Raw genomic sequence first — 60,190 nt, 5'->3', positions numbered from 1 at the left:
ATCACTATAACTGCTCACTGCTTTGAATTTTGTTGTTTGTCTTCTCTCAGATGGAGTTTTATATTATAGCAATGAGATGAACACAGACAGATTTTATTTTTTATGATATTTTGTTGTTGTTTTAAATGTACAGAGTGGCCTGAGACCCCTGAGAACTTTAATGCCATTTGAATAAGAAACAGTTTGTTTACCCAAAGCTCTTCAACAGTGCAAATTTATTTGTGGTAATTTCCACTTTCATTCATATTTAAAGGGTGATAACAATTACTTTCCAAAACATCTTGTTAGCATCTCCACACCTCCAGGCTGGTGGATTTAATGACAGGACACTAGTCCAGCCTGCAGGCAGGGTTCATGTTTGGGATGCAGGTTCGGGCCATCAAGGCTTTAAAGCAGCCACGTGTTTCACAAAGTGAGCGAATAGCAGCAAGTCTTTCATGTGGACTGTATGTGTCTCTGTTTCACTTTGTGCCTCCTCATCTGCTCAGCTTGACTTTCATCAAAAGTACACCTGGCATGTATGTTAAACGATCGTGGGCGATCGTGGCTCAAGAGTTGGGAGTTCGTCTTGTAATCGGAAGGTTGCCGGTTTGAGCCCCGGCTCCGACAGTCTCGGTCGTTGTGTCCTTGGACAATACAGCCGTTGTCTGCTGGTGGTGGTCAGAGGGCCCGGTGACGCCAGTGTCCGGCAGCCTCGCCTCTGTCAGTGCCCCAGGGTGGCTGCGGCTACAATGTAGCTGCCATCACCAGTGTGTGAATGGGTGGATGACTGGATGTGTAAAGCGCTTTGGGGTCCTTAGGACCAAGTAAAGCGCTTTACAAATACAGACCATTTACCATTTTTAAACCATCAGCAAGCAAAATGTGCTCTGTCCCGTCCATGGAAACGTCTCCCTGAGTGAACTTCATCACAGACGCTCCTGCTGCACACAAACACAGCTTCTCCACACTCTGCATTCATCAATTATAAATCAGAGAAAACAGTTGTCCATATTTCAGAGATCTGATGGCCACTGTACTGTCACACAGAGGATACCGCGGTGAGTGACACAAACAACATGTTGGCTGTATGAGCTGGAGTCTCCAGCCCAACACCTTTTTCAAACTGGAGGTCTGATCACACTCAAGTCTAACCAGTGCCTTTGTCTAATTATAAACCAAGTTGTGCCATTTAGCATGGGTTTGAATAGCACTCTGGCTGTAAGATACATGTAGGCAGTCACACAGCATGTTTTCTTAAAGCTGATAAAGTTCTCACAGTGTGTGAACTGGGACTGATATCTGGAGGTGTGCACGGATCTGTTCATTGTAACAAACTCGTAGCCTTAGAGCACGTTGGCATGTTTAACTAATGACATCTGACGTTTAATCAGTGACACACATGTTAATGTGTGCTAAACGCAGCTTTCTGTGTGGTGGCCTTGAAGCCGCGTCCGAAAAAACAGCGATTCAAACTCTTTCCATGGTGGAGACGTTCTGTGTTTCTGTGGACGAAGAAAACGGACGTTTTTGTGCCGTGTCAAAGGTGTTGGTCGGCTTCTGATTGGACAGCATTTCTATGAGGGCTATTTCAGCAACTGGTACTCAGGCCTGCTCTTTACATATCTGATGTTTTCACGTGAATAGTGTTTTCAGTCCCCGTTTAAACGGTACCCATGTAGAGAGTGAAGCCACCGTAGTGATTGTTACGACCACGGCTCGTAATCACAACCATCGCAGCCGTCCTGTTAGACGACTCGTAGATTTGGGAACATTCACCGAGGACCTGAAAGCAAAGAAGGGACAAAACTTACTCTTACCTCAGTGTGTGTGTGTGTGTGTGTGTGTGTGAGATGTACTGTTTCATTATAAATTTGTGACAATGAGAAGGATGGATGGTGAAATTCTCCGACCTCTTCATACTGTTAAACTTTTCTTAGGCATATAATTTTAAATATTATCTGATGTGATGTGCGTCTCTGTACAATGATCTAAAAAGCCATAAGTAAGCTTGCACACTCATCTGAAAAGGGCTGATAGTTCTCTAATGCTTACCCACCATCACCTCGTCTAGCTGATTATTTGTAAATCGCTCCGTTTCTCACGCTGACCGATTCTTCATGTTTGTTTGTCACAGTAACTGGAGTGTTAGTGACGTGTTAGTGACGTGTTAGTGGCGTGGCGCTCACTGTCATTTCTCTAGCTCACTGCATCTAGAATGAGAACCCAAGAAATGTTATCCCAGTAAATATCGGACCTGTGCAGCACCCATGTGCATGCGTGCACAGTTAGTTAATCGCTGCCTCTATCGTATGATGTTTGTATAGGCTACAAGCACGCAGTCAAATGTTAGACGGACAAGCAGACGAGTCCTCAGTGTATCCACGTGTCCATCAGCCGCTGTACACGTCGCAGGAAGAAGTAAACTCCCCGTGGCGCTGGCGGGTAATCGGCAGCTGCTCCAACGTTTCGAGACTGCTCTCTGGCATGTCGTCCTTCAGTTATTATTGAATGCTCTGAAGTGTAAAAAGGTGAGTAACCCAGATGATACCGAATGCATACATGTTCCCCTGCGAGGGAAGAACGTGCAGAATGTTGTCGAGTGTAGGTGTGCGCTCCATCTTCACGCCATGTCTCCTCCACTCCCAAGTGTTTCTTCTTTCAGACCTTGTCACAGTTTATTCTCACTTCTTCCCAGGTTTCAGTCCAAACTTTAAAGAGATAAACTTTAGAGGTTTTAGAGCAGGAGAGCTTTGTGAATGCGGGCCCAGGTAGATGATGAACTGCCCGGATTGTTACTAAGCAGTTTTAACCGTGTGCGTAGTTTCTGTTCAGATGTTGTAGCTCTCGTATGTTGCCTTTCTCTTTCAAGCTTCAAGAACAAATTGGGTGTTTGTGGGTGTTTAAAATGTGTGGAGAGCATTCAGGCCGTCACAGGTCGCTCTTCTTGACTCGTTTGCTTTGGGTCACTGTTTCGTTGCAGCCTCTCTTCAGTTTGGACCACTGTTGCTTTATTGAAACGTCCGACTCCAGGTAGCTTTTGGGAAGTCTTCATTTTCTTTATGGGGCAACAGTGTGAGGTACGACTCGGTATGTTCAACTCGCACTGAGTCGTACCTTAGTTTGTGTTAGATTGTTATATAATTCTGCAGAAATACCGGCCACACCGAGCTGTTCTTGAAACGGTTTGAACCTCAGCCGAGTCCACGTTAGTTGGATCAGTCACGTGAGTCAGTGTGGTTGAGCCTGATCACTGATGCAACAGTCTCTCCAACGTCCTGAATCAGTGTATCTGTCTGTGTGTTTGCTGGCTTCTGTTAGCTCTGTGCTCTGTCTGTTTTACTGAATTTGTCCTACAGTTTACTGGAACTTTGATGTTGGGATTGGAAATATGACAATAAACTTTTTTTAATGAATCTTTCCGTCGTGTTTTTCTGTTCTTGTCCTGGCACACATCAGAGATGTTTGTGTGCAGGTTTGATGAAATGATTTGGCCTCTTACGAGTGTTTTTTGACCAAAATGTTTGTTGGGGAAATAAAGTGTTTGTGGCTTCTTGTTTGATTCTGTTGTGGAAAAAAATGGCAGAAACATGAGCGCAGTCACTACGAGATGGGTCACAGTCAAAAGATGAGGGCGTGGAGTAGATCTGACTGTATTTATTTGTTTTAACCAATGGCAGCAGCAAAGACATTACCATTAGATGTGTTCAAGCTTCACAGAGATCTGAAGTTCACAGAGGAGAAAGTCGCCGTGCTTTAAAACCAACACAGCCGATTTCAATGGCTCAATGACGTCCTCAACATGTCTCATGTTTCTAGAGATAACGAACTAATCACGGGATTTTTACATGCGTTTATTATGTAGACCCTTTTCAAATTTATATTCAGTACTTTGTAGTATTGGATCATGATTATTGATAAATCAATGATTTGATTTTGATTGATTTGATTTGATTTTATTGATTAGCATTCAAATATCTCAGTGAAGACAGAACAAAGATCTGCCACAAAGCAAGAAAGCACGAGACAAGGCTAATCAAAAGGTACTGGCTGAAGCATTTGCTTATTACGCCAACCCTTTAACAAAAGATCTTTTTGCATGCAGCTCCTGTACACAGGGCTCGAAGCAAAGAATAAAACAAAGCAAAAACCAACCAAACAAACAAGAAAAAAAACTTTCCACCTTAGAGAAGTAACTACATCAAAGCAAAAGAATCAAGAGGTTTTTTGTTTTGTTTTTTTGGTCTTTTCATTCTTGATTTATATATTTTTCTAATACTATATTTTTACATTTTTAAAATACTTCATTTTCCTTGTTTAAAAATATGTTTAAAAATAGAACTACACCTTTTTAAATCACTGTCATAACTATTCCACAGGTTAACTCCTCTAAACACATCTCTGCTTTATATTTGTCCTCATCTTGTTTTTCTTAAAGAAATCTGTTCCCCTTAAGTCATATTGACTCTCTCTGACTTTGAACAGCTTCTGAGTACTGCGGCAAAGCAAGTTATTTTGTGCTTAATACAATACAATAACTCTTTAATGTTCCACCTCAATGGAACTTCGAGCTACACAGAAACAGAAAAAATGTAATCTATAATAATGCAATTAATTTGCACAATAAGAAGAAAGTCATTTTTAATCATGTGTTATTTAGAAATGTTACACTGCTTTTTAAATGGCACGTCACTCCTTGGTAACTGATGAAAAGCAGTTTGATGACAGATTTCAGTCCATGCATCCTCTTCCACGTATCAGGGTTTCTGTCCCAGCTGGGCGAGAGGTCCTCGTGTACAGCCTGACAGTGAGAGTGCGAGGGGTTGGTTGGATTTCAGTCACCGTGCAGCACGTCTGTGCAGGCTGACTGCACTCTTAACCAGAGATGGGCAGTAACGCATTACTTGTAATGCGTTACTGTAATCTGATTACTTTTTTTAAGTAACGAGTAAAGTAAGGGATTACTAATGCAAAAACGGTAATTAGATTACCGTTACTTTCCCATAGGAACGCTGCGTTACTGCGTTACTAAAACCGTGATTTTTTTTGCGAGTGTCTCACGACAGTGACGTAAGCGAGTGCGCTGTTAGTGACAACAGCTGTGTGCAGATCAACAATGGATCATATATCGAGTGTGGGAGAGTATGAGCGTGCAGCGTTTAAAGCGTGGAAGTACTGACCTTACTTTGAGTTTGATTCCATACAAAGTGACAAAAACATTAGTGTCCGCTGTGCGTGGGAAGAAAACTTCTTTTTACAGCGAAAAAACCCCTAAACTTCCAACAAGCACCGAGTAGCTACGACGTAATGGGAAACTCACAGAGAAACTCGCGGATTCTTCCACTGACCGCGGCACACCTGCACCAGGGTAAACCTCCGCCTGCCCCACTCCTGCTTTACAGGTGAAAATAGAGCAACAGGACCGCTGAGTCTTTGACTTTATTTATTTTCTGCTGTGTTTTATTTGCATCTATTTGAAAGACTGAGTGTAAACACACACAAAAAAAAAATTATGTGCTGGAATGTGCAGAAAATAGGTTTAAATGTTAAACTAATTTCTTCCAGTCAGAGAATGTTGCAGATAATTAAATTTTTGCTTGATGCATAAAGTTAAAAGATTAAAACTAATAAAACAAGTTTTAAAAATAGACTTTTCCATTTGATTACATTTTGTATGATGGATTATGTAGAAAAAGTAGAATTGGGCTGAAAGATCTATCGCTTTATCACCTACTCAGGTTGTAAATCGTGTTTTTAAAAAGTAACTAAGTAACTAAGTAATTACTTTTGAAAATAAGTAATCAGTAAAGTAACGGGATTACTTTTTTGGGGAAGTAATCGGTAATTAGTTACTGATTACTTTTTTCAAGTAACTTGACCAACACTGCTCTTAACAGGACAGGGTACCAAAGTCACTGTGTTCCACACACAGTGCCATTTATGAGGTCCTGCAGGTTTTTCCAGTTGACCAGGAGTGAAGGAGTGACCCTGCATATCAGAGCTGACATCACACAGAGAGGTCTCCTTGTCCCAGAGGTGAACATCTGTCAGGTCTCCTACAAAGGACTGTTTTGCATTGAAGCCTCCACCGCAAGTGTCTTGATCTTGACCCAGAATGATACTCGGAGAGCGGGTCAGAGTGATGCTGAAGGATTTTCCGGTCGCTGCGCTTTCCATTGACTCACATTGTTGTCATCCCGTTTGAGTTCCACGTAGCGAGTGGAGTTCCATTCAAAAAGAAATGCTGTCTTCAAAGCAACAAACACGCGTGCCTCCTGTGGAATTTTCTCACATGTGTCAATCCACATTTTCAGTTTATCTGTGATGTGTGTGGGGCGGAGTCTGACTTTGGTAACGACGGGACCATGGTAACCAACTTCAGGCGCACACTGGGATGCAGCAGACGACTGAAATGTTACCCAGACAAATGCTACTGTTAGACGTTACCCGCTGCTTCAGAGGGTTAGTTCAGCGCCGCCAGGATGTCTTTGCCTGCTGTTTGCCGACCCTCAGATTTAAATGTTTTGCTTCAAACGGTTCATTTTCTCTGTTAAACCTGTGATGAGCTTTCTATGTTGCACTGTCAATGTTCAGCATTTGAAGTACATCATTATGTCCTTTTTGTGTTTGTTTGAATCTGACGGAGATTATTTCTTTTTATTAGAATCAATAAAGAAACAAAAAAATTGTAGATAAAAATCTAAAGTGGTAACTGTAGCTTGTAAAGTGAGGAAAACCTGTTACAAATATTCTTCAAACGTCATAGCGTCCATTCTTACTCTCATTATTTTGTGCAGCACTAAAAGTACAAAGTCAGAACCTGTGTCCTCGTTACCTTCAGTCACCGGCTCGCTCACCTTGGTGCTGAGCATAAGCTGTGCAGACTGAGGTCAGCAACAACAGCAGCTCCTCCATCGTCTCCTGCTGTTGGACAGTCGGACAAGATTTGCTTTTGTTGGAGAAAATTTGGAGACTAAAAAAAGTCTGAACTGATTCTGAGCAGTTACAACAAGTCAAATGACTCAGTTCACCAAGAGATTCCCTGATATGGACCAGAGCTGCGCAAGTGTTTGTGTGTGGTTAGCTGTTTGTGTGTACTTGTGTTACTGTCATAGTGACACGTTGTGGCTGCTCGACCTGCTTTTGGGATCAAAAGTCATGGCTGCACAACAATCAGTCTTTTCAGGTAAGACAGATGCTGTGCTCGTCCCCACGTCGGAGTTATCCCCAAACTTTTTGTTACATCAGTCATGATGAGAGAAAGCAAAACTACGGGGTATGAGTCATATTTGAGGTGACAGTGATCGAAGTAAAGACTCTTATTCATTTACTCGTCTGTGCCTTCCCTCTGTAACCTCTCTCCCTCTCCTGATTGGCTCCTGACTGTCTGACACGCCCTCTTTTCACCTCCACAAGTAAGGTGAGTTAATTTTGATCCTCTCCAGAGTTCATACGACTTCTTTCTTTTTAAATGGACGACTTCAAATCTGACCTTGTTTTCTCTTTCAGAGTTGAGCTGTCCATGTGTGTCTGTGTTAAGTACACAACGAGCTGAGGTCAAACAACACTGGAGAATCATTGATGGCTGTGTGATGATAACAAACCTTTGAACAGTGATAGTAACTGAGTGTTAGCCTGCTGGCGGTTGATAAAGTTACGCTTGTTTCATAAGCTAACCAGCATATGTTAGCCTCCTAGTATCACCAAGCTAAGACGTCAACCAGCTGAACGTTACTGAAAAAACAAGCAGCACTAGCTGGCAGCTCATGTTCTGAAAGATATCATGGTCAAATATGGATCACCTTACTCTGTGGAAGGAAATGATTCTGCTGTGTTTGAACTTGAGTCGATTACATTTAGACGATATTCATACACTCAGATATTATATTAAGCCCACTAAGTTGTGTTTAATAAATATACCTCAAACAGGAATTATGAACATTGTCTGAATAGAAAGACCATTTGTTATTACTCTGTTTTATTTAAATAACACATTTAAAACAGAAGCTGACCCAAAGTGCTGGAGCCGCTGAGACCCAGCCGGTTCATTTACTTCCTGTGTAATGGACTTTATGGTCGATATGTTTTGAATTATTTGAGCTACCCTACCAAGTCCTGATGTACTAAACAGAGGCAGGAAAACGTTCAGCTGAAAGAGGTTTAAAACAGCCACGTTTATAAATGTGGGTCTCCAGAACACCCAGTTTCTAAATACACTGCTCAAAAAAATGAAAGGAACACGTTGACAATACATCAGATCTCAATGTCTGTATCATGCTGATGCAGACTGGCTATGACTGATGGAAATGAAAATGATGAACCTACAGAGAGAATTCAAAGACATCCTGAAAAGTAAAAAGCTGATGACGTGGACTATTTTGCTGAAATATCCTTGGGCTCACTGTTTAGCTAAATGCAAAACTGGTGATTATTTATTTCTATGTCAGAAAAGATGAGGGGAAACGTGTCAGGCCTCCACCTGTTACACCATTACAGGTGATGCCTCTGCTGAGCAGATCAGTATCGCACGTTTAACTGCCTTGATGCTGCACTCTGATTCAAAAATGCTGCTTTTTTGTTTTGCATGAAAAGCTGAAGCATGTTTTATTGTGTTGACTAATACCATACCATACCATACCACCTTTATTTATAAAGCACTTTAACATAAAACCAGAGTTCACAAAGTGCTGTACATGCTAAAAGCATAAGTAAAGAAAATTAAAATGAGATAAGATAAAATAAATAACTAAAAAACTAAAATAAATTGAAACATGTCAAAACAAATTTCTAATCATTATGGAAAGTTCAACTCAGTGTTCATGTACACATTAATGATGATTCAGCTCATGAATCACAACACGCTGCTCTTCCCTGCATGGTGCAGCAGGCTGCTGATATATGTTCCATCAGTCTGTTGTTGAGAGCACCATGGTAAATGGTCTGCATTTGTATAGCGCTTTACTAGTCTCTAAGGACCCCAAAGCGCTTTACACTACATCCTGTCATCCACCCAGTCACACACCCATTCACACACTGGTGATGGCAGCTACATTGCAGCCACAGCCACCCTGGGGCGCACTGACAGAGGCGAGGCTGCCGGACACTGGCGCCACCGGGCCCTCTGACCACCACCAGTAGGCAAACATGGGGTTAGTCTCTTGCCCAAGGACATTTGGCATGCAGGCAGGAGGCAGCCTGGGATCGAACCACCGACCTTCTGATTAGTGGCTGACCTGCTCTGCCACCTGAGCTACAGCCACCCCATCATCTTTGCTGTGGCGTGCTGGGGTACAGGCATCAAAGCAAAGGACACAGACTGAACAAACTCATCTGGAAGGTCGAGTCTGTTGTTGGCGTGAAGCTCTCCACCCTGGAGGAGGTGATCGGTGACAGACTGCTGACTGCTGGTAATCATGGACAGTGACTCCCATCCTCCATAACACACTGGACAATCTGAAGAGCAGTTTCAGCAACAGGTTCCTTCAGCCTGGCTGTCTGAGGGAGCGTTACAGGAAGTCGTTCCTTCTGCTGCTATCAGACTCTTTAATTCACCCACTTGGGTCAGATCCACACATTTGGAACAGAACTAAGAACACCTCAATGCCCACTGTCACTGTACACCACGACACATACTATTCTTTTTATATTTACACCTATATCTCTATACTTGTCTATTTATCCAGCATATCTGTTTCTACACTGATTTTCTGAGTGCTTGATGTTTGTTGTATATTTGCTGCTATGACCGCTGTGAGTCTGCTGAGCTGTGTTTAAAGCGTCGGTGCCGTCGGTAACACTGGCTTTAACAGTTTAACAGTAACTCGCACAACACTTCTCTAAGTTTACTGTCATGTGACAAACTGATCACGTGCCAAAAAGCTTTCAGGAAACAACACTCGATTGGCTGACAGTCAACGGAGGCCGCAGCGCTTTCTCTGATTGGCCAGCAGGCTTTTGGTAAAGCGACGCTTCCGGGTTCTCCGCAAATAGACAAATAAACTCGTTTTTAAACTTATGCAACGGTGGGAAAGTGTCTCCCGTGGACAGGGCTCAAAATGTCAGGCGGAAGCGGCTGCTGCTTGGCTCTGTTGCTCGTCTGGAGCCTGTGTGTGAGCGCACGCTGCAGGTTTCCTTCTCTGGACCACATCAGACCGAGAGCCAGCGACCGAGCGCAGGGCAGAGCGGTGACCGAGCTGCTGAGGCGGCTGCTGGGGAACAGATCGGCCGAGTTCATCGTGTCGATCAACGGGAGCCTCTCCAACGACAGCCTGGACGTGTGCGAGCTCAGGTCCACCAAAAACAACAAGGTCGTCGCCACAGGCAGCACCGGGGTGGCCGTGGCCTCCGGGATTTATAATTATTTGAAGTATTTTTGCAACTGCCACGTTTCCTGGTCCGGGAGTCAGCTGGATCTGCCCAGACCTTTGCCAAAGCTCACCGGCGTCCTGCGCATCAGCACCCCGCACAGGTCAGTGACCCGCACCGTCCTCACAAAGGTTTCTGCAGGCTTACAAGAGACCTGCGAGGGACCCGTTTAATGCGCCAAGTCCTTACAAAGGTTGGTGTCAAAGCCCTCTGTGACTGTCTCACCTGGTTAGACCGTGTGTCCAAACTGTGAGCAGCTCACGTTTCATTTTCATGTCAGAGACAACAAACTGACACTTCCTGACCTCACACACAGCAAACAACAGGAGGAAAGAAAGTGTGTGTGCTTTCCCCACACAGACATCGGATCAGCTGTAATGCGTTTAGACCCCCAGAACTTGAAGTGTGGGCAACATCTGCTACATGAATTGAATCTTTATTTTGAACGTGGTACAAAAAAAAAATACAACCACATAGAAAAAAAAGAGACAAACAAACAAAACAAAAGGAAAACAAAGAAACCGCAACAAAAAAAAACATGCATTTTAAAAGAATTCTTATTTTAAAGGTGAAATGTTTGTCTCACTCCTAGAAGTGTGTGTTTTGTGAGTATAAGATAAGAGATAAGATAAGATAGAACTTTATTAATCCCTCGGGTGGGTTCCTCTGGGAAATTCGACTTCCAAAAAGCACAGCAACGACCGAAGTTACAGTTACAGAATTGATATATATATATACACACACACACACACACACACACACACACACACACATATATATATATATATATATATATATATATATATATATATATATTATTACAGAGACAAATATAAATAAAATATACAAAGGGGATAAATAGAATAAATAGGAATAAAAAATAAAAATACAAGTGAATTGCACATTTCAAGTATTGAGTCTATTGCACTGTTGACTATTTACAAAAAGTATTGCACAAGGTATTGTACAGTGAGGTGAAGAGGCACTACAGCTTAGTTGTTCCCCCCTCCTTTGTCCTCCTGTCTCCCCTCCCTCTCCCCTCCAGAGAGGAGTTAAACAGTCTGATGGCGTGTGGGACAAAGGAGTTTTTAAGTCTGTTAGTTCTTGTCTTGGGGAGAAGCAACCTGTCACTGAACAGACTCTTCTGGTTGTTAATGGCCGTGTGCAGAGGATGCCCAGCATTGTTCATAATGTCCATCAGTTTCTTTAATGTCCTTTTCTCTGCCACTGTCACCAGAGTGTCCAGCTTCATGCCGACCACAGAGCTAGCCCTCCTGATCAGTTTCTCCAGCCTGGATGAGTCCTTCTTTGCTGTGCTGCTCCCCCAGCACACCACAGCATAGAAAAGTACTCCAGCAACCACCGACTGGTAAAACATCCTCAGGAGCTTCCTGCAGATGTTAAAAGACCTCAGCCTCCTGAGGAAGTACAGTCGGCTTTGGGCTTTTTTATACAGGTGCTCTGTGTTGCATGACCAGTCCAGTTTATTGTCCACCCACAGCCCGAGGTACTTGTACTTGTTGACCACCTCCACCTCCTCCCCCTCTATCTGAACCGGTAGTGGACCTTCTCTGGACCTCCCGAAGTCCACAACCAGTTCCTTTGTCTTTGAGGTGTTGAGTTGCAGGTGGTTTGTGTGACTCCATGCGACAAAGTTCCTCACCAGACTTCTGTACTCCTCTTCCTGATCATCCCAGATACAGCCCATGATGGCTGTGTCGTCTGCAAACTTCTGAATATGGCATAATTCAGAGTTGTAGCAGAAGTCAGAGGTGTACAGGGTGAAGAGAAGAGGGGACAGCACAGTTCCCTGTGGTGCTCCTGTGCTGCTGACCACAGTGTCAGACGTGATGTCCTTCAGCCTGACGTACTGTGGTCTGTCGGTGAGGTAGTCGGAGATCCAGGCCACCAGGCAGGGGTCCACCTCCATCCTGTTCAGTTTTTCCTGAAGCATACAGGGCCGGATGGTATTAAAGGCACTGGAAAAGTCAAGAAACAGGATCCTGACCGTGCCTTTTCCCCCATCCAGGTGTGAGTGGGCTCTGTGTAGGAGGTACAGGATGGCATCCTCCACTCCGACACCCGCCTTGTATGCAAACTGTAGTGGGTCCTGGGCATGTTGTACCTGTGGTCGGAGGAGGTTGAGGAAGAGCCGCTCTAGAGTCTTCATAAGATGTGACGTCAGTGCCACCGGTCGGAAGTCATTCAGCTCATTGGGCCGGTTCTTTTTAGGGACCGGGACGATGCAGGATGTCTTCCATAGGGTGGGCACTCTCCCCAGTCGCAGACTGAGGTTGAAGACTCGTTGTAGCGGCTTCCCAAGTTCAGCAGCACACGCCTTAAGCATCCTAGGACACACCTTGTCTGGGCCTGCTGCCTTTCTGGGGCGAAGCTTCCTCAGTTGCCTCCTGACCTGATCCACTGTGACACTGGGAGATGTTTGGGAGGGGGGGAGATGTCTTGCTGCTGAGAGAGGGATTGGAGGAGGGGGGTGTCATGGTGTCAGGAAGGGGGGGAAGCGAGGGAGGCAGGAGAGTGGGGAGAGGACTTTGTAGTGAAGGTGAGGGTGAGGGTGAGGGTGGGGGGGTTGTGGGCTGGTCAAACCTGTTGAAGAAGTTGTTGAGTTCGTTTGCCTTCTCCACAGTCCCCCCCACTGTGCTTTTCTTGGTGTTGTGGCCTGTGATGGTTTTCACACCATTCCAGACCTCCCTCATATTGTTCCTCTCCAACTTCTGCTCCACCTTCCTCCTGTAGGTGTCCTTTGCTTCCCTCAGGCAGCGTTTCACCTCCCTCTGTGCTGCTTTCATCTCCTCCTTCACTTTGCTCCTGAAAGCCTTATAGTGAGAGTATAGAGAGAGTATAAGAAGCTATAAAACATTATTTCATTCACAGGTCATTGGCTACGTGACTTAAATATTTTTAGTTTTCCCAAAATAATGGCCAGGGCCCGTATCCCTAAAGATTCTGAGAATCCTCTCAGAGAGCTCCTAACTTAACCTAAAAATTCCTTGCCAGGAGTTTTAGCTTAGAAGTGATTCCAGAACATTTTCAGTGAACTCTGAGCAAGGAATGGATGGAAAATCCTATCTTAGTGAGGAGGTGTGGTTGACCCCGTTGCTAGGTATGAGTCATCATTTCAAAAGCCGTGATTGGTTGATCCTACAAGTTTGATGGAAATGAGCTTTTGGTGATAATGAGCAAAGGATGTACCCTCAAATCAATAAACATATTATATACTCTAATCTTATGCTGACTGTAATTGTAAATAATATTTCACATTCAAGAAAATATCTGGAAAATGAATAGTAAGCTGTAGGGGTTATAGCCATTAGAATCTAAAATATGTGAAAACTTAAACTCATTACACCCTGTTCAAATAATGATTCGTGTCTTATTTGCTCATATTAATATCCTAGCTGGCATATTTTGTACTTTCACTCCCATATGGACCCCGTTGAAAACAAGATGGCCTATCTCAAGAGGCTGTCCTTAATGAAGTAGAAATCACAACGTTACAAGTCCAGTGTGGTCTTAACGAGGGTAACATGGCTCAGCTTTTAGCAATGTCTGTGATTGCAGACCCAAGTCATCACTGCTGCATTGTTGCATTTTCCCGGTTGCCAAATACCTCGGGGTTGTGATTACTTTCGTCTCCGGTGTAATAGCGTTGTGGCGTCGAGTTGGTGAAGTAATTGCATCTCTAAGGAGATCCACCACAAACATGATTCCTGCACGATCCAATCTGTAGCATCTCAATAATTCCCTGTCATCCAGTGTTTGCAGGACATCTCTCCTGCCTCTTCTGTTGGCCATTTTGTGCAGCTGCTTAGGGGAACTCCTAAGCCACTAAAAGTCCTCTTCCCTGCTCTTAGCAGATCTCGCCTTAGGAGCCCTTTTAAGCGCTAGGAATCTTGAGGAATAGCTTTTATATTAACTGGGATTGTCGTGTCACTTTTAGGGGAAATTCTAAGAAAACGTCATGACTCTGAGAATTTTCTTAGAATTTGGCCGCTAGGAGCCACTTTTTGCACAAAGATTCTTTAGGGATACGGGCCCTGGTCCCTACAGAGGGGGACAGAGGTTTTAGGCCGCTGCACTCATAGTGTCACAGCTCCATTAACATGTAACAGGAAGGTAAACAAATCTCAGTCTGTCAGTTCTTTATTTGTTGTTGACACAGCCATTGTCCACTTTTTACTTTACTGGAGTTTTTACATTTTTAATTCACTATATATTTTAGACTTGGATTAAAAAAACAAACAAAAATCCTCAAACATGTCATGTCACATTTTCCCGTTCAGGTTTAAGCTCCATGTAGTCACAGACAGCTGGTTGGGAGGTTCACCACTGGTGATGTTACAGAGCATCCCAGTCCTGCTGTCAGATGAAATTACAGTTCACATGTACATAACTAAGAAAAATGTTTTCCCACCAAATCCACTTCACACCCGTTACATTGGATGTTCACCAGCTCCTCTCAGTCGTTCATGGGAACTGCTCTCCACAGAGTGGACCTGTTGCAGTCACAGCCCCCGATGGCATCACGACAGTCGATTGTTCTTATAGTTCTCCGTCACCTAAGAACAATTGCACATCGAGTGCTTTTGTGACAGGTTCAAACTACACACAGGACGATGCCGGGGTACCGTCTCAGCCTGAACAAACCCGGGTGCATGAGAAATGGAGCGTTGTCACACATTTGTCATTGTTTTCTCTGAGCACTTGTACTGCCGCCAGGCCCTTTAAAGGACTCTCCTTTCAGTTGTCTGTTGTGCATTAGACCCGGATCAGCTCACTGCAGCTATGTCATGTGCAGAGTGGCTGGGCTGAACCATCGGCAGCATGTGTGGTTCAGTTTGTTTTGCTCATGTCTGTAACATAGTTGTGGGGAGCAGTGTGTAATCCTTCAGCATCATACAGGGAGTGTCTACACCCAGGCCTCCACTCTCACTTCACTGGAACAGTTGAAGTGTTGTAGCTTTATTTATGTGTTTTTCTTTTTGACTGTTCCTGTTTAAACTTCAGTGCTATATTTAAGCACCGTGTTGTGATTTTGGTGCCCTGTAAATAAAATTGAATTATATGAAAAGTTTATATGTTGGTGTTGTAACTCTGTACTTCATGAGTGGCTTTGAATCCAACCGCTCACAAACAGGACAGCTGAAGGAATGACAGTGAACGATGCTGATTAGGTCTGGACTGTATGGACTCAAGGAACAACTTTGTACTCAAAGGTGTTAACTGTTGTTCAAGACAGTGACAGACTGGTGACCTGTCCAGGGTGCGACCCTGCCTCTCACTCTAATACAGTGGGGCAAAAAAGTATTTAGTCAGCCACCGATTGTGCAAGTTCCCCCACCTAAAATGATGACAGAGGTCAGTAATTTGCACCAGAGGTACACTTCAACTGTGAGAGACAGAATGTGAAAAAAAATCCATGAATCCACATGGTAGGATTTGTAAAGAATTTATTCGTAAATCAGGGTGGAAAATAAGTATTTGGTCACCTCAAACAAGGAAAATCTCTGGCTCTCACAGACCTGTAACGTCTTCTGTAAGAAGCTTTTCTGTCCCCCACTCGTTACCTGTATGAATGGCACCTGTTTGAACTCATCATCTGTATAAAAGACACCTGTCCACAGCCTCAAACAGTCAGACTCCAAACTCCGCCATGGCCAAGACCAAAGAGCTTTCGAAGGACACCAGGAAAAGTATTGTAGACCTGCACCAGACTGGGAAGAGTGAATCTACAATAGGCAAGCAGCTTGGTGTGAAAAAATCAACTGTGGGAGCAATCATCAGAAAATGGAAGACATACAAGACCACTGATAATCTCCCTCGATCTGGGGCTCCACGCAAGATCTCATCCCGTGGGGTCAAAATGATCATGAGAACGGTGAGCAAAGATCCCAGAACCACACGGGGGGACCTGGTGAATGACCTGCAGAGAGCTGGGACCAAAGTAACAAAGGTCACCATCAGTAACACACTACAACGGCAGGGAATCAAATCCCGCAGTGCCAGATTTTGAGCCAAAACCTCCTTCCATCAGTGAGAACTTTGAAGATGAAACGAGGCTGGGTCTTCCAACATGACAATGATCCAAAACACACCGCCCGGGCAACAAAGGAGTGGCTCCGTAAGAAGCATTTGAAAGTCCTGGAGTGGCCTAGCCAGTCTCCAGACCTCAAACCCATAGAAAATCTGTGGCGGGAGTTGAAAGTCCGTGTTGCTCGGCGACAGCCCCAAAACATCACTGCTCTCGAGAAGATCTGCATGGAGGAATGGGCCAAAATACCAGCTACTGTGTGTGCAAACCTGGTAAAGACCTATAGTAAACGTTTGACCTCTGTTATTGCCAACAAAGGTTATGTTACAAAGTATTGAGTTGTATTTTTGTTATTGACCAAATACTTATTTTCCACCCTGATTTACAAATAAATTCTTTACAAATCCTACCATGTGGATTTGTAACCCAGATCATTGGTTGAGTTGGGATTTCTGATTATTTGTGGTCACTGAACGCACCACTGTGCCGTGCGCATAGCCACTCTCTAGTCCAGCTACAGAGTTTTTCCTTCCGTTCATCCGATGAGGCGCATGCTGCTCTCGTGCCCTCTACGAGCTGGAAATTCGGGTACAGTAGACATTTGAGTTGCTGTAAATAGTTTTAAAAACCTTTATATGTGAAGCTAATGATTTAATATGTTGTTAGGAAAAAGTCTTGTAGCGGTTACAAACGTGAAGCGGAGCTGAGTCCGACAGCATTCGCCATTACACGAACTCCTCTGGTGAGTTAGCGTGCAGCTCATGTTCGTATGAAATGTTTTGTGCCTTATTATATTGCAGTGAGGTATCAAATCTACTGCTGTCATGTTGTTAAGAAAGAGGCTAAATATTGTATAACGTGTGTTATTGGCTGACTGTTAGCAAGCTAGCCGTTAAGTGAGCCTAGCTAATGTCCTGAAATGGCGGCCGACACGAGGTCAGTTACAGTGTTATTATGTTATGCCTAAGAGAACAGCATTGATAAGCATTGTTAACTGCATTTATGTTCTGTTATGTTGTATTTTGACAAACCTGTATTATTATAATGGTAAGTCTGTTAAATAAGCCGTTAGTGACATGGACACTGAGTCAGTGGTACTGAGACTTATGAACATTTCAGTTAATTCTTCTGCACACTAGTGTGTAGGCTGGTTTGTTTGCCCTTTTGGTGCCCTGGATCCTACTGGATGAACTGCCTTGTGGAAGTCCTCATCTGATGACTCTGCCGAACCGTCCTGGCAAATAGATGGTCGTTGCTGCTTGCTGGATGCTATTATTGGATGCTACACCGTTCCAACAGAGCGGTAGGAACAATTCAAAGGGCCCCAACGATGCGCTTTATTTTTCCCTGAGCTCAGGTGATTTTTTTTATTTTGGCCAAAGGACCTTAAAGGATACATATTTGATTTTATTTATTTTATTTTTCTTATGACACTGAGTGGAAAGACACTACAAAAAAAAGGGGGTTTATTATTTAAAATTGTGTCAAATAAATGTGTTTATGCTAAGTAAGTGTGGTGTCCATTGTGTGCTGGAAGCCTTATTGTTCCTGTGGTGGAGCAGCTACTACCAATCTCCTTTACGAAACTAGCTTCTGACAGGATACAGGTATTTGGGATACATTTGATTTCTTGTAACCTATTTTTAGAGAAACTGTGATTCTGGGTTAAACATCGGGGTGAAATTGATGACACTGACACCTAGTGAACTGCCCAAGGTCAACAGTCCTGATTTCCACGCATTAAAGGTTTGGCGTAAGTACAGATTGCGTTACAAGTGGCGAGCCAGCCAGGAGATTGGTGAAAAGTAGCACCTTGACTTTCCAGCTCACAACACCTACCTTTTCATTTTTCCTTGACCCTATCGTGTTGGACATGGATCTTTGCAGACGTTTTGATGTAGATGGCCAGTGCTCACTTTTTGTGACTGGCGTTGAAGGGATTTACACAGATGATGACATTGCTAGTGTTTTTTCAGTAAATGGTAAAGTTTCTCGGATAGTTCGAATTCCAGATGAATCAAACCAGCCAGAGGGTAGAGTCCTGATAGAATATTTGTCCGATCAAGCCATTTCCAAGATCAACCCTCAGATCTTAGGTGACTTGCCGAGCCCCAAGGATTCTGCTATCGGTTGGTCTGTCAAAACCATTCGAGATGTTGCTCAGGAAGAGGTAGGCAAGGAGTTAGCTCGTAGATATTTAGAAGAACTGAAGGCTGTTGGAGATAGTGGTAAAGCAGGTTTCTTGAGTGTTATTCAGAGTGAGGTCAAAGAAGTTCGACATAACTCTGAGATTCCTGACACACAGCCACACACAGCTCAGGATGGGGACACATCCCTCCATGACACTGTAGTTAGTGATCATGATGAACCTAATCACTACATACAGACCCACAATGCACCTGATAGTGCTGTGGTGAACCCTGTTAATATCGACCACAGTCTCCTTAACCCACCTCAGATTCAAAAAGTTGTTGTTGAGCACGTTTTCAGAAATGACTCAACAGCCCCGTGGTCTACACAAACCAGACTGCGCACCTTTTCTGGCCGTGCTCCTAGGCCCAATGGTGAGGTAGACTATGAAACATGGCCCACACAAGTGGACCTTCTTGTCAGTGATTGCTCTCTTAGTGATGTGCAAAAGGTTAGGAAAATACTTGAAAGTTTGCTAAGTCCAGCAGCCGATGTTGTTAAGTTGCTTGGTGTGAGCTCACCACCCAGGGCTTATGTTAGGCAGCTCGATTCCGCTTTCAGTGTTGTAGAGGACGGAGAAGAGTTATTTACAACCTTTCTCAGCTCCAACCAGAATAGCGGAGAAAAGCCCTCAGCATATTTGAACAGACTCCATAGCCTCCTTACTCGAGCTATTTCTAGAGGGGGAGTCTCTGTCGAAACTTTGAGCGAACACCTACTCAGACAGTTTATTAGAGGCTGCTGGGACCAGAGTCTCATTATAGCTCTCCAACTAGAAAACAAAAAGAACAGTCCACCAACATTCCCAGATCTACTCCTTATGTTGAGGACCGAGGAAGGTCGTAGATCTGCAAAGCTAGACAGGATGAAAAAACATCTGGGTGCTACAAAAGCAGCTGTACATGCCCACTCCATTTTTGATGTACCCTCCTATGATGATGAGCCCGTTCCGACACAGACTGCAAAGCGCAGCGAAGCATCTAAGCTTGAGAGGAGAATGGATGAGCTTTCAAAGCAGGTAGAGAAACTGAGTCAAAGGTCCAAGAATTCTCCTTTTGACAGTGAGCTTAGTGCAGCGTTAAAACAGAGGCAAGAAGAAACTGTTAAACTTGAAAGCAAAATAGATGAGTTGTCTAAACAACTCAGAGAGCTCACTCAGAACCAAAAATGTCCTAAAGAGAATAATAGTGGCAAAGACTTCCTTACGGCAAGAAATAGCAGCGCCAGGAGACCAGTTAAGGTTCCCTCTATGCCAAAAGCATGGTTCTGCTTTAGATGTGGTGAAGATAACCACATTGCCGCTCGATGCCCAAATGAACCCAACCAGGCACTAGTCCGCCAGAAGAATGCTGAGTTAAAGGAAAAGCAAGGAAGGTTCCAAGCCCAACAGGTTACTGAGCCTTTTGCTTTAAACTTGTAGCGGCTCCTGCTGTGGGACGTCCAGGAGCTGAGACCAGCATTAGTCCCGCCTCAAGTGACCAAAGAATTGATGTTCAGAGCAAAATAAAGACCCAGACAACGGTTCAAGATTTCAGTTCCCAATCCCGCTTGCCACCCGGTCTGATAGGTCCTCGTTGTTCAGCTTCTGTTTTGGTTGAGGGTGTGCAATGCAACTCTATCATGGATAGTGGTTCACAAGTCACTACAATCTCCGAATCATTTCACAAGGATAAGCTGGCACATCTCCCCATTCAGCCCATTCAAGCATTGCTTGAGATTGAGGGTGCAGGTGGACAGCACGTTCCCTACCTTGGTTATGTTGAGACCCACATCACTTTTCCTCACAACATTACAGGCAAAGAGGAAGAGTTGGTTGTTTTGGCTCTTGTTGTGCCTGAGTGCCATTTTAACAGGAGAATACCAGTTTTGATTGGTACCAATGCACTGTTAAGACTCCATGATAAGTTATCTGAACGTGACGGTCCAGATTTCCTTCACAGACTGTGTTCCAGAGATGTAGCACTGGTTCTCCAGCACTTGGCTAAACAAATGGATGATTGCCACATACACCCAGTGAGGTTGCACGGGAAAGTACCAGTCACCATCCCTGCCAACCACAAGTGCTGTTTAATGGGCGATGTTAGGCTGAGAAAGAACACTCCTAACGTAAGTTTCGTCCTTGAACCAAATGAACACGACAAGTTACCTGGTGGTTTATTTCTTGAAACTGCTTTGATAGACATCCCTTACAAAGCTAAGAGTAAGGTTCCAGTCGTCTTGCAGAACTTGAGTGGGCATAGTATTGTATTGCAACCAGGAAGTACAGTTGCCCAGGTATGTGTAACCCAGCACATTTCACCCCTGGTGCCTGTTTCAAATGCTTCTTCTCATGACAAGTTTGATGGAGAGAAGCTTAAGTTTAATCTTGATGAGTCACCCATCTCTGAAGAATGGAAAGAGCGCATCACCACCAAGCTCAAGTCTATTTCAGAAGTGTTTGCGGTTGATGATCTGTCTTATGGTCACACCACTGTGGTAAAACACCACATTCGGCTGAACGATGACACGCCGTTTAAGGAACGGTCGAGGCCCATCCACCCAAGTGACAGAGAAGCTGTCAAGCAACACCTCAAAGAACTGCTTAATGCAGGGGTTATTAGGGAGTCAGAGAGCCCCTACGCATCTCCAATAGTAGTTGTGCGTAAAAAGGATGGTTCAATCAGGTTGTGCGTTGATTACCGCAAGTTGAACGCACGGACCATTAGGGATGCTTATGCCCTCCCAAACATTGAGGAGACCTTCACGGCCCTTAGTGGTGCCAAGTGGTTCTCGGTCATGGACCTCAAATCAGGCTATTATCAGGTTGAGATGGCCGAGGAAGATAAAGCTAAAACTGCTTTTGTCTGTCCTCTTGGGTTTTACGAGTTTAATCGCCTGCCTCAGGGCGTTACAAATGCCCCAAGTACGTTTCAACGACTGATGGAGAAGTGTGTTGGGGGTTTGAACTTGAGTGAGGTACTTGTGTTTTTGGATGATCTGATTGTGTTTTCAGACACCCTGGAGGAACATGAGGTGAGACTCATGAGGGTGCTGAACCGGTTGAGGGACTTTGGGTTGAAGCTGTCCCCAGAAAAATGTCATTTCTTTAGGCCCTCGGTGAAGTACCTTGGCCATGTGGTTGATGCCCAAGGAGTTCACACAGATCCTGATAAGATCTCAGCTTTGAAAACATGGCCTCGTCCTACAAACAAGAGAGAGTTAAAATGTTTCCTAGGCTTTGCCGGTTATTACCGGAGATTCATTGATGGATACTCAAAGATCGCAAAGCCTTTAAATAGTCTCACGGCTGGTTACTACTCACCCAAAAAGAGGGGTAAAGTGTATCTTGGAGAACATTTCAGACAACCATAAAACATTAACTTACCTTTTGGAGAGGAGTGGACACCTGAATGTGAAAATGCGTTTAAGACTTTGATTGAGAGATTGACATCGGCACCTGTCCTTGCTTTTGCCAACCCACAGCTACCATATGTCCTGCACACTGATGCCAGTCGTGAAGGCTTGGGTGCAGCGCTCTACCAAGAGCAGGACGGGAAGCTGAGAGCTGTGGCTTATGCAAGCAGGGGACTTTCCAAAAGTGAGAGAAACTATCCCACTCACAAACTTGAATTTCTAGCTTTGAAGTGGGCAGTTTGTGAGAAGTTTAACAGCTACCTTTATGGCGCTAACTTCACCATTGTGACGGATAACAATCCTCTCACGTATGTACTGACATCTGCAAAGTTAGATGCTGCTGGTCATCGCTGGTTAGCTGCGCTGTCTACTTATCAGTTCACCGTTAAGTACAGGGCCGGTCATGCCAATCGCGATGCAGATGGGCTGTCCCGACGACCACAAGCTCCTCCTTTTGAAGATGAGGATTTCATCAAAGAAAGGGAGAGAGTTGATGACATGAAAAACCGTCTTCTAGAGGTGAGCAACGAGATGAGTCACGAGGTGGTATCTGCCTTATGTCAACGCCATCTTGTGGTGTCAAAGATCGAGCACTGTTCAAATCTAGAACAACCCTTGGCTGTAGAGTCTCTTGCTGTTGATCCCTCAACAGTTGCGGATGTATTTGGAGAAGACACATTACCATCTATGACAAGCTCTGACTGGTATAAAGCTCAGAGGGATGACCCGGTTGTCTCACGTGTCATTACCTTCGTTGAAAGAGCTCAAAAGCCCAGCTTCAGAGAAAAAAACCTTGAAGCTCCTGATGTTAGGCTCCTTCTCAAGGAGTGGAGAAGACTCGAAATGAGAGATGGAGTATTGTACAGGAAATGGACAAATAGAGACAACACTGTATGGCAGTTAGTCCTACCTGAACAGTTCAGAGGGAAAGCGTTGCGTGGAGTGCATGATGAAGTTGGTCATCTTGGTTTTGAACGAGCACTGCATCTTGCCCGTTCCAGATTCTATTGGCCAATGATGACAAAGTCTGTAGAAGAGAAGTGCAGACAGTGTCCACGCTGTGTCAGGAGGAAAGCAGTGCCTCAGAAGGCAGCGCCTCTTGAAAATATTATAGCAACTTACCCGCTTGAACTCGTCTGTATGGACTATTTGTCAGTTGAGCCAGACAACAGAGACACCCGGAACATATTAGTTATCACTGACCATTTTACAAAGTTTGCTGTGGCAGTGCCAACTAAAGATCAGAAGTCCAGGACCATTGCAAAAGCTCTGTGGGAGAACTTCATAGTTCATTATGGGTTTCCCAGTCGTCTACTCAGTGATCAGGGTAGAGACTTTGAATCTCACACAATCAAAGAGCTATGTGCGTTGATAGGAGCAGACAAAATCCGCACTACACCTTATCATCCTCGCGGAAACCCGGTGGAAAGGTTTAACCGGACGCTTCTTGATATGTTGGGTACGTTGGAAGAGGAAGACAAATCTCACTGGAGGGACTTTGTTAAACCCTTAGTTCATGCGTATAACTGCACGAGGAACGACACAACTGGTTTCTCTCCTTATGAACTGATGTTTGGCAGACAACCCCGACTACCCATTGATTTAGTCTTAGGTATCCAACCTGAAAATGCCAACCATAAGTCTCATTCAGAGTATGTGAACAACCTTCGTCAACGTCTGGAGGAGAGCTACACCCTAGCTGCAAAAAACTCCCAGAAGATCGGAGAAAGGAATAAATTTAGGTTTGACAAGAGGATTAGAGTGGCCGAGCTCTGTGCAGGTGACAGGGTTTTGGTTAGAAACATGAGTGTCAGAGGTAAACACAAAATCTCAGACAGGTGGGAACAGAAAGTACATGTTGTGGTTAAACGAATCAATGATGGCCCTGTCTATGTTGTGGAACCCGAGTTGGGAGACGGACCAAAACGCACCTTACACAGGGATCTCCTTCTACCGTGTGGGTTCTTACCTGTGGAAGAAATAGCAGGGAGCAGATCTCATGGGTCCTCTAAAGGGAAGAAACTGAGAAACAAAGCCGAAAGAGAAGTACAATCTTCTGATGACCCTGATGGTCAGGAAGATGAGGTATACAGTGATGAGGACGAAGTGTGTCCAGCTTTTGCGGTTCCAGAAATAATAACCAGAGGTCCTTTTATCCAGACTGAAAGGCAGGTTATCACACCTCAGCTGTCCACTGGGGATGTGCATTCTAGTTTGCCCCGTGCAGAGCCACAAGATGAGTCACACGCACGAGAAACACCCAGTCATGTTTCTGAACCTGAGCCTGTCATGGTCCTGGGCCATGTTGGCCCAGTGTTCTTAGTTTTCTTGTATGTTTGTATTTTGTTCCTTATTTAGGCCATGTTTTCTGAGTTGCCCTGTTGTGTTGTTCCCTAAGTGTTTTCCCTTCATGGCTTTTACCCCCTGTGTGCCCCTCTGTGTATCTGTGAGCCCTCGTCTCTCCTTATGTTTTATTCCATGTTTCCCCTGCCCATTATGTCCAAGTTCTCCCCGTGCTCTCTCTCTCCCCCCTGTGTGCCCTCTGTGTATTTATGAGCCCTCGTCTCCCTTTGTGGTTGTTTCATGTTTCCCCAGCCCGTTATGTCTGTGTTTTCCCCGTGCTCTCTCTCCTCCTGTCTGAACCTCTGTGCACTTCCTGTTTACTTTGTGACTCTCACGCCCGTACATGTCATGTTCAGTTCACCCCGCCCTGTCTCGTTATGATTATCAGTGTCACCTGTGTTCCCCGTGTGTTCCCACTTTCCTCGTTTACCCTCTGTGTATTTCTGTCTGCGTCTCCCTCTGTTCAGCGTGACGTCGTCCCTCATGCTGTGTGTGGATCTCCCTGTGTCTCCCTGTGAGTTCTTAGTTTATGGTTTCCCAGTTTAGTCTAGTTTGTATGTTTGTTCTCCCAGCAAATAAAGCTGTGTTTTGAGTTCACCTCCCCGAGTCTGTGAGTCCTGCATTTTGGGTCCAACTCCTGTCTGCCGCACAGCGATTCCTGACAGAGCCTTTGTTACACTCAGAAAGCAATGAGGTGACCACATCTCCCATTCCATCTGATGAAGGTCCAGGTTGGGTTGTTATTGACATTCCTGAACAAACAGAACCTGTTGAAATGAATCAAGAAAGCAGCGACACTGCTGAGCGGAGTTTAGAGCCAGAGACAGTAGAGTTGCGGCGTTCTGGGAGAGAGAGACGCCAACCTCGTAAACTAACTTATGATGAGTTAGGTGAGCCTTTAATTTTGGCTCTCAGTTCCTTTTTGTCAGAGTTTCGCAATTGTATTCTCTCAGAGCACTTTCCTTCACACACCTGTTAAGTCAAGTGTGCATGCAGAGACTCATGCACTTTAGAGGGGGAGAGTGTAACCCAGATCATTGGTTGAATATGGGATTTCTGATTATTTGTGGTCACTGAACGCACCACTGTGCCGTGCGCATAGCCACTCTCTAGTCCAGCTACAGAGTTTTTCCTTCCGTTCATCCGATGAGGCGCATGCTGCTCTCGTGCCCTCTACGAGCTGGAAATTCGGGTACAGTAGACATTTGAGTTGCTGTAAATAGTTTTAAAAACCTTTATATGTGAAGCTAATGATTTAATATGTTGTTAGGAAAAAGTCTTGTAGCGGTTACAAACGTGAAGCGGAGCTGAGTCCGACAGCATTCGCCATTACACGAACTCCTCTGGTGAGTTAGCGTGCAGCTCATGTTCGTATGAAATGTTTTGTGCCTTATTATATTGCAGTGAGGTATCAAATCTACTGCTGTCATGTTGTTAAGAAAGAGGCTAAATATTGTATAACGTGTGTTATTGGCTGACTGTTAGCAAGCTAGCCGTTAAGTGAGCCTAGCTAATGTCCTGAAATGGCGGCCGACACGAGGTCAGTTACAGTGTTATTATGTTATGCCTAAGAGAACAGCATTGATAAGCATTGTTAACTGCATTTATGTTCTGTTATGTTGTATTTTGACAAACCTGTATTATTATAATGGTAAGTCTGTTAAATAAGCCGTTAGTGACATGGACACTGAGTCAGTGGTACTGAGACTTATGAACATTTCAGTTAATTCTTCTGCACACTAGTGTGTAGGCTGGTTTGTTTGCCCTTTTGGTGCCCTGGATCCTACTGGATGAACTGCCTTGTGGAAGTCCTCATCTGATGACTCTGCCGAACCGTCCTGGCAAATAGATGGTCGTTGCTGCTTGCTGGATGCTATTATTGGATGCTACACCGTTCCAACAGAGCGGTAGGAACAATTCAAAGGGCCCCAACGATGCGCTTTATTTTTCCCTGAGCTCAGGTGATTTTTTTTTTTTTTTTTTGGCCAAAGGACCTTAAAGGATACATATTTGATTTTATTTATTTATTTATTTTATTTTTCTTATGACACTGAGTGGAAAGACACTACAAAAAAAAGGGGGTTTATTATTTAAAATTGTGTCAAATAAATGTGTTTATGCTAAGTAAGTGTGGTGTCCATTGTGTGCTGGAAGCCTTATTGTTCCTGTGGTGGAGCAGCTACTACCAATCTCCTTTACGAAACTAGCTTCTGACAGGATACAGGTATTTGGGATACATTTGATTTCTTGTAACCTATTTTTAGAGAAACTGTGATTCTGGGTTAAACATCGGGGTGAAATTGATGACACTGACACCTAGTGAACTGCCCAAGGTCAACAGTCCTGATTTCCACACATTAAAGGTTTGGCGTAAGTACAGATTGCGTTACAGATTCATGGATTTTTGTTTTCACATTCTGTCTCTCACAGTTGAAGTGTACCTCTGGTGCAAATTACTGACCTCTGTCATCATTTTAGGTGGGGGAACTTGCACAATCGGTGGCTGACTAAATACTTTTTTGCCCCACTGTAGGTGATAGGCTCTAGCCTATTAGGCTGTATTACCCAGTTTTAACCCTGAGGTTACCTGGATACCTCCAAATCCCTCCTCCTAGGACAGCCAGGCAGTCACAGAAACACAACAGTTTGCAGCCACCTCTTTCTCCAGGTGTTTTTTTTCAACAAATCAGCATTGTCAACCACTACAACAATGCACTTGCAGTGTTAAGTTGATGCACACCTTCAGACTTTGGTGCCTCCCTTCATTCTGCTGGAGAACTTTGAATGTGAGGAGAGCTGCAGAGTGAAGGAGGGGCAGGGCTGTGTGATTTAGAGTATATTTTGAGGACACATAAATAGTATTACAGTTTAACTGATTAACACAAACTGTTTTTATCATCATGTCTTTAAAACATGATATAGAGCTCAGCGATCACATTTATCAAGCAGAATAGTTTGGCTTTACAGGTTATTGGGAAAAGAACCTGTTCTAATACAGCAATAACACTGCAAACTATCAATCACACCATCCATCACATCAAGCTTCCACTTATCGTTTTCAGGATCCTATCCCAGCTGTCGTAGGGCGAGACAGGTTGGCAGTCTGTCGCAGGGCCAACACACAGGGACAGACAGCCATTCACACCTATTTAGATTTTTCACCAACCTATCCCCACAAACTGCATGTCTTTGGACGGTGGGAGGAAGCCGGAGTACCCGGGAAGAACCCACGCAAACTCCACACGGAAAGACCCGGCCTGATGGTGGAATTGAACTCAGGACCTTCTTGCTGTGAGGCAACAGTGCTAACCACCGTGCTATAATCACACCATTATACTACATTTGTATTATATTTCTGTATTAAATAAAATGCATTTCTAAGCCACATATTTGTGTATTTGTATCTAGATTCCGGTACTATCAGAACGTCTGCACCTTTAGTTATTCCTCCGTGTGGTGGGACTGGCCGAGATGGGAGAGAGAGATTGATTGGATGGCACTGAATGGAATCAATCTGCCGCTGGCTTTCACTGGCCAAGAAGCCCTGTGGCAGGAGGTGAGGAAGTCTGAAAGTTCAGCTATGTTTTTTTTCTCTTCAGCTCTTGCAATGATATGAATCAGGACTAGATCAGCTTTTGTACTTCAGTTCTGTAGTGTGTTTAACAGCTGGTTGGCATAATTCTCTGAGCAGTACGGGGAAGAAGTTAAAGTTGGAGGAGAACAGGCTCAGCCAGAAGCCAGTACATAAGACGTCTAGGAAACTTTGCTTAACACTGAAATAAGTTGGGACTAGATACAAAATGCTGACTGTGAGTGTTTAGAAGCTGCTCTTGTTGTTTTTAGGTTTACCGTGCTCTCGGGTTAAACCAGTCAGAGATAGAAGAGTTCTTCTCCGGTCCGGCGTTCCTTGCCTGGAACCGTATGGCAAACTTGTTCAAGTTTGGTGGACCTCTGCCGCAGTCCTGGCACGTGAACCAGCTCTACCTTCAAGTAATCAAACCTCAACACAGCAACATGTCAATGGACCAAAACCATTTGTGTTTAAACCAAGTTGAATGTACGCTGAGACGCTGCTGTGGACTCAATCATCTCACATCACTTTTTCCTCACTTTTTCCAGTTTAAGATTTTAGAGCGGATGAGATCCTTTGGCATGATCCCCGTGCTGCCGGCCTTCTCTGGAAACATCCCCAAGGGAGTCCTCAGGTCACTCTTCTTTATGTCTCAACATCATTTTCTGCTCTGTGCCACAGCAAACTTAGTCTTATAGGTACTTACAGCCAAACCAGTGCTACCATTAATAATTACAAGAACCAGTCTGATTGGCTGCGGGTATTTATTTTTCTTACAGATGTGTGATGATTATCTGCCGTTACAGCACTGGGACTAGAGTGTGGGGCAAGTTAACATGAAAAGTGTTGATAGGAGTGAGACGTTCTGCAACTACTAACTATCAACTTGACCAGTTAATTTAATGAGCAATGCAGTCTGCCTGTGTGTTCATGATGTTACTGTTACTTTGCCACATAAACAGCATTGTTGAGGCTCAAAATAATAGATTTTCTGGGGTTAATTGTGATTTGAAGTACAAATGCTGTAAAGTCAATAAATATAAAAAGTGGATAAAAATAGACTGTGAAGAAAATGGCCAGTACCTCCTGACATGTAGTGAAATATTATCAAGAAGACCAAGCATCACTAATTTTACTTGAATGTAGTTAAATCTAGTCCGTGTTTGCTGTTACTGTCCTTCTGACAAACTGATCTTTGTTTCTCTGTTACACCGTCACTGAGTCTTATTCTTACCTTGTGAAAGAAACAAGTACACATGCAACATACATCGCGTTTATCTAACATGCGCAGCCATCAGTTTTGTGCTTACCACCATACGCATGCTGGTAATGCCACATGTAAGGAAACACAGTGATCTCGACCTGAGGCTGAGAAAGCTCTGAGGATGTTGTGGGGCAGGATTCACATGGATGCGTTTCAGGCTTTGACACGCTCGCTTCTCATTCGCTTTGGTTGGAGTGACGTCACGAGCTGCCAAACTGAACTATGGATCCGTTGGTCCGCTTTGCTCATGCTGTTTAACTTTGGAAGTGCCAGCCAATCAGAGCACACGTGTTTTTATTCAGACACACAAATGCAACTGCTAGCCAATGAAATCATGTTATGCAAATATCCCGAGACAGTCATTTGGCACCAAAACCCAGCAGACATTGATCATTGCAGTAAAAGTTACTAACAGGTCGCCACCTGGGTGACTATGGCCCAGGTGGTAGAGCGGGTCATATACTAATCCACAGGTTGGTGGTTCGATCTCAGGCTCCTCCTGTGCCAAATAATTCTTGGGTGAGATGCTGAATCGTGACGTGTCTGTGTGAGTGTTAGATAGAGGTTAACTACAGATAAAAACACTGGGTGAAGGTATTTGTGACCAGAGGGGAGCAAAAAGTTCTTTGAGTGCTCAAGTTCAGTAGAAAGGCGCTACAAGTACCAGACCATTTACCTTCGTTAAAATGAAATGGTCTGTATAGCGCTTTGCTTAGTCCCTGTGGACCCCAAAGCGCTTTACACATCCACCCATTCACACACTGGTGATGGCAGCTACATGTAGCCACAGCCACCCTGGGGCGCACTGACAGAGGCGAGGCTGCTGGACACTGGCGCCACCGGGCCCTCTGACCACCACCAGTAGACAACGGCTGTATTGTCCAAGGACACAACGACCGAGACTGTCGGAGCCAGCGCTCGAACCGGCAACCTTTCAATTACAAGATGAACTCCCAACTCTTGAGCCACGATCACACCTTGCCAAATGTGTTTGTCACTAGTAAAGTTAGGAATATTAGGCGTAGCATTTAATGAACTCTCATGTTCATCTCAGCTAGCCTGTTTTAAACACACTATACCACCGTCTCTTATAAAGAAGGTTTCTCGTCTGTTTTTGAGCATTTCATGTTGGAATTAAATAATTACATTTCATCAAAAGAGGCAACAATTCTGAAACTCTGGATATTTTCCACTGATAAAAAGAACCAGACCTACCACACAGTACGGTAGGCTCCATAACAGATCATGAATGTGTGCCTGGGTTAGTCCACTTACACAGCACGATGGATCCAAAATGGAGTCGCAGTAGATCTGATTTCCCAAATCATGCCATCTGGATCCATGTTGGATCTGTAGTTTGTCCCAGCACAATCTGTATTATTCAAAAATGATACAGAAATATGTCAAATCTAGCTGCCCGAGATGTAGATATAAGAAAGCTCAGGCATTCTTATAACATGCTTGCCTTTACTGATGAAGCTGCCTTTTTTCCATTTATTTTCATCTGCACTGTGTTTGTCTTGTTTATCTCTGTTTTAGAATTTAAAAAAAGAAACGCTTTAATCACTTTTTCCTGGTAGTCAGAGTTGTTTGAATTGGTTTGTTAGTTTGTCCTGTAGCAGCAAACTGCATCTCTGTGTCCGTCAAACGTATTTCATGTAACCACTCTGTGACTAGAGAGTTAGTATTGCTGCTGCTTGCTTGTGTTTCAGGCTGTATCCAGAGGCCAGAGTAACCAGACTGGGGCCATGGTCTCATTTCAACTGCAGCTACTCATGTTCGCTTGTCTTAGATCCACAAGACCCCCTTTTCCATCACATTGGTTCCCTGTATCTGTCCCAAGTGCTGAAGCAATTTGGGACGGATCACATTTACAGCACAGACACCTTCAATGAAATGACTCCACCCTCCTCTGACCCCGCCTACCTGTCTGCAGTCAGTCGCTCAGTCTTTGCCTCAATGACAGCAGGTGAGTGTTTGAATCAGCTGCCTGAACCGTGACAATTTCTGGGTCCAAGTACAATAATTTGCCCTAGTTTGTTGCCCCACAGATGACCTGTTGTACAATTTTCTTGCACAGACAGTTTGCTAAAGCTCCCTGCTGATTTTGAGCCATGTTCAAGAGCTGGTCTATTGTCTGGCCCTTATCCAAATGTTTTTCTCTCCAGTTGATCCCCAGGCAGTCTGGCTGATGCAAGGTTGGCTGTTCTTCAGCGATGCAGCGTTCTGGAAACCAGCCCAGATTCAGGCCCTACTACACGGAGTGCCCCTTGGACGGATGATTGTGCTGGACCTGTTTGCAGAGACCGAGCCAATCTTCTCCTACACAGAGTCTTTCTATGGGCAGCCCTTCATTTGGTGTATGTTGCAGAACTTTGGGGGCAACAGTGGGCTGTTTGGTACAGTTGAGAGCATCAATTCAGGCCCTTTTAAAGCCTTGCATTTCCCAAACTCCACCTTAGTAGGCATAGGCATGACACCAGAAGGCATTGAGCAGAATCCTGTGACGTATGAACTGATGAGTGAGCTGGCTTGGCGCAAGGAGCCAGTCAACTTGGCCAAGTGGGTGTCGCTCTATGCCATACGTCGCTATGGCAATACACAAGAGAGCCTGACTGCTGCATGGAGGCTCTTATTTGCCAGCATTTACAACTGCAGTGACCCACACTACCGAAACCACAACCACAGCCCACTGGTCCGCAGACCATCCTTTCACATGAACACTGGGCTTTGGTATGACCCCGCTGACTTGTACAAAGCTTGGAAACTCATCATGGATGCAGCTCCTTCTCTTATGTCCAAAGAGACATTCAGGTACGATCTTGTGGATGTGACACGGGAGGTGCTACAAGTACTGACTACGTCCTTTTATCGAGATATTGCAGATGCTTTCAAGAAGCAAAACCTGTCAGAGTTGCTGACTGCAGGTGGTGTGCTAGTCTATGACCTCTTGCCGGAGCTCAATCGATTGCTGAGTAGCAACCGAAACTTCCTGTTGGGGACGTGGCTGGAGCGAGCTCGGTCCCTCGCCGTGGATGACAAGGAGGCGCAGCTCTATGACATGAATGCCAGAAACCAGATCACTCTCTGGGGTCCCAGTGGTGAGATCCTGGACTATGCCAGCAAAGAGTGGGGGGGGCTCATTGAGGACTACTATGCCCAGCGATGGGGCCTGTTTGTCCAAACGTTGGTGGAATGCCTGAACAGCGGACAACCCTTCAAGCAGGCTGCCTTCAACCAGGCGGTATTCCAAATAGAAAAAGGATTCATTTACAACGGCAGAAAGTACCCGACCAAACCTCAGGGAGACACGTACGAGATCGCTTATAGGATCTTCCTCAAGTACTTTCCACAGGCCCTAAACAGACTATAGTGAGCAGAGAGAACATTTTTGAAAAACTTGCAAGTAACAGCTTGAAGAATGTGTTTGTCCACTTTCAGTCGTCCTCGGCTGTCCCTGAACAAACTGCTTGGGTTTACAGGAACAATCTGTTTTTTGCACACTTACTGAAATCAGCAACGGGTGGTTTTGTCTGTTCTTGGAAGATTATTTTCACGTTATGCTCAGATTGATCACATTCCCAATAATGCTCCGTATCAGAGGAGGAAGTATCAGATCTCTTCTCGACTGTTTGAGGTGTTCTACAAACTCTGTGGTACTGTTTTAGACTGAACACATCGTAAGGAAAATGTTTCACATATTCACCATTTCAGATTAATACGAGAAGACTGACAGGAATCTCCAATCTGCGCTTCAATTGTAGAAAGTCTGGATCTGTCCAATCCAGTCTGCATGCATAACCTGCTGTGTGCCTGAAATGCGCACTTCAGTGTCCCGCTACTGTTAGTGGGAAAATCTAGCAAGGAAGTAGAAGCACATTTAACACACAATAATGTGTAGTTATAGTTTCAACTGTAACGCAGACACGAGTCTGATCTCCATCTTTAGTCGCACAGAAAGCAAATCTGAATATTGGACATGTTAAACTTTAAGTGAATAATATGCTGTTTTTAGAAACTGACTCTGTTATGCATTAGTCTGAAGTTAATTTGGATATTGTGATTTTTTTTTTTCTTGCTTTTTCTAAACGACATGAGCGACAGGAATATGTTTTATAGAACTGACATTAAGTAGAGACAGAAGAAGAAGGCCAGCGTCCTACTTATAGAACTGTTTGGGTGCTTCAGACGCTGTTTAACAACCACCTCCTGTATTTAGAGCTCCTGCTAACATGTTCAGTTAAACGTAGTAATAATCCACAAAGGTCTTCCAAACAGATGAATTTGTATTTAGCAATGAACGATAAAGCTGACAAGCTCATGTATTCTTGTCTGAATGATTATTCTGATTAAAAAATATATATTTTTATATCAAAATAAACACCTGTCAGACTTCGACATGTCAAAGGAATCGGTTACTTTTTCAGAAAAACAGTTGTGTTCATCACATTGAAGATGTTGATCAGAACTGACCCCTCGAAGCGTAGATCACAGGACTCGGCCTGTGCAAAGGTGCCCCAGAAACAGTCCAGCACAAAGTAGCAGGACGTGAGCTGCAAGCTTGGGCACGGTACACTGCCTTTATGACCATTAAAAAAGCTGGTGGAGAAAGCATTTAAAATGGAGCATAAGTTAAAAATTTAACCCCGACTGAAAAATACTTTGTGTGTATTTCAGGAGCTGCATGAAACCATTTATAACATTTCTCATTAATGAAGGCATCTTTTAAATATCTCTGAAATGTGCAGTGACTCTCACCGGTCCCCAGGACAGCCCCCAGCTGGCTCCCCAGGCATGGCGTCAGACCAGGTGGGGTTCTCCCAGATAATGGACAGAGAATCCCGAGTACTGGAGCCCTCCCTGAGGTCCCTGCCACAGTATCCTCGAGGCTTGACGAGGATGTCGCCTTCAGGGGCCACTGCTGCCTGATTTTCAGGACCAGGATCAGAAATCCCGAAGTAAATTATGGGTTACAGCAGGCAGCACGCTAAATGGTGCATGCGCACATACAGACGAACCCTCTGACCAAACTTTACACAAACATCACTTGGGAAAGACATGTCAAGCGCGTCCATGCTCACAGGTGTACACACGGGTGATCACAAACTACACCCTTTTTGGCTCCTACCTCAAAGCACACTGTGTTCTGTTGATCTTATGTGCTGCACAATAATGTTTAACATTTAGTATTTACTGTCATATTCCCATATATCATTGTGATGTTGTTTATTCTATTACTCTTGTTCTCTTCTGCTTGTTTTCTTTTTTCTTTCTCAGCAGGTGATCCAGGTGATTGATATATGCTTTTTTCTTTCTTTCTTTTTTTCTGCTCATTCTGTTGGTTTTTGTCTTTTGCCCTTCTCCCCCGTCCCTCTTCTCAGCTGTTTCTCTTTCCCTCTTTCTTTCTCCCCTTCTTTCCCCCAGTCAAGTCTGTCCCGTATTCAGTAAGTGAAAATAAAATAAACAATAAAAGGTGAATCAAATGGACCATTACAGCAAGGCTGGGATGGTCAATTTGGTAAAGTAAATCCGTTGGGCATCTTTCTTTGCCTTTAGACAAGAATTCTGATGCAAAAGAGCCAAACAGGACAGGCAAAAAAAAAAAAAAAGGAAAGATATGTCAGAGAAGTAGGCTGATAGGGAAACAACAACGAAAATACATAACATGAGGTGAGAGGAGGAGAAAAAAACTACACTCAGACTAAGCTCGTACTGGGAGAACAGAAAAAACACCCCAGCACAAAAAGCACATGACTGTCAATACACCACAGAAACACAAGACAAGCAACAGGGGCGGGTAAAGGTGAGAGAGAGCCGGTGTAGACAAGCATGTCTGCGCTGGTCCAGGGGACAGGCATCGAAGGCGAAGACCAGGTATGACTGATTGATAATACTTTATTTATCCCAAGGGAAATTGTTTTAATGCTGCCAGTAGGGCTGGGCCATATTATACCGTTCACGGTAATACCGGTATAATGTTAGGCAACGATAGGAAAATGAAATATCGCGATAGAATGGGAGTAAAACGCGCATGCGCAATGCCTTTGTTTTCATACGCACATGGCCGATTGTTGAGTGAAACAGATGAACCAGAATTGGTTTGTAAAAATGGTGCAACTTCCGTGATGTGGAACTGGTTTGGTGTTTGTCCGTCAGATACACGACAAAGCACATTTTTTTGCAGAACATGCAAGCGGCCGTCGTTATTGTCATATTTGTCGGACTAAGATGCTCTTAAATCTGGGAGTAATCTGGGTCCTAAACTCCGTATATTTGACTTCAGGTCAAACAACACTGCAGCATCACTTAGAGTTAAAAACTGTCTAAATTCTTTCATCTTTAATAAAACGATCAGCATTGCTGCTTTACCAGGTGTAACTATAAAGTTTAACTTCCAGGCATCCATGAAAACAAAAGTTATTACATTTAACGGAGTTAGAAGTTAGCAGGAAGCTAGCGGAAGTTAGCTCGCTAGTTTCGCTAGTTACCTAAGCATGATATAGCATGTTCTGACAGAGATTTCTGAAAAAAATCAAACGTACAGCTCTGCTATCACTTCCAACATAAATGAAGACAGGAAACTAAACAGCAGTGACGTTTGTAGGGTTACTGAAGTTGGGCTAGCTGGTATATAATGATGTGCTACCTGATCGCTAGCGACACAGCTATGTTAGCATAAACAGTGAAGCTGGAGGATGAACACTAACACTTTTCCACTTATAAAAGTGAACGTGAAGGTTCTTCATGGTTAGAGACAAATGCAATCGCATGGCAGGATGCTGTAAACGGACCAAACTTCAGTCAGGAGAACAACTGAGATAATCCATCCACAATACGAGGTTAGTCATTAATATACTGCAACAACATGGGAATAGAGCAGCTGCCAGAGAATTCAACATTAATGAATCAATGGTACAGAAGTGGAGGAAGCAAGAAGAATGAGTTTAATAAAGTTTGATTTATCTGACTGCTTTGTTTCACTTAATGTGCCTTATAATCCCGTGCACCTTATAGTCCGAAAAATACGTACTGCACACTGCAGTTTAATGTTGCAAAGCACCTCTTTTTAACTTCAGTGGATATTATACATGGTTATGCTCAGGATATGTCAGCCCATTTCTACTGGAAATGCCTTTTGGTTAAACTTTCAGCAAGGAATTTGCATTTGCACTGTTAAATTTTTATAAAGCTTTAATGTACATAAAAACCAGCTTCTTGTTTAAGTGAAAATAAATGGAAGGTTGTCTTTTTGCGCTAGTAATGTTGTGGAGTTGTATTTTGTCTCGCATCAATTATATCGTCTGTTATATCGTTATCGCAAATTTTCAAATATATATCGTGATAAATATTTTTGGCCATATCGCCCTGCTCTAGCTGCCAGACGATCCGGCGCCAGGGGCGGAGCGTGGGGGTGGCTTACTGGGCTTAAGCCCGGGTTGTTTTGTCAGAAGCCCGGGGTCTTTTGGAGTGTAATTTTTTCATAGTTAGATGCCTGGCTGACAACTGTATAAAACAAAAAGTACACACAATATTCGAAGCACATAGTGCACACTGTGGGAATTTACGACTGTGCGTGAATCCCCCCCTGATATTGGTATGATCCGAGCTCAGGCACTAAGCGACTGAGCGAGGGGGCGGGGCAGCTGCTGCCTGTCAGTGTTGGAGAAACGGAGCCAGCCATACTAAGGAGAGCTTAAGTTTGACCAGGTACCAAAGCAAATCATTCGTACCGTACAAATAATGTAAATATGACGGTGCATCACGAAAGATTGATATCAAACTGATCACTTGACCAATATTACGTTATTGCTCTTCAAGTGAATCAACAAATGGCGAAATGAAAAGCCGAACAAATGCTATTTTTTTTTAGAGAGTCTTAGCTTACGTGTGTTTATTTCATATTTTCAGTTCTTACCCTCCCCGACTAAATCGGTTTCAGTTATGTACTGAAATATAAGAATGGACATTAGAGGCTTCTTTCAAAGAAAAAACTCAGGTAAATGTTATTTTATATATTATGCTTTGTATGTTGTTCAGTATATTTCTATGCAAAACAAGAGGGATTTCAGTACACAGCAGGATATTCACATTTGTAACCAGATATTTACACTTTAGGGAGAAAACATAAAACATTTTTACTGTACAACATCAATTTAGAGTAAACTTTTGTTTTAGATAAATATTGAAATATATTTTGAATTAGTTAAATGTCAGAATAAAGAGAGACAGTGTATATGTACTCCTAAATTTGATGAAAGTGATAAAAAACAGAAAGCTCTAAGTTTATTGTTAATTAATAAGAAAACTCCAGACGATTCCATTCTGAGCTGAAGAAGCTTCTGATAGGTTAGTAGAGTCCATGTGAGTAAATTGGTGGCACAGCTGTGGATGCATATAAGGCAAAACACAGAGCCTGTTTCTGTGACATGGGAACATCAAGAGATGTCAACCAAAACACCAGGAAAAGAACTGTGGAGCTCCGTAAGTGTGGCTCAATTTTGAATACAATTTGGTGCCATTTGCAATTAAGAAATACAGATAGTTTCTCTCTTTACTCTTAAAGTTAACAAATATGTTTTTTATATTTATCAATCTAAAAAAAATAAACATTTAGTCTGATTTGATGTTACAATTAAAAAAGTGTTTGTGTTTTGATCTGAAGAGTTTGTAAATATCTGTATATTTGATGATTGTCAGCACAAAGAGAGGAACAGAGAGGGAGATGGAGAATGTGGACAGAACAGAGATGAACAAGAGCAGGTGTGACATACATGTTAGTCAAATGGTTGTTTACCAAAAGTATCACCGTATCATAGGTCCTCATGTATCTCGTACCTAGTGTTTCTTTTTAGGTTTGTTATTTTTCAAATTCTACATTTATTAAGTTATGCAGGCTTGTTTGCACAACAAGGCTAAATAATTATATAAACTTTTCTCAATCTAAATAGTGGACTTTGGTAGAATTAAACAACAAGTGTAGTGCAAGTCTATGATGATTTTTAGTGCAAATATCATCTAGTTCTGATTCTGGTTCTGTCTTGGTTAAATCCTAAGTAGTCCTGCTTTTGAACTGTTGTAGTCCTGTTTTAATTCTGGATCAGTTCTGGGTCTGGTTGAATTGGGGTTTAGTCCCTGTGTCTTGATACAGCCCTGATTTTGTTCTGCCTCGCTGCTTAATTAAAAAACTAGTTTAAGGTGTCCTGCACATGTGATATATATTTTTCCCTATATGAAGTCATTCTTTTTTGAACAAAACTCAAAACAGAGCCTATTAATCTTTCAGTCATTTCTACCCCCCCCCCCCCCCCCCCCCCCCAAGGGAAAAAAAAAATCCCACATGCATACTACCCTTTTGGGCTAAGCCCCAGGTGATTCAAGTGTCTGGCTCCGCCTCTGTCCGGCGCTACCATGAGCACCCCTTCCAACTATACATAGAATACATAAACATAACATTGGGAACACAGGTCAGAGGTACGAAAAAAATATTGCAGGCAGTCGAGGCTCCTACCGCCCTGCACTGATGGTCCCCTTCCTGCAGACGGTTTGCTGCCATGCATGGCTGAGAGCAGATTGCCTGTGGGCCCCCCTGCCCCTATTGGATCTGCCTCTGGTCACCCCCCTAGGGCTTCCTCCTGGGGAGGGCTGCATGTCCTAAAAGGGACGTGAGGGTGATGGACTCCCTGTTGGCTGAACTACACAGGGCCATGGTGACCCAGGCTTGTCTATCCAACACGACGGCCATCTTGTCGCTCCACTTGCGGCACTTGGCTCGTCAGTTGCAAGCGAGTCCTGGGGACCCAGAAAGTGCAGGGGAGCTGGTGGCTGCTACCTCGCACATACTGTATCCTCGCTCATGAAAGATCAAACCATAGCTACCGGCTGCTCCTTAGCCTCATTCTGGATGGCACGCCACCACCTCTGGCTGTCACAGTCCTGGCTCTGGCAGGACAACCGGGACTACCTGATGAGGCAGCCGGTTGACCCTACAGCCATATTCAGACCAGTGGCGACCCAGCTCCTGCAGCAAGCTACAGACAATCGCCATGCTGCTCAGGAAATGTCACGGGGCTTGCACAGGCATTCGGCCAGAGTGGGGAGGCCCTGAGCTTCATAGATGCTGCCCTAGCTCCAGCTTGGGGCCCTGGAGATCTCAAGCCCCAGCTGAAGGCTTTGATAGATGCGGTGGCCGCGAACAAGGGAGGCGGGGAGGACGTGGAGCCAAGGCTTAGCCATCCTCCAGCTGCCCCCCTCCCTCCTGACATCTCTTTGAGCCAGGCCACCTAGCCCCCTCCCGACCCCAGCAGGGAAAAACTGGTAACACCTCTAGCAAAGGGAGCCATACGCGAGGTAGACACTGGGGACCACGAAGCAGGTTTTTTTCACCCGCTACTTCATGGTCCCCATGGCCAGCTCCCCCGCTGACCCCAGTAGGCACCCCCATACTCCGCGACCCGCCAGGGAAAGGGGGCCCAGGCCCATCCAGACCGGGGCAGTCCACCCAACCCCACCACAGAGAAAACTTCACCCACCCCACCATCCACTCATCTTCCAGACTACATAAGACAAAAAACACCCAGGCTGAGATCTTCCTCCACCTCTCCTGTATCTCCCCCTCCTGCAGAGAGAGCTCCTGAAGAGAGGAAAGCTCCTGCAAGATGTGACAATCTCCCCCACCAGTTGAAGAGCCCCCCAGGTGGCTCGATGCACCGGCGGCACCCTGCTCCAGGGCTGGGCCCCCATGCACCCACCTGCCCACAACCCCGGCAACACACCAACCAGGACCCAAGCCCCCGAGGCCCGGCCCGGGCCCCAGCCCAGAGACGGAGCGCCCCCAGAACCTCACACCCATCCCGGACCCACCCAGGGGCAGCCAGGCTACCAGGTCAGTAACCCACGTCCGTCAGCACAGACCCTCCCCTAGCCCCGCTGCACGCAGCCACGAGGAAACAGTCACCTGAGAGCCAACAGAGCCCCTAACCGGACATGACCGCTACTCCGGGTTTAGCTCCGCTGCACGCAGCCACGAGGAAACAGTCACCTGAGAGCCAACAGAGCCCCTAACCGGACATGACCGCTACTCCGGGTTGAGCCCCCCAAGGAAGATGCCTCCGGGGAACCCCCCGACGCCCTAAGGCTGTCCCTACCCCCACACCAATCACAACAGTGAAGGCGGGACCAAACTATGACCCCCCACCCCCACTAGGTGATGGAGCTGATCAAAGGAGCCCAGAGCAATTGATCTGATGTGGTGGCAGAGGCTGTATCAAGACTAATGTAATCTAATAGATAATTTCTATATTGGTTAGAATTAAGATTATTTTTACTCCTCCTTGAATCGCTACCTTATCGTGGTGGAGGGGTTTGTGTGTCCCAGGGATCCCAGGGGCTATGTTGTCTGGGGGCTTTTGCCCCCTGGTAGGGTCTCCCATGGCAAACTGGCCCTGGGTGAGGGACCAGACAAAGAGCGATTCATAAGACCCTTATGAAAAGGACACCGAGGGAACAGTTTACCCTGCCCGGGATAGGGTTACCGGGGCCCCGCCCTGGAGCCAGGCCCGGGGAGGGTGCCCGAGGGCGAGCGTCTGGTGGCCGGGCCTTAGTCCATGGGGCCCGGCCGGGCACAGCCCGAAGAGGAGACATGGGCCCATCCTCCCGCAGGCCCACCACCCGCAGGAGGTGCCATAGGGGTCGGGTGCATTATGTGCCGGGTGGCGGCCAGGAGCGGAGGCCCTGGCGGACTGACCCCCGGCTGCCAAGACTGGCAATAGGGACATGGAATGTCACCTCTCTGGTGGGGAAGGAGCCTGAGTTAGTGCGTGAGGTTGAGAGGTACCGGCTAGATATAGTCGGGCTCACCTCTACGCATGGCTTGGGCTCTGGAACCAGTCTCCTGGAGAGGGGCTGGACTCTGTCTCAGTCTGGAGTTGCCCCTGGTGAGAGGCGGCAGGCTGGGGTGGGTATTCTAATATCCCCTCGGCTTGCTGCCGGTACGTTGGGGTTTTTCCCGGTGGACGAGAGGGTTTGTTCCCTGCGCCTTAGGGTCGGGGAACGGGTCCTGACTGTCATCTGCGCTTATGCGCCGAGTGGCAGTTCAGAGTACCCAGCCTTCTTAGAGTCCCTGGGGGGGGGGGGTACTGGAGGGTGCTCCACCTGGAGACTCTGTTGTCCTGCTGGGAGACTTCAATGCTCACGTGGGCAACGACAGCGAGACCTGGAGGGGCGTGATTGGGAGGAACGGCCTCCCTGATCTGAACCCGAGCGGTGCTTTGTTATTGGACTTCTGTGCTAATCACAGTTTGGCCATAACGAACACCCTGTTCGAACATAAGAGTGTCCATAAGTGCACGTGGCACCAGGACGCTCTAGGCCGTAGGTCGATGATCGATTTTGTAATCGTATCAGCAGACCTGCGACCATATGTTCTGGACACTCGGGTAAAGAGAGGGGCTGAGCTGTCAACTGATCACCACCTGGTGGTGAGTTGGATCAGGTGGCGGGGGAGGACGCTGGACAGACCTGGTGCACCTAAACGCGTAGTGAGGGTGTGCTGGGAACGTCTAGCAGAGGCCCCAGTCCGCGAGATCTTCAACGCACACCTCCGGCAGAGCTTCAACAGCATTCCGAGGGAGACTGGGGACATTGAGTCCGAATGGACCATGTTCAGCGTCTCCATTGCCGAAGCTGCAGCATTGAGCTGCGGCCGCAAGGTGGTTGGTGCCTGCCGTGGTGGTAATCCCCGAACCAAATGGTGGACACCAGAGGTGAAGGGAGCCACCAGGCTGAAGAAGGAGTCCTATCGGGCTTGGTTAGCCTGTGGGACTCCGGAGGCAGCCGACAGGTATCGACAGGCCAAGCGGAATGCGGCTCGGGCAGTGGCTGAAGCAAAAACTCGGGTGTGGGAGGAGTTCGGAGAGGCCATGGAAAAAGACTTTCGGACTGCCTCGAAGAGATTCTGGCAAACCGCCAGGCGTCTCAGGAGGGGAAAGCGGTGCTCTACCTGCACTGTGTATAGTGCTGGTGGAGCGCTGCTGACGTCGACTGAGAAAATTGTCAGGCGGTGGAAGGAATACTTCGAGGACCTCCTTAATCCCACTGACACGTCTTCCGAGGAGGAAGCAGAGTCTGGGGATGAGGGGAATGACCCGCCAATTTCCGGGGGCGAGGTCACTGAGGCAGTTAAACAACTCCTTGGTGGCAGAGCCCCTGCTGTTGATGAGGTCCGCCCCGAGTTTCTGAAGGCTCTGGACGTTGTAGGGCTGTCCTGGTTGACACGCCTCTGCAATGTTGCGTGGAGATCAGGGGCAGTACCTGTGGACTGGCAGACCGGGGTGGTGGTCCCCATCTTTAAGAAGGGGGACCGGAGGGTGTGTTCCAACTACAGGGGGATCACACTCCTCAGCCTCCCTGGGAAAGTCTATGCCAGGGTGCTGGAAAGGAGAGTTCGTCCGTTAGTCGAACCTCGGATACAGGAGGAACAATGCGGTTTTCGTCCTGGTCGCGGAACACTGGACCAGCTCTTTATCCTCTCCAGGATACTTGAGGGTGCATGGGAGTTTGCCCAACCAGTCTACATGTGTTTTGTGGACTTGGAGAAGGCATTCGACCGTGTCCCTTGGGGTGTCCTGTGGGAGGTGCTGCGGGAATATGGGGTGTCTGGCCCATTGCTACGGGCCATTCGATCCCTATACAACCGTTGCAAGAGCTTGGTTCGCATTGCCTGCAATAAGTCGGACTCGTTCCCGGTGGGTGATGGGCTCTGCCAGGGCTGCCCTTTGTCTCCAGTTCTGTTCATAATTTTTATGGACAGGATTTCTAGGCGCAGCGAAGTGGCGGAGGGCTTTCGCTTTGGTGGCCTCAGAATCTCATCTCTGATTTTTTGCAGATGATGTGGTTCTGTTGGCTTCATCGGGTGAGGGCCTCCAGCTCGCACTGGAACGGTTCGCAGCCGAGTGTGAAGCAGCGGGAATGAGGATCAGCACCTCCAAATCTGAGGCCATGGTTCTCAGCCGGAAAAGGGTGGAGTGCCCACTCCTGGTCGGGGATGAGTTCCTGCCCCAAGTGGAGGAGTTCAAGTATCTCGGGGTCTTGTTCGCGAGTGATGGGAGAAGGGAGCCGGAGATCGACAGACGGATTGGGGCTGCAGTTGCAGTAATGCGGACGCTGCACCGGTCCGTCGTGGTGAAGAGGGAGCTGAGTGTAAAAGCGAAGCTCTCAATTTACTGGTCCATCTACGTCCCTACCCTCACCTATGGCCACGAGCTGTGGGTAGTGACCGAAAGAACGAGATCACGGATACAAGCGGCAGAAATGAGCTTCCTCCGAAGGGTGGCTGGCCTCTCCCTTAGAGATAGGGTGAGAAGTTCGGCCATCCGGGAGGGGCTCAGAGTAGAGCAGCTGCTGCTCCACATCGAAAGGAGCCAGCTGAGGTGGTTCGAGATTATATCTCTCGGCTGGCCTGGGAACGCCTTGGTATTCCCCCGGATAAGCTGGAGGAGGTGGCTGGGGAGAGGGAGGTCTGGGCCTCTTTGCTTAGGCTGCTGCCCCCGCGACCCGGCCCCGGATAAAGCGGATGAAGATGGATGGATGGATGGAAGATTATTTTTATTTTTCCAGTTCATGAGGACTGTTTTCTTGGCTATGCATAGGGCAGTGAAAACCACATGGGCGATATTCTTTTCTGAAGTGACATTATCTAAGCTGCCCAACAAACACACTAAGGGGGAAGTTGGAATGTTACATTTCAGACATTTCGATAAGTCTTCACATATCTCGCGCCAAAACTTCTGAACTGGTGGACAGAACCAAAGAGCGTGGATATAATTGTCCGGTGAATAGGTTTGGCAGTGTGAGCAGTTGTTGGTAGACGTAAAGCCCATCTTGAACATCTGATGACCTGTATAGTGCACTCTATGTAGTATTTTGTATTGAATTAATTGAAGACTGGGATTTCTAATTAGATGAAAGGTTTTTAAGCAAATCTGAGACCAGAAGTTTAGGTCTAAGTTAACTGATAAATCCGCTTCCCATTTTGCAATAGGAAGTGATATTGATTCATCTGTTTTAGAAAGCATTCTGTATATTTTGGATAGTAATTTGGGGGGTTTAAGAGTAAGAAATTGAACCACACTTGGTGGTGTTTGTAGTTCAACTTGACCCGGTTTAAATTTCTTTTTTACTATGGATTTAATTTGTTGATATTCTAAAAATCTTTTCTTGTTGATCCCATATTGTGTAACTAGTCCGTCAAATGAAATAAATTCTGTTCCTTCTAGTATATGTTCTAAATATTTGATTCCTTTACCACTCCAATCTGAAAAGTTTATCATATTATTGTTTTGTAATATGTCAGGGTTGTTCCAGATAGGTGTACGTTTGCATGGGATTAATGAAGACGCCGTCAATTTTAGAAACTCCCACCATGCTGTCAGAGAAGAGCTGATGTTGATGCTTTTAAAGCATTCATATCGTTGGATGTTTGAGCTGATAAATGGTAGGTCTGAGATCTCTAGATAATTGCAGAGTGCTTGTTCTACATCTAGCCAAGGTTCATCTAAGAGGGTATGTTTTAGCCATCCTGAGATAAACTGAAGCCTGTTGGCTAAGAAGTAGTGCTGAAAGTTAGGCAGTTCTAGTCCTCCTTTATCCTTGGTCTTTTGTAGTGTTTTTAAGCTTATACGTGGGGGTTTATTTTTCCAAAGGAATTTGGACATACATGAATCTAGAGATCTGAACCAATCTTGTGGCGGTTTAGTTGGGATCATTGAGAATAAATAATTTATTTTTGGTAAGACCATCATTTTTATAGCGGCAACCCTTCCCATGAGTGATATGGGTAGACATTTCCATCTAGCCAGATCATCTTCTACCTTCTTTAAAAGTGGGATATGGTTTAATTTAGTTAGATCTGCAAGCTTGGGAGAAACATTAATACCTAAATATTTTATATTTCCCGATTGCAGTGGTGTAGAAGAGGAATTATGGAGGGAGCAATTAATCGGTAGAACTGTAGATTTTGACCAGTTAATTGAGTAATCTGATATTCTTGCAAAAGAGTTTATCAATTCAATCACCCCAGAGATATTGGTTTGTGAATTTTGGAGAAAGAGTAACACATCATCCGCATAAAGGCTGATTTTATGTTCCACGTTCTTGCATTTTATGCCCTTAATTACTGAATTCTGTCTAATTGCTGCTGCTAGTGGTTCAATAAAAATTGCAAACAGTGAAGGGGAGAGTGGGCATCCCTGCCTGGTGCCCCTCAAGAGACAGAAGTTGGAGGATGTCTGGTCATTTGTTCTGACACAAGCTGTTGGGGAATTATATAATATTTTTAACCAGTTTATGAAAGAGGATCCAAAACCAAATTTGTGTAAAGTTGCAAATAGAAATTTCCAGTTAACTCTGTCAAATGCTTTTTCTGCGTCTAAAGAGAATATTGTAGTTTCTAGGTTTTTACTGTATGAGTAGTCTATCAAATTAAGTAATCTACGTGTATTTGTTGATGAGTGCCTACCTTTTATGAAACCAGTTTGGTCAGGATGAATTAAGAGGGGGGTTATTTTCTCCAGTCTCTTTGAGAGAGCTTTGCAGATTATTTTAAGGTCTACATTTATAAGGGATATTGGACGATAGCTTGAGGGATATACAGGGTCTTTGTCTGGTTTTAGCAGGAGATTAATGTTTGCAGAATTCATATTTGATGGAAGTCTGCCCTTTTCTTTAATTTCCAACAACGTTCTGTAGAAAACTGGTGCTAGAATCGTCCAGAATTCTTTGTAGAATTCTGCAGGAAAGCCGTCTGAGAGAGATACTCCCATACAGCTTATGACAAAATTTAATCCGAAGTGATTGATGGCCCTAATCATGACCTTTTGACCTCCCCCCTCCCCCCCGGAAGTGTGGTAATGAGCGTGACGAATTGCATCCGGAGAAGGGGGGGCGGGAAACCCCCGACATCCGGAGAAGGGGGGGGGTGAACCCCGGAAGCGCGCCATCTGTCTCTAAGCGTGTCGAATTGCATCCTGAGAAGGAGGGGGGGGGGGAAACCTCCGGAAGCGCGCCATCTGTTGTTGGGAAAAAAATGTTTTTAGAGGGAGGGACTGCAGCAGGGGAGGAGAATAAAAAGCAGAGAGGAGGCGTCACAATTTCTAAGGCACAGACACACACAAGATGGATCCTTTCATTCTGCAGCCCAGCAGCGCTCCTGTTTACTTGGACGGCGAAGAAATCTGCTCTCCCTCCGAACCCTCGAGCATGGGGGGCAGCAGCTGATTCTGTGGTGTATAGAGAGGCAGAGCGGATGTAATTTTAGTTTCTTAAGCTGCACCGGCGTTTGTAATGGAAATAAAGAGTGACTTCCTGTAGAGATTTCAATAGTATTTTATTTTCCTATAATACAGACGCTGTAAAAAACCTTTAAGATACACCATAGCTTGTGATGAAAAGAAGAACTTTCTATCCGCTTGTAACCTACAGGCTGCCTACCCTATATGTGTAAAAAATGAATAAATATCCCTTAGTGAATACTACTTTTCCTTTTGAGAGACTGAAAAACAAACCATAATTGCCGTGACAGGCGATCTTGTTTCACACACACACACACACACACACACACACACACACACACACACACACACACACACCGCGGGTCAAAGAGGAGTGAGATGACTTCCTGTAGAGAACCGTTTCTTTCAATAGTAATTTTATTTTCCTATAATACAGACGCAGTAAAAAACCTTTAAGATACACCATAGCTTATGATGAAAAGAAGAACTTTCTATCCACTTGTAACCTACAGGCTGCCTACCCCGTATGTGTAAAAAATTGAATAAATATCCCTTAGTGAATACTACTTTTCCTTTTGAGAGTCCTTTTTACAAGAGACTGAAAAAACAAACCATAATTGCCGTGACAGGCGATCTTGTTTCACGCACACACCGCGGGTCAAGGAGGAATGAGACAGCGGAAGAGTTTTTTTCTTCATTACTTTTACAATGGGTTTTCTCAATAGACAGAAAATGATGATGCTGAGGAGTCAACAGCCGATATTATCATTGCTTGTAACCCGGTAAATAATTTCGTACATCTCCCAATAAAATAAGTCTTAGTGGAAAAAAGCTCATATTCGAATAAGTTTATTAAAGCACCCCCCTCTGTGGGAAAGAGTTTTTTTTCTCAGAGTCAAGTTTAAACCATGAGGAGAGTTTTGTCAACAGGAGACGGGTTTTGTCCATTTGGTAAAACAAATATCCGCCTCAAAGTCGTATTTTACCGTTGCAGAATGTGGAAAACAGACGGCGTTCGCAAGAAGGCAATCAAAAAAAAAAAAAAAAAAGAAAAAAAAAAGGAAATTGGATACCTCCAACTCTCCCGACTGCACACACACACACACACACACGCTTGCATAGATAAACTCTGAATATAGTAGTGGGACTTCAGCTGTTTATGTAACTTACTATCTTAAGACTTTTGTGTCTACAATAATTAGTTTCCTTGGAACCAGATCCCTACCTGTTAATAATTCTCCACTGTACCCATGGTTCAGAAAATTACAGTCAGCCTGCCAGGGACACGTCACTCAGAGATAGCTGTCAATGTGGGATTTTTTTCTCCCCTTTTGTTCAGTTAAAGCTGCCTTTCATTCTTCAACACAGCTTAAACTCTAATAGGTAAGCTTTCTTGTAATTTCTTAGTTCTGCAGGCTTCTTGAAAGACATCCGAGACTCTTCTTTGGATGCTGGCTGCCTTTTGTTTTGTTTTCTGTCAAGATGATCCCACACGCTTCGATTATCTTGAGGTTCGAACCCTGGAGAGATCAATCCATGACTGATGCGTTGTTTCATCCAGGCATACTTTGACTACATTGGCAGTATGTTTGCGATCATTGTCGTACTGAAAAATGAAGTTGCTGCCAATCAGACACTACGTGGTATTACATGGTCGATCAAAATCTGGTGGAACTTTTCTACATTCATAATTTGATTAATTTGGATAAGAGCTCCAACAACACTGGCTGAAATCCAGCCTCAAAGCACGGTAGAGTATCCACGCTGTGTTAAAGACGGCTATAGACATTCACTGTTGTATCTCTCTTCGGACCTCTTCCGTGCATATTTCAAATTTGGATTCATTACTCCATAAGACATATTACAGCTGATTTCTTTTTCCAGTCAATTTCTTGTGTAATTTGGCACACCTCAGCCTTATTTTTCTCTGTTCTCCTTCCTTAAGAATGGCTTATTAACAGCCACCCTTCCAACTCAGATAACTTTTGATGAGGTTTCATGAAATGTTTACAGCACTTGAGTTACTCGCCACGGCCATCCTAAATGCTAAAAACACTAAACTTTAATTCTAAATTACGTAATTAACGTTAACCAGAAAAAACAAGCCAAAGTCGAAATGTTGCTGAGCTGACCTGTGGTATGCTATGTCTTCTAAAGCACGTATAATGTAAACAGAACTGGTCTTTGCACAGAAGCCTGTGGAGCTTCATAATTAACCTCAGTGTGTGAAGAGGACTCTCCATTTAATAATAGCTGTAATAAAATGTTATGGCCGACGGTGTTAAACGCTGCACTTGGGTCTAGCAGGGAAGATTTCAACTTTTCAATATGAATGAAGGCTGCAAACTGATTAGATTAATGTCTGATGATCTTTTCCGTGCTTCTTCAAGTTTGTAACACCAAACATATTAAAGGATGATGTAAGGCTCACAGGAAGAGTTTAATTAGACACACATTTACTATTTTCTTTATACTCTTTCTTTCTTGACATGTTTAATATGATTACTATCAGAGGAGAAAATGAACCTTGTGTAGTCTAAAAACTTTTTTATTTAATCAAACTGTAATGTTGTTGAACTCTGACGGACGTGTCTTTTAATCTTGTCAACAAATCCTTAATCATCTAAATCTGCCATTTATCATCTTGTAAAATGTTCCCTCTGCTTCTGTTGCACATCTCCCCCCGACACTCTCTGCTTCACCAGCCCTGTGCAGCTGGTCCAACCCCTGCCTGCCTCCTTAAACTGGGGTGTTTAAATCTCTTTACCTCTGTTGTGAACTTCACACAAAGTTTGTGGTAACAAAATCAAACTGACGAGGATCTCGTTTGAAAAACACACACACTCACGAGACAAAATAAAAACAGACTGCTCAAAGCAAAAGCAGAGCCCTCACAGCTGGTAGTACAAACACAGTGACAACATGCGTATTAGATACCCTCAGTGCCAAAAGCATAAATATGAAAAAATGTGATCACCAAGAATATCCTAAAAATGGCATTGAGGTGCGTGTTACAGTAAAGAAAAAAAAAAAAGCAGCCAAATTTTCATCGGAAAATGTTGAATTTTAGTAAAAACAATGCTCTGTAGTTTGATACTGTCGTTACAGACAAAGCAGATGTTTAAAGCCTTTGGACGCTCATTTGAAACGCACTCATTCTCCTTATCAGCTGGAAACATTAAAGCCGTAAAATGACTTTTTCAAACGGATAAAAACTATTGAACAGCAGCAATGTTGAGCCTGTTCCAGAATTTGAATGTACATGTGTTGAAGGTGCGGGTCTTGTTGAATTATTAAACATACTTTCTTTAATTTTTCGAGCCACAAAAACAACAACTTTTAATTTTCTTCTGCTTGAGTATCGGCCTCGGGTAGCTCTACTTATCATTGCTCAGTCAGTTGTCTGTTTGTGCTACTTTTTTTCAAGGAGCAGTGGATTATTGGTAAGGGTGACTTTATGTGTTTAGTTACTTAAGTGGAAGTACTGTGGAAAGTTTTACCTTACATACATAGATCTACCAGTACAGCTTCTGAGGTATCTGTTTACAAAATGTTATAATCTATTCAAAGGTTCTTTGCAATTTTACATTGATAAACATTATCCTTAACACATTTGGCCCACATAAAGTGCTATGGCCATCACACGGTCATTTAGAATTGTTTAAATAACTCGTGTCTTAAGTCCTTCCATCAAACAGAAAATTAAAAAAAAAAAAAACATGGTTCACTTTTACATCACAAAATGTTAGAAATATAAGCCGTTCATAACAACCTGAAAGGTTGGGAGTTTAAAATGCAAACCGATGGAAGCAGAAGTAGAAGACTATAATGTCACAGAGCACACGGTGTCTATTAATGTGTAGACATGTATAAATAAGAGCTTAATAAAGATGCTTAATTTCTTAAGAAATAAACAGGTGGAGTGATCTTTATCAAAAGTGGATGTTGCATCTGTGGCTAAACCACTGTACCCAAAAAAACTTTAAAAATCTACTGTGTGTGAGGCTGTGTAAGTAAAGCTTGCCCTTCACACCTGCGTGTAACAAACCATTTGTTGGGGGTTGTGGATTTGGCACCTCAGCATTGTGAAAGTGGGGAAACATGTTTCTGGCTGTGCATAAGATTCCTCCTTACAACTTAGAATCTCAGTTCTAAATGAAATTCAGATGTTTTTTTAAGTATGGCTAATGTATTATTTGACTTCTAAGGCACACACACACACACACACACACACACACAAGAACAACACAGAGAAGAAGAAGAGGGGGTCGTTTTACTACACATCATAAAAACGCAATCATTCATCTTCCAACTGTATCTTTCTGTTCTGGCTTTAGAGTCATAGGTTGTTTACTGAGCCGTACTTTGGGAGTCATACTATTGTGATACTGAGGAGAAAAGGGTAAGGTTTGATAGACTAAACCATTACACACACATAACTTGAAAAACCTAAAGAGTGTGTGAGACTGCTAGCTGTGTTGTTCAGCATTAAACTCATCTACAAATGTGTTAGTAAAGAGCGACTTGTACTTCTGTCCCATTAAGCAACGGTTTAACAAATTTCACTGCAAACTATAAAAGGAATCTGGATTTATATAGAACATAGTAGTGATGGATTAAGTGCAGGAAACACTAGTATAAGGTGTCTATGGAACAAATCTCCTTCAGCGTTCAAAATGACCAAAGTGAGGCCTACAGGCGTTTCTCTCGATTGGTTGTGTTCAGGGAAAAAGCAGCTAAATACACTGAGACTGCTCCGCATTGTTAGCGAGTTAACTCTGGATATCTGTAGGTTTTGTCAAACTTGGAGTGAACAAAAGCAGAAAAACAGTAAAAGATGCAGACAGTGAAAGTCTGGTTTATTTCATGAACACAATGAAACATTTTACAGTCCACAGAGCAAAGTAGCATACATGATAAATAGATACACATAACATGAGAAGTAAAACTCGTCGTCTTACCACATGTTATATTCTGTAAACTTAAAATAACCACAGAAATTAGAGTTTAGTGTTTTAAGTCATCTATTAAAAAACATGAGTCAACATTACTGAAGTGACGCTTTAACGATGCGTCTTATCACCGTGTTTATGATGATAAAACATGTCCTCTCGTTAGTAGATGTCAGCGCTGTCACTTGTGATGAAAATGTCCAGAGCCAGGGTTCCTCTTCAATTACCATTGATCATTAATAGGGTCACAAAAGATTTGTCACATTATCCCCATAAACAAAATGCTTTTATAGAAATCAATGTGATACAAATATTTAGATTCTTGATTCACAATGTGCACGAACTCAAAATCTTTAGAGGTTCATATTTATAAAGTATCGCAAATAATACATTTATACCATTGTATGAGCTACACTTCTTGTAAAAACTGATTGAAAAAAGCTCCTGTCGTGACCTTCCTTCTGTGAGGACACACACACACACAGAGAGAGAGAGGGGGAGATCATTAGGATTGGAGGCGTTTTTGGATTTTCACTTATTGTTGGCTTTACAGTCACATAAAATTCATTCCAATTTTTTTGCCTTTGCTTCAATTAAGGTGTTTCTTTAAATCTACAGCAGCTTCCTTTTCAAAAAGTTTACTGACATAGTAAGGAAGTAGCTAGGGAACTCAGTAAGTATGAGCAACAACAGCTTAGGGACTGTTTCTACAATAAAGAGGAATTCATCATCATCTGCAGTTCATCAAAAAAAAAAAAGTGCCATTAAAAACAATTCAGCAGATCCTCAAAGTATGGATACAATCTGTTTTCAGCTGTAGAGGTACGCTTCACGTACTTATCAACATGCAGTTTAGAGGCTTGCATTAGAGTGCTTTGGTACTTGGGCCTCTTTTATTTAGCACGGTTATACCATTGTGTATTTAGCTATATAAATATGCTCAAGAGTCTATTGTATGTTTGTCATGCAATTAAAAGTTCAAAAATATAATTTTTAAATCAGTAACTTTGCAAATTTAGAGGAAATGTTTTTGGATAACAAATGTGTCACATTTTCAACAGGGTTTGAATAATCAGCGTTAACACAGAGACATTTATGCGCTGGGTATAACAGACATCCTTACCTTGGAGCAGAGACACACGGTGTATTGTTGCTTTTCTCTATTGTATAAGCAGCGCCCGACTGTCAGAAACGCTCTGTGCGGGTAGCAAAGTCGGATCCAACGCACATCCAGGAATCCGTGTGAAAGAAAGGTCTCGCTGCAGCTAGGCTCTCAGGATAGTCAGGCTTTTATTTATATTTGCATTCTGGTGCGTTAAAGCAGCCTCTGTGTCCCGCTTGGATCCTCATTCCGAAAATTCAGATATTTAAATAAAATGGTGAATTGGCTAGTGATGAGGAGCCACTTAGATCCGTAAAATGAGGTTTGATTAAATTAAACTCTTATGAACAGCTATGAACTCTACCTCTCTGCTGATGTGTTCCAAACAAGCAATGTTTTCTACACGTCCAAACTGTGTGCTAACTACCTCACACCGCTGTGTCTGGGATCCGAAAAAATAAAAAGTTAAAACGCTATACCTTGGGGGGGAATTGTGAAGTGCTGAGGAAACTACTGTGTGTCTGATGGGGTGTTTTTATATAGGTGGACTTGGTTTCAGTTGGCCTCTGACATGATAAGATAAAATAAAGGAAACTGATTGTAATGGAACTACAGTGCTGGGATGCTCTTGATAAGGCAGCCTCTTTTATTGTTTTATGACTTGTTTTGCTGACTGTTGAGGGCCTAACTGTAACCAACTCTGTCTAACTGTTGCAGAGTTAAGAATCTGTAGTTTTTAGAAGTAACACAAGAAAAGTTTATTTCTAAAGGAATACCTGTTGTTTGTGGTGCTCTATTTAAAACTATTAGTGTCATGAACCGAAGTTCAGCGCACAAGCTGGACCCAGAAGCAGAGCCAACACACACAGGAGTACGAGAAAATAAACTTTATTTTAACTGAAGGTGTCCCGGGAGGGTAGAAGGAAAACACGCGTGAAACTCGAGAAACCAAGGGACCGGGAGATGAGTCGCGCAGGAACGCCGAAAACGGGACTGTGGGAGGCTGCAACAGAAAAAGGACAAGAATTATTGGGGCGCGGGGAAATAGCAGCATACGTGGGGGAAGAGTATGAGTCTTACGGTGACAGCGGGGCCGTGGGAGCCGGAGGGAGGGGTGAGGGTCCGCGCTAAATTTGCAAAGTTACTGATTTAAAAATTATATTTTTGAATTTTTAATTGCATGACAAACATACAATAGACTCTTGAGCATATTTATATAGCTAAATACACAATGGTATAACCGTGCTAAATAAAAGAGGCCCAAGTACCAAAGCACTCTAATGCAAGCCTCTAAACTGCATGTTGATAAGTACATGAAGCGTACCTCTACAGCTGAAAACAGATTGTATCCATACTTTGAGGATCTGCTGAATTGTTTTTAATGGCGCTTTTTTTTTTTTGATGAACTGCAGATGATGATGAATTCCTCTTTATTGTAGAAACAGTCCCTAAGCTGTTGTTGCTCATACTTACTGAGTTCCCTAGCTACTTCCTTACTATGTCAGTAAACTTTTTGAAAAGGAAGCTGCTGTAGATTTAAAGAAACACCTTAATTGAAGCAAAGGCAAAAAAAATTGGAATGAATTTTATGTGACTGTAAAGCCAACAATAAGTGAAAATCCAAAAACGCCTCCAATCCTAATGATCTCCCCCTCTCTCTCTCTGTGTGTGTGTGTGTCCTCACAGAAGGAAGGTCACGACAGGAGCTTTTTTCAATCAGTTTTTACAAGAAGTAGCTCATACAATGGTATAAATGTATTATTTGCGATACTTTATAAATATGAACCTCTAAAGATTTTGAGTTCGTGCACATTGTGAATCAAGAATCTAAATATTTGTATCACATTGATTTCTATAAAAGCATTTTGTTTATGGGGATAATGTGACAAATCTTTTGTGACCCTATTAATGATCAATGGTAATTAAAGAGGAACCCTGGCTCTGGACATTTTCATGACAAGTGACAGCGCTGACATCTACTAACGAGAGGACATGTTTTATCATCATAAACACGGTGATAAGACGCATCGTTAAAGCGTCACTTCAGTAATGTTGACTCATGTTTTTTAATAGATGACTTAAAACACTAAACTCTAATTTCTGTGGTTATTTTAAGTTTACAGAATATAACATGTGGTAAGACGACGAGTTTTACTTCTCATGTTATGTGTATCTATTTATCATGTATGCTACTTTGCTCTGTGGACTGTAAAATGTTTCATTGTGTTCATGAAATAAACCAGACTTTCACTGTCTGCATCTTTTACTGTTTTTCTGCTTTTGTTCACTCCAAGTTTGACAAAACCTACAGATATCCAGAGTTAACTCGCTAACAATGTGGAGCAGTCTCAGTGTATTTAGCTGCTTTTTCCCTGAACACAACCAATCGAGAGAAACGCCTGTAGGCCTCACTTTGGTCATTTTGAACGCTGAAGGAGATTTGTTCAATAGACACCTTATACTAGTGTTTCCTGCACTTAATCCATCACTACTATGTTCTATATAAATCCAGATTCCTTTTATAGTTTGCAGTGAAATTTGTTAAACCGTTGCTTAATGGGACAGAAGTACAAGTCGCTCTTTACTAACACATTTGTAGATGAGTTTAATGCTGAACAACACAGCTAGCAGTCTCACACACTCTTTAGGTTTTTCAAGTTATGTGTGTGTAATGGTTTAGTCTATCAAACCTTACCCTTTTCTCCTCAGTATCACAATAGTATGACTCCCAAAGTACGGCTCAGTAAACAACCTATGACTCTAAAGCCAGAACAGAAAGATACAGTTGGAAGATGAATGATTGCGTTTTTATGATGTGTAGTAAAACGACCCCCTCTTCTTCTTCTCTGTGTTGTTCTTGTGTGTGTGTGTGTGTGTGTGTGTGTGTGTGTGTGTGTGTGCCTTAGAAGTCAAATAATACATTAGCCATACTTAAAAAAACATCTGAATTTCATTTAGAACTGAGATTCTAAGTTGTAAGGAGGAATCTTATGCACAGCCAGAAACATGTTTCCCCACTTTCACAATGCTGAGGTGCCAAATCCACAACCCCCAACAAATGGTTTGTTACACGCAGGTGTGAAGGGCAAGCTTTACTTACACAGCCTCACACACAGCAGATTTTTAAAGTTTTTTTGGGTACAGTGGTTTAGCCACAGATGCAACATCCACTTTTGATAAAGATCACTCCACCTGTTTATTTCTTAAGAAATTAAGCATCTTTATTAAGCTCTTATTTATACATGTCTACACATTAATAGACACCGTGTGCTCTGTGACATTATAGTCTTCTACTTCTGCTTCCATCGGTTTGCATTTTAAACTCCCAACCTTTCAGTTTGTTATGAACGGCTTATATTTCTAACATTTTGTGATATAAAAGTGAACCATGCGACTTTTTTTATTTTCTGTTTGATGGAAGGACTTAAGACACGAGTTATTTAAACAATTCTAAATGACCGTGTGATGGCCATAGTACTTTATGTGGGCCAAATGTGTTAAGGATAATGTTTATCAATGTAAAATTGCAAAGAACCTTTGAATAGATTATAACATTTTGTAAACAGATACCTCAGAAGCTGTACTGGTAGATCTATGTATGTAAGGTAAAACTTTCCACAGTACTTCCACTTAAGTAACTAAACACATAAAGTCACCCTTACCAATAATCCACTGCTCCTTGAAAAAAAGTAGCACAAACAGACAACTGACTGAGCAATGATAAGTAGAGCTACCTGAGGCCGATACTCAAGCAGAAGAAAATTAAAAGTTGTTGTTTTTGTGGCTCGAAAAATTAAAGAAAGTATGTTTAATAATTCAACAAGACCCGCACCTTCAACACATGTACATTCAAATTCTGGAACAGGCTCAACATTGCTGTTGTTCAATAGTTTTTATCCGTTTGAAAAAGTCATTTTACGGCTTTAATGTTTCCAGCTGATAAGGAGAATGAGTGCGTTTCAAATGTGCGTCCAAAGGCTTTAAACATCTGCTTTGTCTGTAACGACAGTATCAAACTACAGAGCATTGTTTTTACGAAAATTCAACATTTTCCGATGAAAATTTGGCTGCTTTTTTTGTTTCTTTACTGTAACACGCACCTCAATGCCATTTTTAGGATATTCTTGGTGATCACATTTTTTTCATATTTATGCTTTTGGCACTGAGGGTATCTAATACGCATGTTGTCACTGTGTTTGTACTACCAGCTGTGAGGGCTCTGCTTTTGCTTTGAGCAGTCTGTTTTTATTTTGTCTCGTGAGTGTGTGTGTTTTTCAAACGAGATCCTCGTCAGTTTGATTTTGTTACCACAAACTTTGTGTGAAGTTCACAACAGAGGTAAAGAGATTTAAACACCCCAGTTTAAGGAGGCAGGCAGGGGTTGGACCAGCTGCACAGGGCTGGTGAAGCAGAGAGTGTCCGGGGAGATGTGCAACAGAAGCAGAGGGAACATTTTACAAGATGATAAATGGCAGATTTAGATGATTAAGGATTTGTTGACAAGATTAAAAGACACGTCCGTCAGAGTTCAACAACATTACAGTTTGATTAAATAAAAAAGTTTTTAGACTACACAAGGTTCATTTTCTCCTCTGATAGTAATCATATTAAACATGTCAAGAAAGAAAGAGTATAAAGAAAATAGTAAATGTGTGTCTAATTAAACTCTTCCTGTGAGCCTTACATCATCCTTTAATATGTTTGGTGTTACAAACTTGAAGAAGCACGGAAAAGATCATCAGACATTAATCTAATCAGTTTGCAGCCTTCATTCATATTGAAAAGTTGAAATCTTCCCTGCTAGACCCAAGTGCAGCGTTTAACACCGTCGGCCAGAACATTTTATTACAGCTATTATTAAATGGAGAGTCCTCTTCACACACTGAGGTTAATTATGAAGCTCCACAGGCTTCTGTGCAAAGACCAGTTCTGTTTACATTATACGTGCTTTAGAAGACATAGCATACCACAGGTCAGCTCAGCAACATTTCGACTTTGGCTTGTTTTTTCTGGTTAACGTTAATTACGTAATTTAGAATTAAAGTTTAGTGTTTTTAGCATTTAGGATGGCCGTGGCGAGTAACTCAAGTGCTGTAAACATTTCATGAAACCTCATCAAAAGTTATCTGAGTTGGAAGGGTGGCTGTTAATAAGCCATTCTTAAGGAAGGAGAACAGAGAAAAATAAGGCTGAGGTGTGCCAAATTACACAAGAAATTGACTGGAAAAAGAAATCAGCTGTAATATGTCTTATGGAGTAATGAATCCAAATTTGAAATATGCACGGAAGAGGTCCGAAGAGAGATACAACAGTGAATGTCTATAGCCGTCTTTAACACAGCGTGGATACTCTACCGTGCTTTGAGGCTGGATTTCAGCCAGTGTTGTTGGAGCTCTTATCCAAATTAATCAAATTATGAATGTAGAAAAGTTCCACCAGATTTTGATCGACCATGTAATACCACGTAGTGTCTGATTGGCAGCAACTTCATTTTTCAGTACGACAATGATCGCAAACATACTGCCAATGTAGTCAAAGTATGCCTGGATGAAACAACGCATCAGTCATGGATTGATCTCTCCAGGGTTCGAACCTCAAGATAATCGAAGCGTGTGGGATCATCTTGACAGAAAACAAAACAAAAGGCAGCCAGCATCCAAAGAAGAGTCTCGGATGTCTTTCAAGAAGCCTGCAGAACTAAGAAATTACAAGAAAGCTTACCTATTAGAGTTTAAGCTGTGTTGAAGAATGAAAGGCAGCTTTAACTGAACAAAAGGGGAGAAAAAAATCCCACATTGACAGCTATCTCTGAGTGACGTGTCCCTGGCAGGCTGACTGTAATTTTCTGAACCATGGGTACAGTGGAGAATTATTAACAGGTAGGGATCTGGTTCCAAGGAAACTAATTATTGTAGACACAAAAGTCTTAAGATAGTAAGTTACATAAACAGCTGAAGTCCCACTACTATATTCAGAGTTTATCTATGCAAGCGTGCGTGTGTGTGTGTGTGTGTGTGTGTGTGCAGTCGGGAGAGTTGGAGGTATCCAATTTCCTTTTTTTTTTCTTTTTTTTTTTTTTTTTTTGATTGCCTTCTTGCGAACGCCGTCTGTTTTCCACATTCTGCAACGGTAAAATACGACTTTGAGGCGGATATTTGTTTTACCAAATGGACAAAACCCGTCTCCTGTTGACAAAACTCTCCTCATGGTTTAAACTTGACTCTGAGAAAAAAAACTCTTTCCCACAGAGGGGGGTGCTTTAATAAACTTATTCGAATATGAGCTTTTTTCCACTAAGACTTATTTTATTGGGAGATGTACGAAATTATTTACCGGGTTACAAGCAATGATAATATCGGCTGTTGACTCCTCAGCATCATCATTTTCTGTCTATTGAGAAAACCCATTGTAAAAGTAATGAAGAAAAAAACTCTTCCGCTGTCTCATTCCTCCTTGACCCGCGGTGTGTGCGTGAAACAAGATCGCCTGTCACGGCAATTATGGTTTGTTTTTTCAGTCTCTTGTAAAAAGGACTCTCAAAAGGAAAAGTAGTATTCACTAAGGGATATTTATTCAATTTTTTACACATACGGGGTAGGCAGCCTGTAGGTTACAAGTGGATAGAAAGTTCTTCTTTTCATCATAAGCTATGGTGTATCTTAAAGGTTTTTTACTGCGTCTGTATTATAGGAAAATAAAATTACTATTGAAAGAAACGGTTCTCTACAGGAAGTCATCTCACTCCTCTTTGACCCGCGGTGTGTGTGTGTGTGTGTGTGTGTGTGTGTGTGAAACAAGATCGCCCCTTCTCCGGATGCAATTCGTCACGCTCATTACACACTTCCGGGGGGGAGGGGGGAGGTCAAAAGGTCATGATTAGGGCCATCAATCACTTCGGATTAAATTTTGTCATAAGCTGTATGGGAGTATCTCTCTCGTCTGGACCTGGAGCCTTATTATTGGGCATACTTATCAGGGCTTCCTGGAGTTCACCTGGTGTCAGTGGTGAATCCAGTGCCATTGCTTGAGTGTCCAATAATTTTGGAAGAGTTATGTTGTCCAAAAACTGATCAATTTCTTTTTTAGATGGGTTTATTTGTGGTGAATACAACGTTTTATAGAAATCCCTGAAAATGTTGTTTATTTGTATCGGATCATATATTGTGTTCCCAGATGAATCTTGAACAGCACATATAGTTGTTTTTTCTTTATTTATTTTTAGCTGGTTTGCTAGAAATTGACCGGATTTATTACCATGTTCATAATTTTGTAAGCGTAGTCTTTGTACTAAGAATTTTGTTTTTTTATTAATTATCTCATTTAATTCTAGTTTCGTTTTGCGTATTTTGTTCAGTGTTTCCTGATCTTGGTGGGACGCGTAGGCTTCTTCTAGTGATTTGATGTTTTTTTCTAATTCCTGAATATTTTTGTTTTCTTTTTTTTTTTTTTGTGATGAGAAAGAAATTATTTTACCTCTCATCACAGCTTTCCCTGCTTCCCATAGAACAGAAGCAGATATTCCGGGAGTGTCATTATAGTCTAAATATGAAGTCCACTCTTTTTTAAAATATTTAATAAAGTCTTCATCTTTAAGTAGCGATATATTAAATCTCCAGTTTTTACTTGGCGTAGTATTATTCTTGTGCATTAGTGTTAAAGATACAGGACCATGATCGCTGACAGCTATAGGGTGAATC

The 60,190-nt window shown here is 43.5% G+C and overlaps 1 protein-coding gene and 1 long non-coding RNA gene across 2 annotated transcripts; one reads left to right on the top strand and one right to left on the bottom strand.

The window, feature by feature from the left end:
• Positions 1-9,920: 9,920 nt before the first annotated feature.
• naglu (N-acetylglucosaminidase, alpha) lies at positions 9,921-34,617 on the top strand. The gene is made up of 6 exons (XM_085415437.1): positions 9,921-10,447; positions 27,728-27,875; positions 28,163-28,309; positions 28,439-28,524; positions 30,867-31,123; positions 31,323-34,617. The coding sequence occupies exons 1-6, from the start codon at positions 10,035-10,037 to the stop codon at positions 32,525-32,527; spliced, it is 2,256 nt and encodes a 751-aa protein (XP_085271563.1). The 5' UTR covers positions 9,921-10,034; the 3' UTR covers positions 32,528-34,617.
• A 16,655-nt stretch (positions 34,618-51,272) lies between these two features.
• On the bottom strand, positions 51,273-55,149 carry LOC146662868 (uncharacterized). Its single transcript, XR_014912947.1, has 2 exons — positions 52,515-55,149; positions 51,273-51,852 (listed from the first exon to the last, which is right to left on the bottom strand). It is a non-coding gene; the product is annotated as an uncharacterized LOC146662868 (long non-coding RNA).
• Between the last annotated feature and the right edge of the window lie 5,041 nt (positions 55,150-60,190).

The sequence above is a fragment of the Rhamphochromis longiceps genome, linkage group LG8 (assembly GCF_057381845.1).
Source record: "Rhamphochromis longiceps isolate RC_006_pf linkage group LG8, R_longiceps_female_GT1.1, whole genome shotgun sequence".
In the NCBI taxonomy this organism is placed as follows: Eukaryota; Metazoa; Chordata; class Actinopteri; order Cichliformes; family Cichlidae; genus Rhamphochromis; species Rhamphochromis longiceps.
Note: the sequence above shows the minus strand (reverse complement) of the source record. Positions and strands in the feature narration are given on the sequence as shown.

Excerpts from the sequence above, each read along its gene's own strand:
- naglu (XM_085415437.1), top strand. The coding sequence starts at position 10,035 with ATGTCAGGCGGAAGCGGCTGCTGCTTGGCTCTGTTGCTCGTCTGGAGC. Across the intron at positions 27,876-28,162 it reads AAGAAGCCCTGTGGCAGGAG|GTTTACCGTGCTCTCGGGTT; the intron begins GTGAGGAAGTCT and ends TGTTGTTTTTAG. Across the intron at positions 31,124-31,322 it reads CTTTGCCTCAATGACAGCAG|TTGATCCCCAGGCAGTCTGG; the intron begins GTGAGTGTTTGA and ends TTTTCTCTCCAG.